A 72,089-nucleotide genomic window follows, 5' to 3' on the forward strand; every position below is an offset into this window, starting at 1 on the left:
GGAGACTACGACAACAGTTTTTTGAGAATACAACAACGGTTTTAAACCGTTGTCTATGTGCGCTTTCAACAACGGTTTTTGAAGACTACGACAACGGTTTGAAAACCGTTGTCTATTTGCGCTTTCAACAACGGTTTTGGAAGCTATAACAACATTTTAAAACCGATGTCTATTTGCGCTTTCAACAACGGTTTTGGAAGCTATAACAACAATTTAAAACCGTTGTATATTTTCGTTTTTTCTTTCCCTCTCTCCCTCCAAATATATCTTCCACTACGCGCTTCCAAAATCAAACTTGGATCGGATTCTCTATAATATTTGGTTCAACTATTATAATAGTTAAAAAACTTATTTCTTTTTCCCATCCGCCGCTCGACTTAACACGCCGCACCTTTCTGTTCTTCGCGCTCCCGACGTCTCGTCTCTGTCTTAACCCTAGACACTGCCGCATCTTCGACACTGCCGCATCTTCGATCATCTCCGCCGCTTCAACGACACCGCCGCTTCAACGACACCGCCGCGTCTTCAACCTCTCCTCCCCTTCTCAACCGACGTTCGGGAGATCTCCGAAGCTTCGCTTCCTCCGGACCTTCGTCTCCACTAAGCTTCCTCCGCAACCTTCGTCTCCACTAAGCTTCGCTTCCACCGCCGCTAAGCTTCCTCCGCAACCTTTGGCTCCACTTCCACACCTCCCCTCCTATCTCTTCGAGTGGCCCACCTCCCCTCCGCAACCGCCGCAAAGCTTCTTTCGCCTTCGTCAGCTCCGTAGCCGACAGAGCAAGCCAACACCGCATCCCGTCATACGAACTATAAGCTGGACTGGTGCTACGACCAGGGTGAAAGCATCTGTGATGTTTATAATGGAGAAGTTAAGCATCTTGTTCAGTGGCTATTTTGTGGGTGAAATGCTTGTGTTATTGCTTATGGTGCTCGGGGAAGTGGAAAATCCCAACTAATTCAGGTTAAATAATGTGTTTAGCTTTCTGTATGCTATGTATAATATTTATGTGCTTTCTATAAAATGGAAAAAAAAATTGTGTTTTCTTCCTCTATCTATCCTATTTAACCAAAGAGTAATGTTGTCCAGGGATCTGAAGAGAACCTTGGCTTAGCAATCATTGCTTTAGATGAAATCTTAGCCTTTGCCAATGAAAACAAGGGATCTGTTTCAGCATCTTGCTATGAAATATCTCAAGATCACATATATGACCTTTTGGAACCTAAAGAGCAAGAAGTCCTTATTCTGGAAGATGCTGCCAAGAGAATTCAACTCAAGGGCCTTTCAAAGGTAGTAATTATACTTCTAAAACATGGTTTTCCTAACCTTTGAATGTATGACATGCAAACGTATCTGTATGTTTGGTTTCAGGTCCCAGTAAACTCTGTCTCTGATTTCAAAAAGATATATTTTCATGCTGAAAAGCCTTATTGGTTTCAGGTCCCGAAAAGAAATAACAATTTTTTTGTTACTTATTCCAAAGCCTTAATATGTGCTGATATCTGGTTCAAGTAACCAGATATAATTAAATGGACAACTACATTGCTTTAGTTTCACATGCTTTCCTTGTATATTGGCTTTGTGATGTCATGGAATGCACTGAATTGTGCCTTTTTGAGCTGGAAGGGTATAAATGTTCTTGAAGTCTTTGTATGTATATGCATGTACATGTTATATTTGTTCATAGTGATCTTAAAATCTGGGTGCATGTGCATGTGTACGTATTTTTTTTTTACCGAAGTTAACATGTTGGCTAATTGTGTGCTTTATTATACTCACATGTTTTGTATTCTTTGCTTTGTTGCATCAGGTTCACCTAGAGCTTCTATATTGTCCTTTCGAGCTGATGCTGAAATGGAGCTGATGCTGAAAGCATAGAGCGCATAGCTAATCAAAAGAAAAAGGAGGTGATAGTAAGAGAAGTGTTTTCTGTAACAATTGTGGTTGTATAAACGGAGATGCTAATCTGATTTATCACTTCTCCTTCATTAGCTGGTGTAAATTAAGAGCTTGTGCCATTTATTAAGTGGCAGTTTGTAATAAGGTGACTTGGTTCATTTCCTGTTTGTAAATTGCAGTTGGGAGAAAAATGAATAAGCACATTCTTAACTTTTTTGTTCTTGTTTCTGAAATTAAAAAGACAATGATTTTGCTCTGTCGAACTCATTTCAGATCCCTTGTGGTCACTCTTCTTTCCTTGCATTCTAGAGCATTTCTACCATATACATTGACTTTTTTGCCGCATGGATTGATGATATCTATCCTTCCTGGTAACTGCTGCTGTTACAAAATCTGACATACAAATGAGGGAGCCATTGGGTTCCCCATGCCAACACTGGCTCAATTGAAGGGGAGAGAGTTTTCCTTTGTATCCAAATAGTAACAATATTTTCCCCTTTTTGATGACTAGTTCGAAAAACTACTAGCAAAGCATCTATCGTCAGCTGTCTCGTATCTACTAAATACTCCCTTTGTTCACTTTTTAAGAGGATTACACTGAAAAGACTTTTCAACGTGTCATGAATCTCCATTTTTATTAGAAAATTTAATTTCATTCTTAAAAATTTACACAAACAACGGCAATCAAAGCTTCTTATCTAACAGCAAGTTTCCTATTTTTCATTCGGTAATCGAAAAAACAAGAGTAAAAGAGGAATAAGTGTACATTGATGGCGTACTGAGGTATTTAAGACCTTTCAATCCTTCAAATATGGAGACAAAAGGAAAAAAAATGAAACAATAAACTTTGACATGCTCATACAAGAGAGGACGACAGCATCTACAAGTAGTAGTATGGATTCAAAACCCCTCGTTTTGACAATACTAAGTGTTAAATAGATTACATGGAATCTACAAATCTGCAGTTTTCGATCTTTATAAATTTGGTACCGACCAGTGCAGTCTGGAAGCAAGTATCACGATTTTAAAGCACTCCGCGAATATCTCCAAAGACTTACGGCCAAAACCAATGCACCTGCAGGCTGCAGCACCGGCCAAAATATGCAAAATTGTACCAAATTAAACTAACTCGGTTAATGAGATCTAAGTGATGAAACAATTAATCATTCATGGCATGACGGGATTGAATTCATGTAGTTGAGAAGACTGAAAAGTCTATCTTCAAGTTGGGAATGTAGAGATGAAAAGGATTAACTGAAAACTTAGGGGATGGACATGGTTCAGTTTAACAATTTGGCAAAGATCTGCAGAAACGTCCCACAAGATTCTATTAACTCAATGAATGAGACTAAATTTGAGTCGAGTATGTTAGAGAGAAACAAAAACGACTAAGGAAAACTACTAAATCCACAATAGCTTGTCATGGGGTTTCAATAATAAGGGTGGACGAGGTCCAGTCCAACAATTTGGTAAACAAAAAGTGAAACCAAATTGAAAATTAGAAAAACTACTAGGCCAATTCAAAGTTAGTATAGCTATCATATGGTGGTTATTCTTTTCCTAATTCATTTCCATGTATAATAAGATGGATTGCTTTTTGGCTCTCATTTGTTGAATGATTCTTCCATCTTATATGGCTTTGGCAAGCAGAACTTCTAGATAGTTGTCTCAACTATCTAGGGTTGGACTTGATTTCTCTCATTTTATCATACGAGAGCTACACCTAATTGTTCAAAAATATTATTTTTTTCTTTCTTTGTATCCTTTCTAGTAAACCATATTTATCCATCTTATCATTCTTATCTCCACTACATTAACTCTTTGTAATTGTTTGCTTCCTAATAGTTCAACACTCCAATACATAAATCACGGTGAATTAACCACAAAAATTCTTTAAGATTAATAGGAACATGACAATCACATAAAGCTTCAAAAGTATGTCTCTATTTCAACCACTCAATCTTCAAATGGAGAGGAGATTTTGAAGAAATGCATACAGACTTTTTGGATATTTACTGTTAAATGTCTCAAGGAAGTTGAATAAACTCCCTCAAAGAAAGTTCGAGGATATAGCAAGACAATACAATACCATAAGAAGTCATGAGAAGAAGCACAGGTATTTAGAATTAGTATCTGATAGTATGGAGAGAAGTTATGTAGAGCCTAAAATGAAAACCCTAGAAAAATAACAGAAAGAATTTATCTGCAAGTTCAGAAAATGCCAAACCTTTACATCTCTACCCAACCCATTGGAGTTCAATAGGAGCAAGGACTTCAAAATTTTCAGGCGAGGTATCTGCGGCATAAGAATAACTACCGTGTATTGTTTTTTGCATGGAAAAGGCAAGATTTTTTGTAGTGCCAATTTCATGGTTGATGGTGTCAGAGTTTTCCTAACTTCAGTGCGCCCTTCATCTTGAATCTGCATAACCAATGGGTTAAGACAGCTTATAGCAAGGGACTGAGATGGGCCAAGATCACAATGGAGAAAAATAACAAGTATTATAAATGGATGATAATTGACAACTAATGAATTAATTATTGTAATGGATGGTAGAATCAGTATACATTGCTTATCTCGAATGAGTCACATACATCTCCCAACTATGCCCTTGACTGATAACTACGGAGTATTCTGTCTAACCAATAATAATTTTCCTGCAACAATTCCATAGTATTGGTTGATACCCATGATGCTAAATAATATTGGTTGAAATGATAGTGTAAACCAACCTGCAAACCATTTTCATGTGCTCGTTGTTCAATTTCTAGAACAGTTGATCCACGAGTTAAATAAGTTCAAGAAAAACCTTGATACCTCCCTCTACAACATATCAAAAATATCACCTACAAGTGCTAGATCAACCTGAATCCACGAGTTAAATAAGTTCAAGAAAAAGCACTTGCAGTACCTCCCTCTACAACATATTCAAAAGATAATGAAACACCTACAAGCTTGGATCGGGGCGAGGCTCTGTGGCGAGGCTCCTTGCGCTCGAAACTCTGTGGCGAGGCTCCTTGCGCTCGGGGCGAAGGAAGAAGAGAGGCGCGGCCCGAGGAGTGGTGAGGGCGAAGGAAGAAGAGAGGCGCGACGAGAGAACAGGGGCGAGGGCGCGGCGGAGTGGCGAGGGACCTTGCGCTCGCGAGGAGTGGTGAGTGCGAAGGGAGAAGAGAGGAGCGGCGAAACCCTAGGCGAAGGCGAGCTTCGGCGAGCAGAGGTGGGAGTGGGAGAGAAACCCTAGCTTCGGCGCGCGCGGAGAAGAAAATCGAGGCTTTTGTCGAGGGAGGGAGAAGAAAATCGCGATTTCGTTGCCACGCACGCGAAGCCTCGCCACGGCAGCGCGCCACGTCACTAGGCGCGCAGGAGGCGCTCAAACAGGGCGCTCAGCATAGCACTCCTGTATATATATATATATATATATATATATATATATATATATATATATATATATATATATATATATATATATACGGTGGGTCTATCCTGAGCACCCTTCGGTGAGCACTCGTGAGCACCGAACGACGTGGCTTTTCCACGTGGAAAATCCATTCCTTCGTCGCCGTGTAAAGCTCCTCCTCACCGAACCTCGCTCGATCCGCTCCCAAAATTCGCCCCTAGGGTTTCTCTCCGCGCGCCTCTCCTTCGTCGCCGCTCGCCGAAGCCGCTCCCGCTTTCCTCGCGCTGCTCGCCGAAGCCTCTCCTCCGTGCTAGGGTTTCTCTCCGCGCGACTCTCCTCCGTCGCTGCTCGCCGAAGCCTCTCCTCCGTGCTGCTTGCTCGCCCCAAACTCTCCTCTTCGCAGCGGCGCTAGGGTTTCTCTCCGAAGCTCTCCTCCGTCGCTGCTCGCCGAAGCTGCTCCCGCTTTCCTCGCGCTGCTCGCCGAAGCCTCTCCTCCGTGCTGCTTGCTCGCCCCTAACTCTCCTCTTCGCAGCGGCGCTAGGGTTTCTCTCTGCGCGCCTCTCCTCCGTCGCTGCTCGCCGAAGCTGCTCCCGACCCTCTTCTTCCTCGACAAAGCTGAAGCTGCTTCCGACCTCTTCATCCTCGACGAAGCTCGGCGTCGTTCGAAGAGACTAGCGCTGCTCGCGAGTGCCGAAGCCACTGTAAGTGCATTCGATCTATCATCTATGAGAGATGTCACTGGTTCCCGCTGCTTGCTTTAAGAATGTGTTCGCTGATGCAGGCTCTACAATTTTCTTTATTTAGTCGATAGAATCTTTGTATGATCCCACTGAATCCCGCTGATACCAAATAATTGGTATGAACATTCTTGTTGATGATTGATATGGAACAAAGCTTGACATTGGGTTGCTAAACTTGCTAGTCTAATTGGTTTGACAGATAGAGGCAAAGTAAAAGATTTAACTGTATACAGAGAACCAGTTTGTTTTGATCAATTCTTGCTTTTGACTGATGTTCCCAATTCAATTTATGTCTTTGAACTTTGAATCTTGATCCTTGGTCCATTATTAACCATTTCTTTCAGGAATTCATGAAGCTTTAATAGAAACATTCCACTGGATCTTTTATTCATGTGGGTTTTGGCATATTTGATGCTCAGCTATGTTCATCTGTTCTGAATCTGTTGGTTCAGAAAGTTTGCATCCTGTTCCACAAGTTTCTTGTAACTTTAGGAATGTCTTATTTAAAACCATTCTGCTAAGACATCCTATATTTTTATAGAATGCTTAACTAGGTGGTTCATCCCTAAAATGTTGTTCTTTGAGTTAAAGCTATATCCTCAAATTCAATTCCTAATCTCACTTTTGTTTAAGATCTTATTTTTTGGATGGAGTGACTGAAAAAAGAGAGCTTGCATGATGGAAACTCTTGTTTTCTTATGCTGTTGCATTGTTCCTTTTTATTGATAATGAATGATTAATGCTTCTGTATGCCAAGACCACCCTTAGTTTGTTGGTGGGTTATACCAAGCATTATGCTATACCTTGAAGTGTAATCATAGTAGTTGAGAAAGCCTACTGCCTGCCTTGGGCTTTCCTTTTTCAAGTAATCTTAATTTCAGTTATTTGCTACTGGAAGTCAACTATGTCTGTTCTCCATTTTTTTCTTCTCATTTGTTTAGTTGCACTAAACTGCCGGTATGCACTTAAAGCATAGTTGATAGAATCTTAAAGGTGAGAACAGCTATCGGTATCTGTTGGAATATAAAGCAGGTTCCTCAGTATCTGTTGGAATATATGTGGGATAAAGGTGAGAACAGCTATCGGTATGCACTTAAAGCATAGTTGATAGAATCTTTGCATGGTAACTCAGTATCTGTTGAATTAGAAAATTTGGATAGATCATATGGATGGCTTTCTTAGCAATTCACAAGATTAACAGCTATCGGTCTACTTGTTAGGTTGGAGTTGTAAATCCAAATTTATACTCGTAGCAAGAATGGTAAGTCATTTCATTTTAATTTTGACTTAATATCTTGGTTATATAATAATTTGAATGTTTTTTGTAGGGAAAAACATATGTTGTTTTTGTTGGACATCAACCAGGTATATATGACACTTGGATAGACGCTTCTAGTCAAGTTAATGGCTTTAAGGGCGCTATACATCAAAAATTCAAGAGCAGAGAGGAGGCAGAAAAAGCTTTTCAACGTCACATGAATAAAAATTCTACCCCCACTTCAGCTTCAGCTTCAGCTTCTGCTTCTGCTTCTGCTTCAGCTTCAGCTTCAGCTTCAGCTTCAGCTTCAGAAAGAAAACTATTGCGGTCACAACAAATATCTAAGTTGAAAGAAGCTGTGGCAGAAATACAACAACAATTAGATGCTCTTCAAATTAGTGATGAATATTAAATATATTGTATCAAGTTGTTGTAAACTGTTTCTGAAATTATGTTTGCACTGTTGTTGTAAGCTGTGGCAGAATCCAATGTGATTTGCATTATTGTCAAGCTAATAGATTCTGTCGGATATTAGAACTCGATGTAGACATAAATTGAGTTGTTTATTATTATTTTTTCTCTTTAGTGTATTCTTGTTGAAATTTGGTTGTAACATGTTTATCTGTCTGTTTATGTTGATGTTGCCGGAGACATCAAGTAAACTGGGTTTGAGAAAACTTTGCCTTCTGATCGTTGTTATAGTTGGTGATGCTGCTAGTTTAAGGCAAGAAAATTTCCTCCTTCATTTTGCATTGATTATATGTTGTTTGTGACGTATGGTGCAAAATTTTATCTCATGGTCTGAACTGTTATGACTTGATACTCATCGTGTTCATTTTGACGACCTGTCTTACCGAGTTATTTGCTATGTGGTATGGATGGTTTCTTGGTCTAATCCACTAATTTCTTATTAATACTATAGTACTGCATTGTTAGAAAGTTATTGAAGTTATTGATTCATGGCCGGCTTTGATATTGATCAGATTTTCTCAGCCAGTTAGAACCTAATACAATTATCGAATACAATTTTAACTATTGGTGAGAGAATGCAAGATTTTTTTAAAAAGGTGATCATTGTTATTCTGAAATCAAAATGTTGCTTGGCCAACAAAACAAAACAGCTTTACAATTCATACAACTATTTGTTCCCTATACATGAAATGATGCCAAAGTCCCTTCAAACACAAGCCATTCTATAAAGAACTCTGGAGTTTAATGGAGCATTTTGATGAATTTGGCAGAGGTAAAAATGATGAAACAGAACAATTCATTCATCTCATAACAAACAGAAGCATCATCCATAACAAACAGAAGCATCATCCCAAGGAAAACAGTTTACCAGGACAGAATGCCAACTTAATGTTTAAGCAAAATATAGTACAAAATTCCTCCTAAATGTTGTTCACACCATTGAATCAACCAAGGCAGCTAATAGGATATTGCTAGAAGCCAGCGGAACCAAAGCCAAGAGGAGGGAAGTCATCCAGATTCAACCAGGGGTATTGCTTTTCGCCTTGACTTCTTCCGACTTCGCATGCTGTCTATGGACCGACTGAAAGCGTGCAGCAGGAACGGGTGTCGAACTTTCACCACTGTTTTGCTGCACTGGCACAGCTGGAACAGGCGTTGCACTTTCGCTGCTGATTTGCTGCACTGGGACGACTCGAACAGACGACGAACTCTGACTTTCTGTTTGCTGCAGTCGCGCAGATTCAGCTGGTGTCGGTAGGGCATAGAGATTCAGCAGATCAGGGTCCAGGGAATACTTGAAGGGGAGTTTGCTGTCGTCCATCTTCCTGAATGTAATGGAGATCCTGTAAAATAAAACAAACAATTAGGTGATAAGTACCACCTTCCAAAATTTGAAAGAATTCACATTAGTGTTGAGAGGCATGCGAGAAACTTAAGGACTCAAACCTTTACCTTCTATAAGGGACAGCGGGCACACAGTGCTTAGCGATTTCAGCCCCATTTCCGTTCAGAATAAGCACAGAGCTGCAAGGATGTCCAAACAATATGGTGAGCAGAAACAAAGTTACAATCAACAGAAAGCAACAAAAAAAGCGGGAAAACAGATGAAAATATAGCAAATTTCTCAAGTGCATACCCAAGAGGCAAAGGTATAGCAGTGGAGCCGGAAAATTCTCCTGGACCGAGCACCTTCATCTGTGTACCAAGCAGAATATTACACTCCGACAGAAAGGAAACCGTGCAGAAGGGTCGTAAGAAATCATGGTGGTCGATATGGGGAGGAATGCAATCATCTTTGTCATAAATGTTCACAATGCAGCTGTTCGGTATGCATGTGGTGGGCAGGACGTGCCATGCTACCATTCTTCTGATCATAAATTTCAGCAAAGGGGGAATGGGATCGACTTCTTCGTCACGGACTATGCCTGGAGGGTTACCATGCTTGTCCTGGAAATCAGAAATGCTTGCTTTAGCAAAAAAAAAAAGACAGAGCAAAATAACTGCAAATTACAAGAGCTGTAAAATTACCACTGCATAATTATAACAGCAACCAAATTGAATTGTTATCCGTCCTTTACCGCGCATCCATTTCCTTGGCTCCGAATATGTTCGTTCTGAACAAAAATATCGGTTACTGCAGTTCAAATCTTTGCAAAAATTGCTCTTCAATTACATCAAAAAGATAAGTTGCAAATCGATGTCACATTTAGTGATGAAATAGTGATCCATACCTCTGAGCTCACCGTTCCGACCCTTCTTCTGAAACTCATAGATGCAGTCTACGATCTGCTTCTGCTCGGCGGGGCTGAAAACTCCGGTGTGGAGCTCGAGCCCCTCGAGAACGTTGACCAACCGGCCGTGGACCTTCTCCATCTTCTTGAAGTCCTTCTTCCTCTTCACCATGGAAAGCCTCTTGATCTCCTCTGAATTATCGTCCATTCTTCAGGAGAAATCAATTTTTTTTATGTATCCACATCCTCCATTGGTTTTATAGAAGTCATGCATCAGCCATAATGGCCTTCCATATCCCTATCAATAATGTCAAAAATGATATAATGAACATCGGAAACTAAAATTGGAACAAGAAAAAAAATGAAAAAATATTACCTTCAGTTGGAGTGATGTCCGATTTCTCAACAGTTGGCAAGAGGAAAAAAATGAAACAAGCAGGTCATGCCATAATGAAAATTTTACCTGACTTCCACAGCCAAACTTTGTTCAGTCAAGCAAGCAACACACAATCTAGTGGAACAAACAACTTTAATATGTATAGGTGATGACTCAAGCAGAACACATCACACTGTTCATCATTGAGAAAGGAAAAAAATAAGAAAATTTATCATGTCAACATTTAATGCATGCATGCTTGTAGTGAGTTCCTGTGCTTGAAACCATAATGCTAATAATTTACCTTCACAATGACTACCAACATAAGCAACAAGTTATAAAGCTACATGTCAACCACAACATGTTTCATCTAAACACAACATGTCAAAACCAAAACCGTACACAACATGATGGACGACTTTCCCAGCAGCTACATCCTCTAATATTGATGGTTTGTTAAATCATCATTAATTATGAGGCATGTTGTTAGAACCTGCAACAATAAAAATAATTATAAACTTCAATTTCTCATTCAATCAACGACTTTAATTTCCTAAATTGGGAGTTTTATAGTACCAACTCTAGAAGCCAAATCTTCCTCGTTTGTGTCGTCGTTGCTGTTATCATGATCATCTAAAGTTGATCTGGCCACATGTCCTCGTTTATTATGCAAATAAATTTAGGAAACAAATATAGAAATAATCAGCACATACCTTTGCTGCAAAATCGGACAATTACGCTTATCATGAGACACACCCCGATGGCCACATCCACGACATAACCTGGATTTTGAGATTGCCTTCTCCTTTGACGATTTCAACCTTTTTCCGCATCCTTTTGTTCTTACTAAAGAAGGATCAATAATACCAAGGGTGTCATCCATAGAATTCTTCCTTTGACTACCAATACCGCATGTTTTACTAATGTTCATGTCTTGAATTTTGCTGTGGATACAATTTAGTTGTTCCTCCAAAAAGGATGTTCCCTCATCAGTCAAAGATGCATCCTCAATTACTAAGGAAGCTTTATAGGATAACCTTGAAAGCCTTGACATCAAAAACTTATTTGGATCATTGATGGAAAGTTGGTCTTCCCCCAAAACATAATTTGCTCCAACCTTTGCATCTCGTGTCCATCGTTTGAGTATATACTGCTCAGGTAAATGAAAGACTTGGGTGATGCGGAAAAAAGCTAATATATGTCTGCATGGAATGCCCTCAAACTCAAATTTTCTACAGCTACAAGATATGTAGTCTTTCTGTTTGTCATGCGTGAGTAATCTTGATTTGGATGAAGAAGAACTTTGAAATTTCATCACATTATAAATCACTAAATCATCTTGTACAGACGCTTGTTGCACATAATAACTGTGACTATCACTAATTTCACTTTGAAACTCCAACCATTTCTTTTTCGTATACACCTTAACCATTTGAATTTCCATTGGCCAATTTGTCTTAGTTCGGGGATGCTCATTAATATCAACATGGTCAGCAGCTAACTCATTGTGTCTTAGGTGTCTCAATGCCCTATTGAAACGAATGATAAAATCAATCAATGAGTTCTTATTTGAGATGACTTTCTTAAAAAAAGCATGTGAGCTTTCAGATCTTTGACTGCTTGACATTCCAGCACAGAAAACATGGCTAAAATATGCTGGCACCCACTTTTGTCGCAATTCATACATCAATGACAACCAATCATTGTTCTCCAAGTTAGCAGATTTTATAACGTCTTCCCATGACTTCTCAAATTCATCAGGAGTTGTAGAATTTGCAATGACATTCTTTATGCTTTGATAGTGATCACGAAAAGTCAAAGGATTTAATTTCTCTGGAAATTTATTCAATATGTGCCACAAGCAATATCGATGCACCGTATTAGGGAAAACTTGTGCAATAGCTTTTGTCATAGCAAGATCTTGATCAGTAATGATCACATTTGGTGCTCCTCTAGGCATGACATCTATGAACTTATTAAACAACCAAACAAAGGAATCAGTTTTTTCATCACTTAGAAAACCACAACCAAAAACAATTGTCTGATGATGATGATTAACTCCAACAAATGGTGCAAAAATCAACCCATATTTGTTGGTGTTATATGTCGTATCAAATACAACAACATCACCAAATACAATGTTAGCCCTCCTTGATACATGATCAGCCCAAAAACACCTACTAAATCTGTTTTCTGAATCAGTCTCATAATCAAAGAAAAAAGCTGAATTTTTTTCCTTCTCAGATGCAAAAAACTCTATCAATGTTTCAGCATCAATACCCTTTAGTTCATCTCTTAGTTGTTGGTCATAGTTTCTAAGATCTTTTTCTGTACAACCAACCCGCTCGGGTCCCCCGTATTCTATCTCAAATATTCGCATTTGTTGAGAAGTAGGCAAATTAGCCTCAGAAAATTGTTTGGTCAATGCTTTCTTTGCTGTTGAAATATGACGATGTGAGCGAAGCAAATGCACTTTTGAAGGAGTCGAGAGGGTATGATTATGACTATCCATGATGTTACTGATAACCCAATTAGGTCCTGTTTGTTCTTTTACAAGTGAGATGTGTGACTTACAACCAGTTCTAATATCACTGCGGGCTCGTTCTGTAATTGGGTGATCACATTTTACATCTCTAGTTGCCCTCATTTTATCTGTTTGACCTTCTTTAAAACAAACAAATTTTTTATAGACAACTTCATTTGTACTCTTATTTTTTTTGCTAGTGCTCATCCTTGCACTAAAACCAGCTTCTCGTGCATATTGGTTATAAAACAAAAATGCTTCCTCTAGAGATGAGAATTCCATACCAACTTTGGGCTTCCGATCATCAACAACTTGGGGAATATATATCTGATCATCACCGTCATTTCCCTCCATTGCCGAGGATTATCAAATTTAGAATAAGTGAAGCTACTAAATATTGTGTCAGCAACAATTCCTGTATAGGTCATTGTAATCAGGTCATTATATGCTAAAGGTGAGTACTCCAACACAACTACAGAAGTAACCTAGCTCTTAATTATAATAGACAATTCTGACAATTATAGTTGGCTTTATCTCATAGTATAAATTATTGTTTGCACCAGTTAAACTAGCAAGTCAGACAAAAATAAGTGTACAACATAAAAACAAATTTTTGCGTGCAATCAAGATAGGATAAAATCAAGACAGGATAAACACTAATTTTTTTCAGGTTTCTATCTCCTTTGCTTTCTTCCCAAGTAAAGCAGCCTTGATGTTAACTAATTTTTGCTTTCTTCTCAAGTAAAGCAATCCCTAAATTTGAATGCTCTAGCAACAAAAGGCTAAAGCTAAAGTACTCCAGAAAATCTAGAAGAGGCAAACTGAGATAATGATAACAACTAACCCAGATTGATCTGCAATCACTATGCGGGTAGAAGAGGGTCGAGGAAGAAGAGGGTCGGATGCACTGTGAGCTTCGTCGGGAGCTTCGGAAGAGGGCCGGATGCACTGTGAGCTTCGTCGGGAGCTTCGGCAGAAGAGGGCTTCTCGAGCAGCGTTGGTCTCTACTCTATCACAACTTCCACTCCTCAAGTAAACTGATCCTAAATCAATAATGGTTGAATGAATGCCAAGTAATTAAATATTAAACAGTTTCCAGTTATTAACAATCGCAAGAAAAGGTTAAGATGGATGATTGGAACACTCAGAACAAGCCAAAATAGCAGGTTAATGATCAAATGTGTTATTGAAATTTATCAACTATATTTCTGCACACAGCTTACCTCATGTTCCCACTAGCTAGGAGCCAAGCAATGAACTCCTTAAGATCATTTGGTTTACTAATGAGACAAACAGTTCGACTTGAAATGAAGATATGTACAGATAACAATCTAGAAACTCATAGGAAATCTGAAAATCAACAATAAAGTTAGATTTCCGTGTGTCGCGCATAACATGCAGAAAATGGAAGCGGTTCTAAAGCTCTGGATGTGACCTTAAGAAGTCAGGGGAGATACTTGAAGATTACCATTTGTGTATATCCATTGAAAACTGAAGTTTCAAATTTTGTTAGACAAGCCTTTGGAACAAGCCGAATCTTCCATCTTCAATAATTGGATCTGAGGCACGGGCGGGGTCATACCTCGTTTGATGAGTAAGTGAAGGGCCAGCGACTGGTGAGCAGCGCGAGGAAAGCGGGTCGGGAGCAGCTTCGGCTTCGTCGAGGATGAAGAGGTCGGAAGCAGCTTCGGCTTTGTCGAGGAAGAAGAGGGTCGGGAGAGGCTTCGGCGAGCAGCGCGAGGAAAGCGGAGAGAAACCCTAGCACGGAGAGCAGCGACTTCGGCGAGCAGCGACGGAGGAGAGTCGCGCGGAGAGAAACCCTAGCACGGAGGAGAGGCTTCGGCGAGCAGCGCGAGGAAAGCGGAGAGAAACCCTAGCACGGAGAGCAGCGGCTTCGGCGAGCAGCGACGGAGGAGAGTCGCGCGGAGAGAAACCCTAGCACGGAGGAGAGGCTTCGGCGAGCGGCGACGAAGGAGAGGCGCGCTTCGGCGAGCGGCTTCGGCGAGCGGCGACGAAGGAGAGGCGCGCGGAGAGAAACCCTAGGGGCGAATTTTGGGAGCGGATCGAGCGAGGTTCGGTGGGGAGGAGCTTTACACGTGCGACGAAGGAATGGATTTTCCACGTGGAAAAGCCACACAGGGTGCTCACGAGTGCTCACCGAATTTGGGGTGCTCAGTTTAATAACACTAAAATGTTCAATAGACCCACCGTATATATATATATATATATATCCTAATTTTATAGCTACTTCTAAGGGAACTTATAAACATATGAAGCTCAATGTATGGTATCTCTAAAGGGTGTGATTTACTTAACCTTCGAGTGAAGGGAGAAGAAGGAGAAAAATTAGCCATTAATGTTTACTTCATCTTCCTTAATACATATGAGAGGTGACGAGAGTAAAAGGTTAAAAAAAATGATCTTGCCCTCATGCCCGATACAATTGTTCGATCATCTCCTTCTTGATTTTGTTGCTCTATCAGCACATCACCCTCTTGTCCAACATTGGTTTCAACCTTGTCTATAACTATACCAATATGAAGCGAAAAGTATCGTAGTGAGCAAACAACGAACGACAATTGCTCAACATTGTCGCCCGAATCACCAAAAGAGATAGAAAGCTTGGATGGATGATGGAACCATACATCATGGTGGCTTTGACTACTAACTTTAAGATTACTTGGGAAGAAAGGACCATGATTTGGTGGCTTCCTGATGTAGGTACTTTAAAATGGGAAATGAAGCCTTTTGAATTTTGTATTTACTACTACTTGACTAAAGAGGAAGAAGAAGAAGTGGGAAGGGAAAAAAAGAAAGAAGAGAAGTACAAAGAAGGAAGAGGTAATAGCCCGTCTTCCCCTTTCCTCACTAGGAGTAGAGCTTGACTTTGAGTTTGGCACCTTAAATTTAGTCATCTCTTATATGACGCATACATGCACTGTGTGGATTTTGAACCCTGATTGTTTAAGGAAATTATCTTATCGTTTACCACCACACCATACTCTAGGAAGCTCAATTATCCTCGTCAATGACTTTGAGACAAGAGGTTCATTAATGTTGGATGTAGGAACAGAGAACAATTACAAGAGAGCCAATTGTGAGGACAATGAAAGGAGTGGAAAGTGGAAGAGATAAATTAAACTTTCCTGATCACTTTTGTTGTTTTTCTCCTCTTTTGGCCAATCTCGAGCAAAAGCAAATTAAGTATCAAAAGTAAATCTTACTTTTCTCACTAGTTTCTATTGTTGGTAATCAAAGGAAAAGATATCGTTAAGAACTCAAAAATCACGTCCAACAATTTCTATGTTTCCTTCATTTGAAAAACAATTTTAAATATTTTCTAAAATTGTAACCCTATATTTTATATTAACATATTTAAAAATTAAATACTATTCCTAGTTGAAATTCTTATCCTTATAAAAAAAAGTAGTTTTAGCAGATACAAAACATAATAATGTTTCATAACCTGAATTTTTTAAAAAAAAAAAAGCATGCTAAAAATAAGATAAAATCAAAGCGATCACAATAATTTGGGTATCAATTACGGATAAGTGTAATCTTTGAATAAATTGACCCCAAAAAATAAATATTTGATATATTTTTATTAATGCATTAATAGTTGGGCAAAAATCAAGCGGGTGTATCATTTTAATTTTTTATGAAAAGATATCTCATTCGATTGTTCAGTCGTATATAATTATTTTACCACTTATAATATTATTCAGTACTGTTATTTCCCCCTTAATTTTTGAATCAGTAAGGTATATTGTAGCAGTTATGAAATCGTAATTGCTACAACAAGAATTGTAGAAATTCACATTTTAACAGCAACAAAATCGTAGCTATTATAACGGTTCACTATATAATAGTTACGATTTCATAACTACTATAATAATTATAGCAGCTACGCTTTCATAATTACTACAACGTGAATAAAAATTTATATTGTAATAATTACAAACAACGATATCAAAAGATATTTAGATAATTATATACGACTGATTGAACAGTAACATATTATAATAGTTAAGAAATTACTACAATACATTTGATAGATTCAAAATTTATCCTATTTAAAAATAACAAAAATATCCTATTAACTTTTGCTTGAACTAGGAAACTATGATATTATTATGGAATTCTATCCTGCTAAATCACATGCCATGCGACACATGGCACAAGACACCCATCAAGCTCGTGTACCCGTGTCAATCTGTTGATCAAGAGAACAGACAGAAGAGCATCACCACTATAGCACCGACAAGGCATTAATGACCACTAGAGAAAACGATCCGAATTAATACTATTGCAATAATGGAAAGAAAGAAAGAAGGAATGAATCAATGATATGTCTTTTTAAGGTGGAAGAGATTTAATGAACACGAATCCATGCGCACTCAAAGTCTACACTCTTTTTAGTTTTCCATATTGCATGCTACCGAATCTTTAAGATTTGGATAGGATGAAAGATACCCACCCTGAGAGTTGATTGATAGATAGATAGATAGATACTCTGCTTTTTGTATCGATCTACTGCAAATCTTCCACTGCATCTTTAAAAAAAAAAGAATCGTAAAACACTAATAATAAAAAGTTAAATTCCAAATGGAACTAATATACTAAAGGTCAAGTGTGTACTCTAAATTATGCTACTATAAATTCTGACAGTAGGATTAGTCGAGCAAAACTCAACCACCTGAATTATCAAAAAAGAAAAAGAAAGAAAAAAGCAAAAATTATCATCATGTGCATCCGTTGATCAACGACTTATTTGTCACCGTGTGCTGATGGAGTTTAAAGCCTTTTTTTTCACTCCGATTGATTGGATAACTTGCAATCAATTTCTGTTTGGCCAACTACATAGTTAACTTTACAAGTACAACTAACAAAAGTATAACAATACAAGGCCGTAAACGGAAATCGAATCAAAATGTAAATGGGCAGCAATTTTACAAGCATGTGTATCAAAATATTTAGTTGAGACCTTCAGATCAGCCCATGATAGAAAAACAAGGAAAAGCTTCAGATAGATTTGATGCTTTTCTTCTCAGAATTTTCCGTGAATTGCCTTGAATAAGATGAAGCCCCTTTTGAGGATATAGCAAGTCATAATGAGAACTTCTGATTGATTCCTAGAGGAATTGGTAAAAAGAATACATGGAAATCAACATTTTCAATCTCAGATTCATTAACTACATTTTTTATGCAGTGGGATGACATGCATAGATTCTTATGCTCACCCCACCAAAATGTAATCTTCAAAAAGATTTGGCAAGTGATCTTGCTTAGCCACTCATGCGCAAGTGTTTGTAACCTTCAAATGATTAAGAAACTGAACTTAGCTACTTTTATGCCAGTGTTAAGATGTGCAGGGCCATTCATACCCAAGTTGATCGAGGATGATACCCCATGCAATTCTTACTATAGCCAAAATTACCTCTGAGAAGACAATTTCTCTTCCGAGCTCAATTTTTCAGCAGCACTAAGTAGCAAATCCATCGACCAAATGGCCTCTCTAGACTGCTCACCTCCATTGTGTTGCTGCAATATCCATTCCTCATATCTTCTCATTCCATCCCTTGCTCTTGCAACATTGCACGGGACACAATACCATTGCCCCTTAGGCACGATTGCACGAGGCGGTTTCATGCAGTACGTGTGGTAGGCCTCGTCGCACCCATCGCACAAGACAATCCTGTCATCATCCCTGTCACAGAGACAAGCTCTGCATAGACAGGATGGGCAATACCAACATGATCGGTTCTGTTGCTGAGCACTAGCAATCTGACTAGCCCTTAAGCATCTTATGTGAAAGAACTTATAAGGGCAGTGAATATGACCACATACTAAGAACCTCCGGTCTTCATCCTCACATGCCCCACATATTTTGCACAAGGGTACCACAATATTTTTGGATGGTTCATCTGGATCTGCAGACTCCATACTAGAGACTGAGGTCTCTCCAGAATAGGTAACTGTCTTGATCCTGCTTCCATTCTCATCAAGGTCTTCCGTTATCTCAGGAACTTCAAGCCTATCACATACCACACAGTTCTGGTGCAAGCTTCCTTTCTTATTACCTGTGCAGACTGGATCAGCAGAATTTTTATCTTTTGATCGACAGGCAGCACAGAACCAGCTTCGAGTAGGAATCTCTTTGATAGAGTAGTCAATACAGGAAAAATGGTACATTGCCTTACAACCATCACATGGGAGGCTGTTATCCCCATTTGCTTCAGTTTCACACTTCTTACAAGAAGAAGCACAATTTCGATTAGACGACTCCATATGATCAGGTTTTGTGGAGCAAACTGGTCCAACAGTCAACTGTTTTACAGCATGTGTTACAACAGAATTCTTCCCTAAAACACTTACTTGACCAGTCTCCTGCAAAAGAACCATGAAGCTGAAAAACTGCAGAACAACAATTTCATAATGCAAATTCTACATACTCATGATTACACCAAGTTAACCAAACGTTATATAACAAACTTACCTTGGTTTAAGCCCAAAAGCTACATTTAACTAGTTCTCCATAACCAGGTTACTAATTTTATGTTCAGTAAATTTGGTTGCAAGGAACAAAATGTAAAAAGCATATGCAGGTAAGCATGTAGGATAACTGAGAGATGTATATTAACTAAAATTACATTACTAAATTATGAATCTGGCAGCATATTTGGATTCAAGAAAGTGACAACACTGTCCATCTAATAATCCAATAGCTTTAGAAATAAAAATCAAACAAAATAGGATGTTTACCTCTTTATGACAAGACAAGTTTGAAGCTAAAGTAGTCATTTCTTCACCAATTTTTTGCAGTTTGTTCCATATCTGAGGAATGAGGAACATTGAATATTCAGTATATCAGCAGATCCACAAAATTTAAGATTTTTTTTCACAAACAAAGGTTGGGATTGCTTCACAGTATTAGCCTACAAGATGTTGACATAAAATTAAATAAATAAAAACATTTTGTAAGCATCAACATACTAAAAATCATGGGTAGGGAAAATTAACAAGGTTAAATTACTTTCATCTTTTTTAAAAAGCACAAGAATTAGAACACAGGGAAAAAAACATGCAGGATCTACAGCATATGAATTGAATGAATATTTGAATAAATAACCTAATTATACAATGGGAGATGTAGATTCAGATAAGTAAGAACATATTATAAAGCATGTGCAAGTTTAAGGTAACGCCACAGCAACTAAAGGAAACCTGATATTCATAAAACTAAATGATTGACGTTTGGAACAAGGAAAGCAATGACCAGATAGGTTTTTGTCAAAAGATATTACAATGTGAACCAAAGTTTAAGAATGTACTCCACTGATAACCCAACTAGATAAGTATACTCATGGGAAGAAGTTCAGTTGACATTGGAATCATGAGATCAGACAAACTAATCCAACAAAAACAGGCTACATTGCTGGACAGTTGACAGTTAGAGTTACGGATAATGTATCTATGAGAGCGCATAACGAGTCATGTTAGACATGAGTACTAACCAGCAACCCATCCATTGGCACCAAACAAAACGAGAAGATGATACTGCAATGATAAAACTTCAGTAATTAATGAAGAAAGAACCAAGCAACCATTCAGAAGTCACTAAATGTTTGACAGGTGTAACCCATCACTCTTTTGATGCAAATATTCATAATTATTGAACAAATCAAAATAATGCCTTTAAAACTTACAAAAATCAATCTTAATCAGAATCCTATAAGCATACAGATAATTACAAATGGCAAGACAATTCAGACAGGAGCCAAAATAAGAAGGCTTAAACAAGTGAGAAATCACAAACAAAAATATATACAGTTCAGAATACAAATGGCAAGACAATTCAGACAGGAGCCAAAATAAGAAGGCTTAAACAAGTGAGAAATCACAAACAAAAATATGTACAGTTCAGAATACCAATGGCAAGACAATTCAGACAGAAGCCAAAATAAGAAGGCTTAAACAAGTGAGAAATCACAAACAAAAATATGTACAGTTCAGAATACAAATGGCAAGACAATTCAGACAGGAGCCAAAATAAGAAGGCTTAAACAAGTGAGAAACCACAAACAAAAATGTGTACATTTCATAATTACCTGCTCGACATCCTGGTTAAACAACTCTGGTGACTGTTCATAATCACCACTTTTAAATTTTGAATCAATCAGGCTAAAGTCTAAAAAGGATTTGGTCATGTTCTCATCAAATATCCCCAAAAGAAAATCACACAACAGGGCAAACTTTGGTGAAATCAAAATCTCAAGAAAAGCCTTTTCACACTTTCTGGTGTTAGTATCTTCTTTGTGATGGCTAGCTGTTGATTCCATAACTATTTGTTCTTCAGCTGATTTCAAATAATCGATCTTCTGGCATTGAAGCTTTACTTTTGAATTCCCTAACTGAATGTCCTGGAATCCATGAAATATCCAAATTAGAGATTAGGTACACACACAAGGAATGAAGAATACGTATCAACTAAGTACCTTTAGCTGTTTGTTGTCCATGATAACATCATTTGTCATCAATTTCTGTGGTAGTTGAGAATGACCCAAGGATAATGCATCATGGAGGGCATTCCAGATACCTTGACCTGTGGTCACATAGGATAGCTTAAGCTGACATTCTATTGCACTTTTCCATCGATGACATATTCTTTCATGTCTGTCTGACTGAGAATCAGTATATGTAACAGTCGCAGCAGGGATTATTTTCATCTGTAAAAGAACAAGGCAAGTTAATGTCAAAAGACCACATCAGAATCTGCATACCATGAATTATCTATAAATGTTTATTATGATGATAAAAAAATTGTATTTTAATATTGAATAAATATAGTCAGTAACATAGAGACAAGTATTTGCAGCAAGAATATCAGGATAAGCAGAAATGCAAAGCCAAGCACATGGAAATGCTGAACTAGTACAGTACTTGCATTCGAGACCTCCATTTTAATGGAACCTCAATAGATAGTAAACAGTACCTTAAAAAACTAATTGTCATTGTTTGGACAGAGAGAACAGGCAGAAACCATTTTTGCCTTAAAAGCTCTCACAAAGAGTTATGCAAGTCCTAAAATAAAAACATGGGGAGAAGAGAAGGTGCACTAGAAAAGGTGCTTCAAACTCTAGACTTAGCTTCCATAAATCTTATCATATTTTCTCTCACATTATTGTACATTGGAGCTACGCCTAGTTATCTCCAATAGTTCTCTTAATTTTCTCCTTTCTAATTACATCATTGATTGATCTTAGTGCTTTTCATCTGTGTTACTTTGACGTCTTGTCTTGCTTCATAATTGTCCAACAGTTTGATTTATAAAGTATGACAGGCCTTACCACGATCATACAAATTTCAGTTTTCAGTCTGATGGTGGGATGACAATACAAATCTCACAAAAATTATATTAACAAAAAAAATGTAGTCAATAGATCATCGAGAATAGTTCAGCAAGCAATTGAAATGATTGCCAAGACCAAAACTCGAGAAATTTAGCTCACGAAAATATACACACAGCAAACAGAACATCAAGAATATGCCAGCAGACATTTGAAATGTCAGGATAAAAATTCAAGTATATGAGCATATAACCTGTCTCCCATGATTCTCTCCTAAAAGAGGAGTTGCATATTTGCATTGTCAATCAAGCTCTGACAGAGATGCCAAGAAGCCATAAGATGCCAAGTTCTAAGAAACTGAGCTGGCTATCTGCACCATTTCCCCTGAACTGAGCAGTGCACTGGCAGGCCAGGAATCCTATCTTTGATGATTCAAATGAAGTATCTTTACATCTTATATATTATTCATCACATTAAACCTATTTAGCTGGCCACAATTTACCATTCATCTAGGAGACTACCTCAAACATGATTACATCGCCTTAAATAACTTTTAGTTTTTGTCCTTCCTCAGAAGCATACCTAGTTAATAGTTTCATAAATTAGTCAAACCTGAGACTAGTGGCATCAAACAAAATACGAGGAAATTATCTTGCTAAAAACTAAGAACCAATCATTTGAACAGTTCTCTAAGTGATCAAATATGAGGAAATTATCTTGCAAAAAACTAAGAACCAATCATTTCAACAATTCCGTAAGTGATCCTGACCTGACCTTGTGTATGGAAAAGGAGATAAGAAATGAAGAAAATGGAAAGAAACAGCGTAGAGAAGTGGAAGGCATAAGGAGGAGCAGAATTGAGGGGAATCCAAACAACCCTGCCACCAGTTAACATCATATGTGACAAAGAATTGAAGAAGCCCATTTAAGAAGTGAGAGTGGTGCTGGCTATGACCATTCATGTGTAGTAATTTGGTCTAGAGATAGCAAGGAGGGTAGCAATCTTGACACTCAAAAAGACAGACAGAAGGAAAATGGTAAATGATAATATGATATCACAGAAGAATCAAACATAAAAAGAATGATATATAAACAGAAGGACAAGGCTTTTAGGATCAATCATTAAAATTCTATGATTCACACAGAACCAAGTGGCCTGAATTTGAAACTAAGAAATGCATATTAATCATAAAAATTATCACAATAGAAAATTGTTAAAAATGCTCACTGTGAGGATGATGAAGTCAATCCATCAAGAGATTAAGATGCCCAACCAACTTTAAATCGTTAAGAGTGATCAATGTGAGTATGATGAAATCAAACATCAAAAGATTTCGTCACTCAAACCAGGTTTGCCTAACTTAACAATCAATACAAGCTATATTTCACTAATAAAAGTTGCACAATCAATACATGTCATATGACTACATTTTGGAGTGACGTCTTTCACTTCTCGGATCAACTTTTTAAATGTCACTGGCTGCCGGTTACCAAGGTTTAAAATCTCGACCCGTGCCGAGATTTCGGTCCCGGACCGGAACGATACGGTTTCGGTATCGTATCGTGCCGTGCCGATATAGTTTCGGTACTTTTTTATTTATATATATATAGTAATTATTAGATAAATATGTTTATTGTGTATAATTTAAAAATAAATTGTATATTGATTTGATATAAGTTCTCAACCATTTTAATATTATTAAACAAAAATAAATAAATATATCTTTCTTTAAAGAAAATTGATCTATCAATAACTCAAATTATAATTGATAATTGATACATCATACATCATAATAAGTTACCTTACTAATACCAAAAGGAGTGACGTGAATCAGATGGAAATATTGGTTCTTGCAACATTCTGCTTAGATCAACTCCATAGTTCTCCAACGCCCAGATTAAATAATCATCCCATGACATGCAATATTGATATTGATTTCTCCACATGTCCATCAGCATGTCTCGATTCACCACTGGAAGTTGGACTTGAACTGGCACCACTGGAATCAAAACGGGTACAAGCACAGGATAAGGATAAACATACGCCCCTGAACTCTGATATGATGGATCACCATAAGATGCATCAGAACTATAATAAGAAGGCCGTGAGTATGATGAACTTCGATCAGAATCAATCTCAGCTAAACTCTCCCTCATATCTTGATAATTATGAGCTTCCTTTTGTTTGTCAACTTTAGATCGGCGTCGATACTAAGTCATAATAGTTCTACCTCCGTGATCATCATCTTGAGTTGCATGCGTGTAATCTTGCTCACATGTCCAAGGCTCCGGTGCTGGAGTAGAGGGAACATAAGTTTCACTACCATCAGATGCATCACCACTGTTATCACTTCCATGAGTACTTGCACTGCTATCGACATCACTATCATCATTTCGAATTTCTCGTCGGACTACAGTGTTGGAAGGTGATGATGTTTCATCACTATCATCATGTTCTTGCTCATCAATTGCTTCGAGTGGATTTTCCCTAATTCTCAATTGACCCCTTTCCTTAAAAGTAGGAGTTTTAACTTTTCTTTTCTCTTTAGTAAAAGTTGCAGGAGCTTTACCTTTGCCTTTATCTACAGACTTTGGTTGAGTTTGGGGTTGGGATGTTTGAGAACGTCTGGGTCGAGATCCAGAAAATCAAAAATCTTGATCATCATCGTCTTCTTCCTCATCGATATCTCCTCTAGTTTGGATATTTTCAATCTGCTGAGTAAGAAATTCAGATGGTCGTGGTGGGTCTCCTGCTTCATCAAGTAATGGATTCTCAGCTTCAACAGCGCTCCACCAATCCATCATTGAATCATTCTCAGTTTGGACAAATCCAATATCAAATGGGTCTACATCACCAGACTCTTGTTCTTCCTTCTCTTCTGTTATAGCTCTTAGTTGAAGACGCATATTATAATGAACATAGACCATCTTCTCCCAACGACGATTTCGAACTTTCGTATGAATGAGAGAGAAAGTTGTCCAATTTCTTTCACAACCACTTGAAGATGTTGTCTGTGAAAGAATCCATATTGCAATCTTTTTCAAATTTAGAGTTGATCCTCCAAATTGTAACCACCACTCAGCTGTAAGATAAATAAGAACAAAATTAAAATAATATTTATATTTATTGACAATAATTACTAATGATTTTACTATATTTACCTGCATCCATTTTATATCTGCATGACACTGCAAAATCATCGCCAAAAGAACCATATGCCTCTCGAAATAATCGACTTTCATTAATTGCCTCAGTAGCTAATTGTCTATTTGGTTGTAGTCTTGATATTACATTTCTGAGGGCCGCTAATAGATCTTCATTTGTGCCAAGATTATATCGGTATTGATATGCTGAATTGAGATAATAACCTAAAATAATTAAACATATATAACTATTAATAACAAATATTAAAAATTCTTTATCATTAAAAAATATGCACCTGCCAAATGAATATATATTTTCTCATTTGATTGTCCCATCTTGCAGTGATTATATCAATATAAGATTGATACTTGGTTGGTGATTGTAGACGCCTCTTAATTTCCTCTTTTGCTTCATAAATTAGACGATAAACATTGCCCATTTGTGGCTTCTTGTCCATATCAACTTTGCGCAGAACAACGTACAAGGGCTCTACTGCTACAAGAATATCTGCAATATAGTCCCAAAATCTAACCGATATAATAATTTTTTGCACTTCTTTACCTTCGGTCATGTTAGAATATCGAGAGGCTTCCCAATCCTCAGAAGTGAACATAACTTTCAATCCACTTTTTTTCTGAAACAATGATTTTAACAGAAGAAAATGAGTGGCAAACCTAGTCGCTCCTGGTCGCAAAATCTCCCCATCAATAAATTTTCTCATTAATCCATGAACCCAATGATGATTATAAAGGAATTTTGTTAGCGATTGACCTTTTTTCACTATCTTCTTCACTATATCGAGTTTACCGATATCTGTCATCATCAAATCAATACAGTGTGCTGCACATGGTGTCCAAAATAATGTTTGATGCTTTTGCTCCAACAACTCTCCAGCCCTCTTAAAGTTGGCACCATTATCTGTAATCACTTGCACTATATGTTCTGCACCTATATCTTGAACCACATTATCCATCAAACGATATATGTAAGGTGCATCATGATAATCTGTAGTTGCATCAATAGATTTATGAAATATGACCTTTCTATTGCAGTATATCAGAAAGTTGATGATGCTCATCCGTGTAGGTCATGTCCAGCCATCGCACATCAACGTAATCCCATATAAACTCCATTACTTCTTACATGATAGAATCCAAGTCTTAATCTCCTCCACTTGTTCATCTAAATACGGACCAGCAATTTCATATGCAGTCGGAGGTTGAATACTCGAATCGGATTTCTGGATGTTGGACACCATACTACGGTAGTATGTGTTGTTTGCTGCATTAGGAGGAATTTGATTAAAATGAAAAAATTTAGCAATACTTTTACCGATTGATTTCTTCTTCTCTTTCGTATATGCATCATCAATCCGAGTTTGTTTGCTAGCTTGGTCTGGGAATGCTAGTGGATCAATATCAGCAACATCAACTGCTCGTCTTCGTCCCATAGAAGAGAAAAAAACGACCAATACCACCTTGTGTTGAAGTAATACAAGCACTTGCACTCCTTCCCAATGTTGCTGCAATAGTTGAGCCAGATCCACTAGCACCAGCTGAGCCACTTCCACCAGCGCCAACTATAGTACCACCATATCTCATGTGTTGTTCATATTCATATTCAGTTCGAGAGGCATGAAGAGCTGCTAAAAATTCTTCGTCATTTGGAACTTCATCACGACTTTCAAACTTATCATAGATTGGCTCTCTAGAACTTCGGTTATCCAAAAGTACACGTTATCTAATTAATTATTAATTAAAAATTATTTATATATTTAATTATTTATATATATTAAATAATATATTTTATAAAAAATTTAATATAACACTGATATAATCAATATAACAGTGATATAATAAATTTTATTTCAATATAACGATTTTAATTAAAACCGTTATATTGATTATTGATTTTATTTTTTAAAATCAAACTTTTTCTCACAATGCTTCACCAGAATCGCGATCTCACCGAACTTGACCGTCGCCGCCGAGCTTCTGCCGCCGCAGCCTCTGCCACCGCCTCGCCGCCTCGCCGCCTCGTTGCGCTGCTGTTGCTTCCGGCTTCTAGATCTTCGCTTAAATAGGCATTTCCTCGTCAATCTCGCTCGCGATTTCCTCCCGTGATCAACAGAAGGAATCGATTCCTTCTCGTGCGTGATCGACAGAAGGATTCGATTCCTTCTGTCATTGCAACCCAACGCACGCAAGCCACGTTTCTGTCGCTGCAACCCGGCGCACGCCAGCTGGTGTGTGCTGTGTCGGTCGAGTGCCGGTGCCGATGCCGGTCCCAGAGCGGAACGGTAAATCTCGGACGTATCGGGCGGCTCGACTCGATATTTTAATCCTTGCCGGTTACTACAATGGGTGACATTGAATTGGTAAACTATTTCCAAGAATACTAAAATTGTTTAAAAGACTGGAAATATATGTGGAAACTAAAACATCAAACAACAAAAAGTTGTCCATATGTTACAAGATTCTTAATTATTTACAAAAAAAACAACAAATGAAGTCCATTGACAACTATTCCAAATAGCAACAAACAAAATTAATCCATAAATATGACAACAAACAATAATTCACAAGACACATATTTAGTCATTGAAAAACTATTTTATTTTTTACGATTATATTATCAAACTAGCTTCCCAAACTTGGATAATTTTGTGTTCTTATGTTATGAACATGTTTAGTGAAAGAGAGCCTTGAAGCAACAGCAAAGTTGTTGTCGTGTGATCTTGTGATTACATAATCGAATCATGGAAACAGTCTCTTGCAATGCAAGGTAAGACTGCGTACAATAGATCCGATGTGGTCCGACCCTTCTCTGAGACTCCACAATGAAAGGAGCTTCGTACACCGGACTGCCCTTTTTATATTATGAACATGTTTAGCAATCATATGTTGTTAAATTACTATATGATGAAAATAGTCAAAGCAGTTAAGTTAAATTTAATCTACACTATTAGCTGTACGATGTGTATTAAGATAAAATTTGGCGTGTATTTGACTAGTCTTCCAGCTTCACTACTAATTTAGCAAGTCGCAACTGAGCTAAAACCAAATAATTGCTGCAGCTAAATATATGCATTCAGATCAGCAACTCAATCAAGTTGCTCGAATATGAAAAATATTACTTGATTAGCACTTAGTTCTTTAGTAAAGAGTCTCAAAGGTCAGCTATGCAATATCTCCAAATAAAATTTGGTCATATGAATCAGACACCCTAAATGTTCCTAATAGCATAACCATCTACTGATTGAAATTCTTCGCCATAAAATTACAACAACCAACAACCAACAACCAAGCTTTTATCTTACTAAGTGGAATTGTTTATATGAATCGTCCTACATCATCAAAGTCAATCGTCTACAATATCCATCTATATTTAAATTAATTTTATCTTATTTATCATTGTTAATCAAATCTTCTTTGATTTTCTTCCTCGATTAATGTGTATATTTGTCATAATCTCACATCGCTTAAGTGAAACACTTATTAGTCACCTAAGTACAAATTCATACCATTCTAAATGCCTCTTTCGAAGTTTTTAATCAATAAGCACAATCTCGATTCTCTCTAATGCTCTCATTCATCCTTGTATGTCCTCACATCCATCGTAACATTCTTATCTCTGCGACTCATCTTTTACTCGTGTGCTCAATTCATAATCCAACATTCAATTTTATATAACATAGCAGGTTTACTTGTCGTTTTGTAAAAATTCCCTTTTAGCTTTAGAAATACCTTACAATCACAAAGAGCATTTGACGTTCTCCTCTATTTCAACCATCCTGCTTGCACCATGGTATCTTGGATGTGTCCATAGTTAATTCATGACTAGTGTAAAATGATATATAAGTTGAATATTTAGCTTCACAAGATGACTGATATATATACCTCAAGCATTTATGCATCCTTTTGTCATGCACATGCACTCACATGTTAAAATTGGTATGATCAACTTCTCATAAAAGCATATCAAAGTTGATGCACATGATTATGAAAATAATCAAATTTTGTCCTAGTAAGTGAGATGGACTATATAAATCCTTTTACGTTATTAAACCATATCCTCTATTATATCATTACCTATATTCAAATAAATTTTATCTTACTTTATCATTGTTAACCCAGTTTTCTTTGATTTTTTTCTTCCTCGTTTAATGTACGTATTTTTCATAGTTTCACATCGTCTAACTAAAGTATTTATTGAACGTCTAAATACATATTCATATCATTTTAAATGTGTCTCCCAGATTTTTTCTTCAATAGATACAACTTCAACTTTTTCTCTAATATTCTCATTTCTTATCCTATCCAATCTCATATATTCATACATCTACTTTAACATATTCATCTTTACGACTCTCATCTTCTACTCGTGTGCTCAAGTCATCACCCAACATTCAACTTCATATAACATAGTAGATTTCAAAGTTCAAAATCTTAAATTACTAAAGATTCGATCTTAAATTAGAACGATACTATTTCAGTATAGTATCGGTGTTTCAATGCATGGTGTACATAATGAATTGGAATTGAAAAAAAAAAGAGATAAAAGCATAGGAAAGAAACATTATCTATGTCAAGCATGATTTTAAATCTTATACCATTTCATGCAAAACAATCAAACCATATCATTTCGATAAATTACCGAAACTCAATATCACTCAGTACAAACAATGTTCCTTTCTTTACTTCATCTCCTTCTTCCTTCAACTTCCAATCTATCACTGACACCATGCATCAAAGTGTCGGCATTATATTGGAACAATCTTTTTGAAACTATGACACAGTTTGAATTTTTGAATTTTGATACTGAGGGGTATCGAGTTTCAGTGATTTATCGAAATGATATGTTTCGACCGTTTCGCCCAATACAATACAAGATTTCAAATAATGACAGATCTAATCGTCGTTTTGTAAAAATTTCTTTTAAGTAAGACACAAAGAACACATGACGCTCTCTTCTACTTTAATCATCATACTTGTATCATATATAAGACATATCTTTCAACCCCTCCATCATTTTATAAAAATAATCCTAAATACTTAAAGCTCTTAATTATAAATAACTTGTCATCTCCTATCTTAATAATTATTTTATTATATCTAATATTGTTAAACTTAAATTTCATATATTCTGTCTTTACTCTAGCAAACCTAAAAGTTTTAACTTTAAGTATTTTCTGGCACGATTCAAGTTTAGTATTTACACTTTCACATGTCTCATCTTCCAAAATAATATCATTTACAAATAATATGCACCATAGTAATGCGTCTTGGATGTGTTGAGTGAGTTTATTCTTGATTAATATAAAAAGATCGAGACTTATGTTCTGTTTACTCCAAAGGGAAAATGAAGAACGAAAAGGAATCAACGGTGGAAAACTTTTCTCAGGGGAAGGGAAGAGAACGGCGAAGGAAAACAGATAAAAGAAGGAAACAACACAGAATGGGAGGAAAAGGAATCCTTCCAAAGGGGAGACTACTAGAAGGAAGAAGTCGGAGTGGGAGATGATGTCAAAGCGGTCGTGGAGTAAGACAACAGCCATGTTAGACAATGTCGCCGGCTCGATGCTCTCTACTGTAGCACTCTCGAGGACCTCCAAGGACGACAAAGACAAAGCAAACACATAATGGAACGCCTCAACGTCGATAAGCGCCACATGGCTCGATGGCACCTTCGATGGAGTAACACATGTTAGCTGTTGGAGCTCGCCGGAGATATATAGCTGGAACAGTCAGAGAAACCCTGAGAGAGCTCAAGGATCTCGAACACAAATTCCACGGGCTTGGCATCAGAAGGGAGAGGAGGGCGGATGGCGAGCTGCTGAAGTTGGAAGTCAGCGACAGAGTCGGTCAAATTCTCAGAAACTACGGTCGAGCGCGACGACAAAGGAGCACTAGGCGTCGGATCATTGCGGAAGAGGTTGGAGCGGATGGTACGCACAGACTTGGCATCAGAAGGGCACTGAAGCTGGAAGTCAATGACATAGTCATCAAATTCTCGAAGACGGTGATCGACCACGACGGCAGAGGAGCGTTAGGCGTCGGATCATTGCGAAAGAGGTTGGAGCGGATGGTACGCATGGACCGACCAAGAGCATGCTAGATTTGCGATGGACTCGAGGATCAGTCGGTGAGAGAGACCATGGCGGTGGAAGAGGAAAGTAGTAGCTTGTCGGTGGAAGCAAGGGAATGGAAGAGGAGGAATAACAATCGTGGAGCAAGCCGAAGGGGACATTGGAGACGGCGCCACTATAGCTAAGCATGAAGATATTGCAATGCTTGCCACGGGCAAAGGAGGCAGCAGCTTCCATCCAGCGAGAAGTCCAAGGAGAAGGCGCCAGAGATTGCCTCGCCTCTCGCTTCTATTCGATTTCGAGGGGACGAAAAAGGGATAAAAATAATCAACTGATGGATTTGAAATCCGTCCGTCATTTATTTTTTGTATGTGTAAATAGGAGAAAGAATTTTGACTCTCATGCCATCCATCCTTTTTCTCATCCACGTTTCGGAGTAAACAGGGTCTTAGGGTTGATCCTTGATAAATTCTATAGAAAACGTTTCAATTAATCCACCTAGAGTCTTCACTATTATCATAACATCGTCATACATATTTTTAATTATTTGAATATATATTACATTAACACCTTCCTTTTTTAGAATTCTCAACATAATTTCCCTTGAGACTCTACATAAGTTTTTTCTAAATTAATGAATATCATGTGTAAGTTTTGCTTCTATTCTGATACTTTTCAATTAATTGTCTGAGAAAATATATAATTTCTATTAACGATCTTCTAAACATAAATCTAAATTGATTTTCGATCACCGCGGTCTCCTTACTTAGTCTTTTTCTGTCACTCTTTTCTAAAATTTCACAGTACGACTCATTAGCTTAATATCTCTATAATTCGCACAATTCTATATGTCTCATTTGTTTTTATATAGGGATACTAGAATATTTACCCTTCATGGATCAAGTATTTTTTTTCATTTTTAATATCAAATTGAATAACTTCATAAATCATTCAATACCTTACTTCCCTAAGCACTTTCATATCTCTATCGTAAAATCATCTAGTCCAACTACTTTTTCATTTTACATTGCATTTAAAACTTGAAATACTTCTGAAGTTAAATTCTACGATAAAAATTTAAATTCCTATACTCCTTTGACATTCTAAAATTACCTAAGTTAAGTTGGTCATCTAAACCTTCACTAAAAAAATAATAAAAATACCTCTACCATCACTCTTAGTTCTTCATCATTCACTAGTACCCTATTACCTTCATCTTTAATGTATCTTTTAGATAAGATTTTTTATTTTTCTCTCTCTTGCTTTAGCTATTCTATAAATGTCCTTTTCCCCTCCTTTTGTATTCAAGTATCAATATAAATATTCAAAAGTTTCATTCTTGGGTTCCATCACCGCTTTCTTGACCTCTTTGTTGGTTATTGCATACTCTTTTAAGTTTGTTTCGTTCTTCAAGTATCTAATAACTTATAAGTTATTTATTTTTCCTTTACTTTCTCTTATACTTTCTCGTTCCACAACCAAGATTCTTCACTTGATGGTGCACATTTTTTTGACTCGCCAAGCACACTCTTGATCACTATTTTCAACTTTAATAACATCTTATTCCATGTCATATTCGAGTCGTTTCTCCTAATATTTGTATTTTTATCCTCTCATTAAATATGTTTTACTTCCTATCCTTTAACTTCCACCATTTGATTCTAAGAATCATGGGCATTTTTCTTCTATTAATACTATGCTTGAGGCGTATATCCAACACTGTTAATCTAAATTGGATAGTTAAGTCTTCTCGAAGAATAACCTTACATTCTTTATAAATCTTTCTTCCTAATCATAAGAAAGTCAATTTGTGACTTATTGTTCCTACTTTTAAATGTAACCAAGTGTCCTCTTTCCTTAAAAAACGTATTTATTATAAATTTATATGTTATCGCAAAATCTAATATAATTTTTTCTTTTCCATTTCTTATTCTAAAATCATAACCCTCATGCACTCTATCATACTCCTTATTTCTTACTCTTACATACTCATTTAAATCTTTTCCTATTAAAATTATTTTGTTTAACGAAACTTTTTATACTACCTCATCTAAATCTTCCCAAAACTTATATTTGATTTTTTTATCTAATCCTACTTAAGGTACATATATATTAATTATATTGATAATTTCTTTCACCACCACTAACTTAAAAATTATAATCATATCTCTCTCTAACTACTACTATTTCATCATTTAATGAACTATCTACAATAATATCTACTTTATTTCTTGTTTTACACCTTTCAGTGTATCATAAATTAAAATCTAAATTCTTCATCATATTTGTTTTCTCACCTATCCATTTTGTCTCTTGTACACAAAATATTAATTCTTCTCTTAATCTTCATATTTATTACCTTTATTGTTTTACCAGTGAGGGTTTCTATGTTCTATGTTCTAAATCTAAGACAATTTATATTCCTATAATATTTGTTCTTATCCAACCTATGGTGTGAAAACTCTTGTATATTTAACACTACACTCAAGTTCTCATGGAAATGTAATGATCCTTACTGAGACATTATAGTCAGACCCTACAACGAGATTCCTTCTATGATTATAAAAACATGTGTAAAAAATTTATAATGGCAATTTGACAACTCTCTTGAAATTAACACATTTGTTGATCATGATTTGAGCAATACACTAGTTACTCATCATTAAATCTATACGAGTGCTAACTACTTGGATCACCTAAATGGATCTTATTCATTCATTCAACTCGATAGAAGGATATATCACTAGTATTATCATAGTTGTCAAAATTATATGATGCACAATTCCTATCCCACAATAGGTTAGAATTCACAAATAAAGAAATCTGGTTTTTTTCAAATAAATGAGGAATATAAAGAGTCGTGATGATTAGTTCAATTCACATCTTAATTTATATGATTCAAAAAAAAAAGTTAATAGTGAAAGGTAACCAAATAAAAGTAAATCTAAATCATTACAAAATTAAATAAATCTAATACATAAGAAGTTAAAATTAAATCGTTATAAAAGAAATGATGAATTCTAAAATATCCAATAGAGTTACAAGGTCAAACCAAGTACAATCTCAAACTCAACAACATAAAAAACATAACATTGAGACGCATAGTCAAGAATAACCAATGTATACCCAACACTTAGCAACCATTGAGAAGCATAAATGTTGTTACATAGATACACAAAATAACAATGAGAGCAAAATCAATTGCATAAAAAGAAATGAGTCAAGCAACATGTTAAAGTTATTTTCTATTTGACACATTTTTCTAAGTGAAAACACTTGATGAGAAAACTTTTATTGCTCATCATTTTTCAGTTGTTAATCAAATGAAATAAATTCTAATTTTCACAATGTCATTGATGAAAGTTATGGACTAATATGTATTTGTTATGGATCAATATCATTTTACTCCATTTATAATATTAGTATAATTATAAATGAAATATTATAATATTTTATATACTTCTAGATAAAGAAAATTTAATTTTAACATATTTATATTTTTATCCAAATAGTATGATTCATGATTCAAAATTTCACCATAACAATTCATATCACAAACCATGATTTGGCAATTTTAAGTAATATTTCAATTGCATTAAATCTCTTGATCAATATATAACAAACTATAATTACATTGATAAAATTAGCAAAACACATAAATAATAAAAAATATATCTTAGATTAATAAATTACTTGCAAATATAATTTTTATTGTGATAGTAGAAAGATATGTTGACTATGTTGATTGACTTATACAACATGTTCATTCTTTTATGAATGGAAACTAATATAAAGTTTTTTTTTTCAATCTCATCTAACATATACACATCACAATTGACCTTTGAACTTCTGTTGTTGTGTGACAACTAGATCTATGATCAATGCTCCTCTACTTCATAAGGGTAGGCAATATAAAATGTTCTTCTCCATGATGCAAGATCATGATATCATGGAAAAGTAGAAGATACTATAGGCCTCATGAGAATGAACACCATTTTAATAAAACCAATCTAATGCAACTGCCATATTCAAACTAGCCTCGATAAGATAGAAAGAGAAATGCTTAGTAGTATACATTCATTGTTGCTTGGTGTGGCTATCAATTAATTAATCAAGCACCTAGTATCGATCAACTTCCAATCCTTTAGTAGCTCATGATAGTTGATTATTTTTTTGTAAGACTAACAAACTTATAAGAAAATTTTTCAGCATTTGGTAGCTTCAAATAATAGTTATAAGATGAAATGTCAATCGTATAATGCCTCCAACAAGGGATACATATCCTCAGTGGTTACACTTCTTTTGGTTTTATGCTCTAGATAAGCAGCGCGTTGCCATGCAAGATCTACAGGTGACATAGTTGAAATCTAGTAACAATGCAACATATAAGACAATTTAAAGATAATGGAAAGAAGAAAATTTAAAGATAATGGAAAGAATTTAGGCTATATTTCTTACAACAAAAGAGGGAAGACATGGGTGGGACAAGTGTGGGTGGCACAAACATTCCCTTCGCTTCTTTAGGAGACTAAAAGAGAAGGGAAAGAAACTACTAAGGAAATATATTTTTCCCCCAATTTTTGCCAAAACCATTGGTAGATTTAACTAAGATTTAGAGGAAAATAACTTATTTTTAAACTGATTTTAAATTGTATATTTTTAGAAAATTGATTTAGAAAACTTAAGTTTGCCTTTTCTCTTTCTTTGCCTCAAAGAGTGAAGTGGGAAAATTTGCTCTTTTCTTTCCTTACAAGGAAATATAAATGAGAAATAAATGTCTTTATTCTTTCCCTATAAATTCATTTCTCTACTCTCTCCCTCACGCTTTCTCTCTTTTGTAGGGAACACAAGCTTAGAGGGATGGACGAGATAGATTTATAAGAATTATTAAAATCTGAAATAAGCATATAATATACTAGCCTATACAGCTAGTATAGCAATTGAACATTGCAAGATAGCAATTGAACACCAATCAATATAATACTCATATAGCTTAAAAGTAGTATTTACCACCATACTAGGCAATACACACTGTTTATAGATGAACTGGCCAAAGTTACGGGTGTGCATGTAGGCCACAATATCCAGTGTTTATACCCTGGTTGAACAAGAAGCAGGACAGGTTGCTGACCACCCAGCCAACCATCCCCACCTTTGCTTTTACCACTATTCATCCTACCACCCCTATACTGTGTATCACTATTCTTCTACGTTACCTCCCTAACCTCCTTTTCTCCACTTTTTTTGTTTGTGAGGAAGAAATCTTAAACCATCTTAAAGCTAGAAATACCCCCTCCCCCTGCAACCCTCCAGTGTAATATTCTAATAAAAAATTGAATGTTGTTACTTGTTCGTCTGTCTAATGCAGTACACTGCAATCATGGGAAAAAATTGCCAAAGACCAGAAAAAAGAACATATAATAACCTTGCACTGTCATGTTTTCTATAAAATTTGCTTCCTACAGGACAAAAATTGTGGAAATCATCACCCAAGAAAAACAGATGTAGAAATTTAAAACTAAATAGGCATAAGACAGCAAATATAGAGGAAAGAGAGAAAGATACTAAATTCATGTTGAAGGCATTACCTTGGTCATCTCAGTGTTAGGTAGTTGGGAAGCAGCTCCTGAATGCTGACTAGCACTCTTTGATGATTTGGTAACAATATTAGTGATTTGACATTGATTATTTGCTTCCTTGTTGAACATACCAACACTTTCCTCCTGCATGTCCATGAATCTTTTTGTGGAATCCACGTAAACTACATCAACATTACGAGAATCATTCAGCTCGCTTCCAACAAATCCACAGTTTGGTGTTGACCTCTTCTTCCTACGTTTACTCTTCTCAATCAGATGATTCTTTATGGATTTTGAAATGTCAGCAGGAACGTTTGGGCACTTCCTAACATGCGATGTACCAGCAAGATGATTCTTAAGCCTAGATACCCCACCACCATATCTGATTAAGCCACACCAGTTGCACATCCAGTGAAACCTATTTCCATCAACTATCTCACCATGGTCCCACCCAATATCCCTAGTTCTACCAGAAGGCATTTCCAAAACCTACATATCAACATACATAATCAATTGGTCTTTAGTATGAAAATAAGAAATTAAATCAACACATACATATAATTTTATCATATACATAAATTCATTATACAGCATGAAAGGCAAATATAAATTAGAAATCTCAACTAAGATGAACATTTTACTAAGAAACTAATAGTTTAGAGTAAAGAAAGTATCCGAAGTACAGAGAAACATTATCTAAACATAATCCAAACCAAAGTTTTAACACCTTAGTCCATACCAACACTGAATATGTTGTTGATCAAACAGGTAAGAGAACAATACTAGATATATGAATCAATAATACTAGGATCAGCAATTATCAATTTTCTACTGATTTTTAACATTTTTGTTACAACAGTCTACATAATCACATGTTTCCAGGCATCATTATACGAGTTATAAAAGCATAACTAGATTTCCAAAAATGTTAAAGTTTACATAATATGATGATATTTAGATCAGAAACTTCAGAATGCAAAACACCAATCCAATTGTAAATTAACTTATGGATCATTTAGGTCCTTCTTTTCTAATAAACAACTGAAGAATGTTACCCAATTACATGCACACAAAGTGTAACATACTTGAGTGCCTAACATATACCTGAGAGCCCTTAAAGAAATTGGCATAATAAAGCAGCATGTAAGCATAGGATTTTGCAAAACACCAAGCAACTATGATCCTAGAAGAGGATTCAACTAAGGGTATTCACCACTTGCTTGATGATTTCCAACATACATGTCATTTATTAAATAGCTAAAAGTGCACTCTGTGTTTTACGTGAAACTCAAACTTACGCTAATCTTACTTTTAGTTTGAGCATAATCGATTCTTAGTTTATGGACCCGGCTACCTAATTTTGTCCCATCAAAAGCTTACAATAACTTAATAACAAATTACATTCAAAAACAAACAATACACATAATTACCTATTGCCTAAGGCCTAAAACACTATAAGAATTCTTAGCTGCATTAATATATGCATTTACTAATTAGTGAAATCACAATCATGCAACATGTGCAACTAAGTAAGACAGACGAATACTTTAGCTAGGAGGGGCCTCAGGACATCCAGGCATTAATGCTTTTGTTGTGCACAGACACCAAGTTGAGGCAGCATGAAAACACTACATCACAATGACAAACACAGGTAGAAATTGAAAATGGGCATTCTAACAGGATAGTACTATAACAATTCAGTCAACCTAGGAAAACCTAAAAGTAATAATATATCCAACAATATCATCTTCTATGATAACGCACGGACTCTGCAACTACTAATCTCCCACTTCTTGCAACCAGTTTATCTCTTCATGAATAATAAGCCCATCTCTCCAGTATACTTTTCTATGAACGAAGGCTAACACACCAGATGAAGATACCAAAGGGCATTACAAACAACGGCATTCTAAAGAAAACTTGAATGGATATACCAAAAAATACATGAGACGAATTGATATCGACAAAGGACGCACAGACACCACAACCCCCAAGAGATCTTTAGAGCTGACATGCACTCCAGGAATTAATAGTCATCAAGACAAGTAGGCAAAAAACATTTCATCAATGAGCTCAAGAAAAGCAAAAAAAGGACCAAAGTTACCAAACCTTAGCAGCATCCGCAGTGGAGCCGCCACGCCTCCGCCTCTTGTAAGTGATCAGCACCTCGCTAGGCGATTCTTCCAGCTTCACAGACCCATTACACTTCCCGGCTTCCATCTCCATATGAAGTTGAATACTCCTACTTACCGAACTAAGGTCTAGCCGAAGACCATCGTGCCGGAAGCCAGATCCAAAGATACCGCGACAAGCAACCAAAGCGAATCTGGAGGTAAGAGAAACCAAGCGAAAGGATCGAATAGGCGGCCTGGATGAGAAAGATTGCAACTTGGGTGGGTAGGTTAGGTAGGCAGAGTGGTGGAAATGGGGTGGAAGAGGAAGATTAAGAACCCTAGATTTTTGGGGTTGCGAGGATTTGAATTTGGGACATGGGGAAGGGGGATGGATATAAGAGGGAGTTAATCTATGGGAGAAGCGGGCTGCCGGCCCCACCACAACTCCTCCCATTAACCGTAAAATAATCAAATTAACTACTTTGGAAATTTGGTATTTTTCTAAAAGAATAAAAAATTGTGGGAAATTTTTTTTGTTCAAATATTGTCATTTTAATATATTTTTGTTAAATTGGAGGCTATCGGCGTCTACTCTCCTTCTAGCTTAGCAAATCTGAGTATTCAAGATTCAATAATCCATTATGAATAAGAAATTCATCTCTATAAATATAATAATAAAGGGAGAAAAGATCAACATGTACTATATATCTTCTTTAATCCTCAAGTTCTTCTTCCTTAGAGAAAGCACTATACTTTTTTTCAACTCTTTTTTCCTTGCAAGAGCACTACATTTCCTTTATTTTAGCTTCATACTGACTTGACTATCGAATGGGCCACATCAGACCCTCGATGATCAGTGTTAACATGCAGGTGACAAAGGCACTCAGGTGTAAGAAGACGAGAGCTATTAGCGTGTAAGTTTTAGAGAAGCTCACTGGACTACTTGGGTGTAAAAGGACAGGAGTTGTTGGTTATTGACGTGCTTCAAATTAGCTCACCATACTTGCTCGAGTGATAGACCTACTTGGGTGACGAATCCACCAAGGCACAAGAGGATAGGAGTTGTTGGCGTGCAAATTTCAAAGCAGTTCGCTAGACCTGTTTGGGTGACGAACCTACTCGAGCACAGGAAGGCAGAAGCTATATTGGATTTAAACCTGTAGGGAAAGGTTTAATCGAGTAACAACTGAAGATGCCTACCTATATCATTATTGACATTGTCTATGGGAAAGTGAATGAAAGATGTTAACCCCCGAGGCATAGCTGAGTTGGTTACGACGCAGCAGACTTGCAGAAGAGGACAAGGGTTTGAATCCTGGCGAAGCCAAGCAATACCCTCCTGCGTCATGACCAACTGCAGTTTCTTGATTTACCTTCTCACAAATGGTCGTGGGGGCGATCGTGTGGGGCCGCTAAGATGGCGGATTCCACCTTTTTGCAGAAAAGTGAAAGATGTTAAAAAAATATTGGTAATCCTATAACATCATCTGTCAATGGTTGGCAGTAACTAAGAGACCAACCCTCTACTTTTGCCACCAAAGTGAAAACCCAAACAAGACAACGTAGTGCATAATCAACTCGCGCTTCGAGATCTACTTCCGCGTAGAGAAAATCCACAATGATCTAGAGACGAAGGATGTGAAGAGGAAGTGGCAACTCGATAGTGGCCTTGACAATGACCTAGCCGCATTCACCTTCTCACCTAGAATTGCTACCACCAACGTCATCGTCATTGCCTCCTTCATGTTGTGTTTTGATTAAAGAGGGATGAAGCACACTTACAACAATTGTGGAGGCATAGACAAAGTAGACAACAATGTACAATTCAAGCACACTTACAATAGTTGTGGAGGCATGGGAAAAGCAGGTAGCAATGTACAAAGCACAACAAAATCAACATGAAGCATGCTTGCAACAGTTATGGTGGCATGGGCAAAGCAGATCAATGTCTACTCCACCATTAATCGAGCTCGCTCCCAAACAAATCAATAATAAGGAGACATGCTCAAGTCAAATTCACCATTAATGAAGCACACCAAGGTCTGGTCATCTTCCTATGCACAAGAGGGGCTTGAAAAGAAGTCCATAGAGGCGGGGTATTTCTTCCATGTACCGTGGGAGACAAACTTGAATCAAGAAAAAGTCAAAGAAGACCTGGATGAGGTACTCATATTCTCTCTCAGCCTTTCGGTTGGGAACAAGTCATCTCTCTTAGTCACCGGATCGAGATTAAGCTTACTTGGTGGTGTCGGGGGGTGTGTTGTCATTCGGCACTTGGCCACTCGGCCACTAGGCCATTTAGCCCTCGACCACTCAGCCATTTGAGGCTCGACTACCCTACCACTTAGTCATTTGTGTTAGAACCGATGGAATCAAAATATCTCTACAATGGCATGATATTATCCACTTTAGGCCTAAGCCCTCATGATTTTATTCTTGTGCTCAACCCAAAAAGCCTCATACCAATGGAGATATCTTCCATCCTTTTAAACTCATGATCTTTTTCATGTGTTTTAGATGTGGGACTATGTTTGCACCCTTGCAACCCAACAATTTGATGCTCGACCACCCAATCACATGGTCACACGACCACTCGGCTATTCAACGTTTGACCAATCAACCATTCGATCATTTGGTGCTCGGCCACCCGACCACTCTGTCATTCGATGCTTGGCCACTCGATCGTTGGGCGCTCAACCACTTGGTCATTTGGTACTCAACCACTCGACCATTCAATGCTCGACCACCTGACCACTTAGTCATTCGACGCTTAACCATTTGGCCACTCTGTCATTCGGTACTCACCCACTTAGCCACTCTGTCATTCACACTCACCCACCTGGCCATTCCACGCTTGGCCATTCGACTCTCGATCACCCGACCACTCGGCCATTCGATGCTCGACCATTCAGTCATGCTTAGCCACTCAGCCATTGGGAGCTTGACTAATCGGTGCTTAACTATTTAGCACTCGACCACTCAGTCATTCGATGCTTAGCCACTCAACCACTTAATCGTTGGGCACTCGACCACTCGACGCTCTGCAATTCAACACTTGGCCATCTGGCGCTCAGCCACTTGATCATCTAATGCTCGACACTCAACCACTCAATCATTCTATTTCAACCTCTCAACTGAGATCAAATTATATTACTTGGTGGTGTTAGGGGCATGTGATGTCTCAGGGGGAGCCCGCTCGGGTCGATCAACTTGTAAACTGGAATATTCTTGATGTGTGAAATCATGTATATATTTTTAGTCTTATTTAACATATATTTGTTGTATTAAATGAGTATATTTTTTATAACTTCTAGTAGTTACATTTATTTTATCTTTTTAATTCAGATAACTATGTTTTGTATTTATATTGATAGGAAGTGAAGATCTTAACGTTGGAACATGTTTGGAGAGGCAAAATCTGAGGAAATATGAAGTAGAATGATCCATGACCAAACCATGGTAGCCACCATGATCGTGGATCATCCAAGAAGTTAGATAACCTGTGGAGCATCAGCCAGAACAAGTAGCAAGAACCATGGCCAAATTGGAGTAGCCACCACGCTTGTAGTTGATACTAAGTACGTCAGAAAAATCAACCCGGCAAGATCCACGGTCAGCCAGTGGAACATTCACGGGTGTGGATCGTGAGTTTTATTTGACAAAGCCACCTTAATTTTTAGCAAACTCTATTAGAGTTTGAGGCCTATAAAAGGAAGCAAGGGATGACGGTTTAGGACATCTTGTGATAGGAGATAAAAGAGAAACCATTTCTAAGACACCCAAGGAGCCAAGAGATTTGTGACTATCAATGAACATGTGGAGATCCTCTAGAGACTGTAACAAACTTTTATAATCAAGTTCTTTCTATCCCGTACATGTGCTTATTTTGAGATTGTATAATGTTTTATTTGATATCTATGAATTATATCTTCAACGTTGTAGAGTAGTCTCCTTATTCTAAGATTAGAGAGTAACCCAATAATATTTTGATATTAAACTTATAATTCTTTTCTCTCATTAATATCATGATTATGTTGATTCAATTTTAGCATATTTCACAAAATGTTGACAATTATGAGTCTATTAGCAAATGTTTGCAATCACTAGAGATTGAGGAACGAACTGAGAGGTGAACCTTAGTCTCGGATCTATAGAACTGAACTTAAGTTTTTTTCATGAAAGTATTTCAATTTCTCACGAGGATAACATTGATTAATTATGTGGACAACCTACCCCACACCTCCTAAATCAGATTTCGTCTAACTTTACTCATTAGTCCGATTTGGTGGTGGTACTAGTGATGTTATTAGGGTCTGCTCTCCTCCTAGCTTAGCAAACTTGAGGATCCGAGATCCGATAACCCATTATGATTTGGGAGCTCACTTCTATAAATATGATAATAAGGGAGACAAAAGGGGCAACATGTAACAACTTCTTAGTATACATCTTCCTTGATCCTTAAACTCTTCTCCTTTGGAAAAGGCATTATACTTTCTTTCAGCTCCTCTCCTTGAGAGAGCATTGCATTTTCTTTATTTTAGTTTTGCGTTGACTCTCTTTTAGCTTTGCATTGACTTGACCATCGAACGTCGACCTCCCAATGACCGGTGTTAACGTGTAGGTGACTAACCTGCTCAAGTGCAAGAGAATGGGAGTTGTTGGCGTGTAGGTTTCAGAGCAGCTTATTTGGCCCACTCGAGTGACAAACCCACTCGAGTGCAAGAGGACAAGAGTTATACCAGATTCGAACATGCACTATAAAAAATTAGGCCTTTTGTGACAAATTTTATAATGAATTTTAAAAAATAATTTGTCATAAAAATATTCTACGATGAGATTTGTGATGAAAATATTTTTATGGATAATAGCTCGTTACCAAATTCTATTATGAAAAAATAATCATCACCAATTTTATAATAAATTAATTTTTCATTGGCAAATTAGTTACAATTTTGTGATAAATATTTTTTTACCATAAATTTCAGTAATCAATGATCTGCAATGAATAATTTTTTTATCACTGATTTTGCAATAAAAATCTATTTTCATCGTGAATCTATGATGAATAAATTTTTGTCGCCAAAATCAGGATGAAATTAGATTCATCGCACATCGATGATTTAGCAACATTATAAGATTTGTCGCAAAATCATTAATTTGGTGACGAATCTAATTCGGCATAAATTTGGCAATGAAATCAGATCCGTCACCAAATTAATGATTTTGCGATAAAAATATGATTTCATCGCCAAATCAATGATAAAATTATAGTTTCGTCATCGATTCATGATGAAATCATGTTTCATTGTAAATTTATGATGCACAATGTAATTTTGATAAATTTTCAATGAAAACAGATTTGCCACAAAATTCATCGCTAAAAGCAAAAATTCATCACAGAGGCATACCCCTTTGATGGTCGATTCGACGATTAGGTGACTCCCTCCGGTGTTGGACTCAGTGTTTTGAGTTCTCACCACAAGCATATTGATCATGAGACCGTTGAGATGATCTCGGAGCTGATCTTCGAGTAGGTAGACACTCCTCGGTCGCACGATGAAGTTCTCTGGCATATTGGCTACACTCATGGGTGAAATGGCCACGAGAGTGGTGAAAAGTGTAATACTGCCCCTTCTCATTATCCGACCTATTGGAATTAACGTTAAAAGTTAAGACTGCCTCCACGGTTTGCATGGTTCACATGCCTGTCCGAGTTGGGGCATACTGGAGGTGAGTAAATAACTCCTTGTGTCGAATAGGTGGTAGAGGAGCCTTCCGCTCTAATCAAGGCAACACTGATGTTGACGCCATAACCTCCTTCTTCCGTGTGGCTTAGACTTCTTCACATTGATATATGTAGGATTGAAAAGAGCGCTAGAGGGGGGGGGTGAATAGTGTGCTTCACTTTTTTACTTATTTTTAAAAATTTATTTTAAAACTTTAGAGTGCGCAGCAGAAAATATGAAATTAAAATAGAAAGTAAAGACATGTTTATTTTACTTGGTTCACAGCCTTTGACCGTTACTGCAAGGCTCGCAGTTTTTTTTTGCTTCCGATGGGCAATCCATTAAAAGACTTTTTCTCACAATGAGAAAGAGTCTCATCTTTTACAAGAAAAGGAACGGTGATATGTTTACCGTTCCTAGAAAATAAGCACAAAAGATAGAATAAAAGTAAGCTACTTGTTATCGACTCTAAAGGAGAAGTTGAGCGTGATGTCGATGTAGTATTTTGGCATCGCAGCAATGTTTTGAAAGCGTAGAGCGCGGAAATAAAGGTTGTAGAATGGTTGTGAATGTTGTTTTGAAGGCTCTATTCGCGACTGCTTATATTGAGCAATCTGGGTACTCGAATCCCTTCCGGGCACCCCCACGTGTGCTATCCGATCCGATGTAGTCTCTGACTTAGCATCTCCAGGCGTCTGGATCCTTTTCAAGTGCTTGAATGATGATGTGATGATTGTCGAATCAGCCTTGACTTCATTGTGTCCTATCCTTCTCCGAGGGCTTAGAATGCTGACATGGTGATTGCTGGATCAGCCTTGACTCTATTGTATTTTATCCTTCTTTGGGTGCTTGGATCCCTTCCGGGCGCTTGGAAGCTGAGGTGTCCTGGTCAATGGGGACTTACCACCTCATCCACCTCGTTGTCCCGAAGAATTGATATCCGAGTGCTCGGATCTAATAGGGGTGCTTGGACAATCTGAGCTCCTGGATCCAATAGGGGCGCCCGGAGTCTGGATTTCTTTTAACTTCATTTTCCTACATCACAGAGTTAGCACAGTATAAATACAATATAGGAAGTTATGTTAGAACAGTTTTACAACTATTTGATCTTGACTTTGGATTTCCAATAAAATCCTAGGTCAGATCGATTCCTACTGTTCCCTTCAAGAGGGCACGCCCTCACCTACTCCTCTCAGGAGAGTTACCTTTTGTCAAACATCTGGACCTTCAGACTTGTTTGGACTTTCTACTCAGCATCTGATCCTCTGACACTTAAGACTTCCTTTCAATGTTCGGTCCTCGTTGACCCATCGATCTGCTAGACGTCCGATCCACTGACATGCCTAGACTTCTCATCTGGTGTCCTTGATCTACCAAGATTTCTTGCCCAGTCTCACTGACCAGGACTTCTTGCCTAGCTTCTAAATAGGACTTGCCTTGCCTAACCTCCAACTAAGACTTTCCTGTGCTACCTGTATACTTAGATTAGCTCGTAGTACACAATACTTTCTTAACTTGAACCCTTTGTCATGATCAAAATATAGATTTGATTATCTAGTGCTCTCTGTACCAACAATCTCCCTCTTTTTGATTATGGCAACCTAATTCAAAGTTAAGTATCAAATCACTTACATAATTTTTCAAAGAAAAAAACTTCACCTTAATTCAGTCTCTCCTCCTGAATTTAAAGTGTTTTTTAAAAACTTTTTTCTCCCTTTGAATTGGACGTGGTCCTTTCTTTTTTGCATTAAGTTTTGAAAATCACTCAACAAAAACTTAGTAAAAAAACTTTGTTTTAGTTTAAGAAGGTTTTGTACTTAGTAAAAAAGGTTTTACTTTTAAAACACTTTATTTAAACATCACTTATCCTTTAAAAAATATTTTACTTTGAAAAATACTTTATAAAAAATATTTTAAGAACCACTTATCCTTAATTTTGAAAATTACTCTCCCCTTTGACATAATCAAAATAAGTTTTATTCGGAGAGCATTTTATAAAAAGAATATTTTGAGATTTTAAAATAATAAGAAATTTTACACGAAAGTTTGAAGAAAGTTTTAATAAAGAAATTTATCGAGCTTAAAGTCCAAGCATAATGACTAAGTTTATAAAATAAAATATATGAAAATATAATAGCTATGAAATTGTCTTTATCAGCATGTCTAACTTATGCTACTAGCTGACTATCAGAAGATAGTACTTTTCATTAAATTAGTCAAGTTAAGTGTAGGTTTCCAAAGTCAATTACTATGAAGGAACATTTAACTTGATTTATGTGTATTTATATTTTTAACCCAGATTTATGGTGATGCATTGACATAAGCATCTGAAATCCATACTTTACCTTAAGTATCTCACAATATCATTCTAAGTGGCTCAGTACACAAGCAAGTTAATCCTGAGGTGTTTGTGAGATGCTGTTTGTCTAAATATATAGATTCATGTTTTCTACTAGAAGCCTAGGTTAAGTCTAAATTTTGATTAATTTTTAAAAAACATAAGCTGTTACTAATAGTTTTGAAAAATAGGTTTTGAAAAATAAGTTTTAAAAATATTAGTTTAAAAAATAAGTTTTGAAAAATAGGTTTTGAAAAATGTAACAATAATTACTATTTTAGAAAAAAATATTTTAACCAAATCTAGTTTACTGAGAACATTCCTACTTATTCTATTTGGTTAAATTTAGAAGGTTTAATTTATGTTAAGTATTTTAAATCAGATTAATTTAGTGATAATTGAAGGTTTATTTTGAGTGAGTTGTGTCAGTTTGTTACTCTAAATAAACTCGAGTTAGATTAATTTGGATTTAAAATTTCAGTTAAATTTATTTAAGATTTTTGCATTATTTAATTAAGGTTTAATTAATTAACTTTATTATTGTTAAATTAATTAGGGTTTATTAAGTTGAGTTTAATTGAATTTTAAATTTAGTTAGAGTAGATTAATTAAATTTATTAAGATAAATTAAATTAATTAAATTTATTAAGATAAATTAAATTAATTAAGTTGAATTAATTCGATGAATTTTTGTAGATTTTAGTTAATTAATTCTAAATCTATCTCACTCATTTCTAAATTATCAATCACTTAATCCTATGGGGTGTGTGAGATGCATGATTGTTCAATTTTATTCTTAATTATTTTAATTTAGAATTTTAAGACTTGATTGACCTTGAGTTAGATTAAAGTTTAATCATTGATCAATTAAGTATACATTTTAAGTTTTAGCTTTCAGGTTTTGGCGAGGCACAGAGGTCTTCTTGGATATCGGAGCAATGATCACTTTCTAAGATAAAGCTAATTCATGAAATTGTATACTTAGATAATCTAATAAAAAATTTTGGTCTAACTAGTCTAGGATTTGGCACGGTAGCTTAGTTAGTTTCACTTAGCTATATAGACCAAATAGGGTACTTCTAACCCCACTTGACTATCTAGACCAAGTTTCCTTAACCTACTATCATCTTGTCCCACCCTAATACTAGGTTAGGTAAGTGCAGTTAAGCCTTTATCCTTATCTAGCCTAGGTTTAGTCTAAGTTCAGAAAAAATAATAAAAAAATAACCCTCAAATTAATTAACCATTATGGTTTTTCTATTGGCTCCTCCTAGATCATGATCCTTGTAAGATCTGGTTAGATATTGAATCTAATCCTTGGGGACCTAATATTGGTTCAATCTGTCTTAATTAATCAGGCTAGACTTGGGAACTCATGCTTGGACTTGTTGTCTATTTGTTTATACGAATCTTTGAGTTCCAAGTATCATATTGAGATACTTAGAACCCAAGATGAACTGTTCCAATGACCCTTTAAGGTTTTCAACCTGAGTTTTCAAGTTGAAATTTTCTTCCTTAAGTTGTTGGAGTTGAGTTAAAGTTCCAATTTGAACTTTTTTAGTTGAAATCCTTAGATCAATCTTTTTCTTAAGGGCTTTGACCTCCTTTTGGAGAGACTTGACCTGAGTTTTTGATTTGGCTAGCTCACGAGTCAAATCACAAATTAAAGAATAAAATTTCTTAACTAGGGGAGATTTTACCTCGTTATTGGAACCATCTGAAATAGATATGAATTCGTGACTTTTCTCAGACTCGACTTTGGATTCGGATTTGGATTTAGACTCTAGCTCGGACTCGATTTCAGACTCGAGCTCAGATTCAGTTTCAGCCACATGATCTTGCATCGGTAGTGCTAGAGAGTTCGCTTGGGCTTGTTCTTCTTCATCAGAATCTTCTAATGATGACTCGTCCCATGTGACTTTCATTGCTTTCCTTCTTTGTTGATTTTTGTTCTTCTTCTCTTTTGGACATTCTGACTTATAGTGACCCTTTTTGTTACAGAAATAGCAAGTTACTTCGGTCTTTAGTTTGTTTATTGCTTGAGTTATTTTCTTAATCTCGTGCTTTATGAGTCCTTTCTTCCTTTTAAATAGTTTTCGAACTAGGTTAACTAGTTCAGTGTTGAGTTCTTCATCATCTTTTGAATCTGATTCGTCTAGGTATTCAAGCTCCACTCGAGATTTGGACCTTGATTCCTTTTTCTTGTGTTATCCTGCAATTAAGGTAATATCTTTCTTAACCGGAGTAACATTAGTCTATTCATGTAACTTAAATTAAGTAAAAAAGTTCGTCTAATTTGATTTTTGAAAGGTCTCGAGAGACTTTGTATGCATCGACCATTGATGCCCACAAGCTAGTTTTCGGAAATATTTTTAGTGCATACCTTATCACCTCCCAGTTATCGATTGGTTGTCATTTCATGGAGGTCGTTGAGGAGGTCTTGGATTCAGGCATGAAGTTGACTTACAGATTCTCCTTCTTGTATTTTGATATTATACAATTTATTTAGAATTAAATCCCGCTTACTCACTTTTGTATCAGAGGTTCCTTCATGCAACTTGATTAACTTGTCCCGCAAGTCCTTCGCATTGTTAAAAGGTCCTATTATGTTGAGTTCCTCCTTTGTTAGGCCGCATTAGAGGGTATGTGTGGCTTTTGCGTCAACCTTACGCTTTCTTTTTGTTTGTTGGTCCTACTTGTCGCAAGCTAGGGGACTCCTTCGTTGGTGGGGGCAGTGTTAAGATCGACCTAGTGCGTTGCGCGTGTTTACACGTTTTGCAAACATGCGCAGTGAAAAAATATAATAATTAAATCTAATTATTACAACACTTGCAACACACACATATAGGATACAACAGGTACAAGACATAACTGAAAATTAAAATTTTTAAAGAATAAAAAATTATTCTGGACATACCTAATAGATGACATTAAGCAAGATTGGAATTGGCATCAATCCAGCGGCTCTGTCAAAACTCCGCCTTTATTGGTGATCTGTTGGGTTGCAAGGGTGCAAACATAGTTCCACATCTAAAACACATGGGAAAGATCATGGGTTTAAAAAGGATGAAAAGTATCTCCATTGGAATGAAGCCTTTTGGGGAGAGCCCAAAAACAAAACCATGAGGGCTTAGGCCCAAAGTGGACAATATCATGCCATTGTGGAGATGTGGACATCCTTTTAGACCCTACAATTGGTATCAGAGCGAGGCCGCTCTTCACCGGACTAACCGCCGGATGAGCCATGATCCAGATCTAACCATGTGGGGACCCTCGGGGAAAACAAAGGAAGTAGGGGAGGCTCGGACCATGAGGGACATGACAGCCGGACCATGAGGGACATGGCAGCCGGACCATGAGAAATGGTAGCGGAGCTTCCAGTGGTCCTTTGTTTGAGGGGGGGATTGTTGGGTTGCAAGGGTGCAAACATAGTCCCACATCTAAAGCACATGGAAAAGATCATGAGTTTAAAAATGATGGAAAGTATCTCCATTGGAATGAGGCCTTTTGGGGAGAGCCCAAGAACAAAACCATGAGGGCTTAGGCCCAAAGTGGACAATATCATGCCATTGTGGAGATGTGGACATCCTTTTAGACCCTGGTGATCCACACCAAGCTCTTATCTGGACGGCTTCCAAAGCCACGAGTCGCGTCACCGTCTTCGATACTAGCTGATGATCGACAATGATCGATATAAGAGAAAATCCTAATATCGAAAATGTGCAACAATACTTGTCGTGACTATTTTCAGGGCTTTCTGATTATCCCTGGCAACCATATTCTCGGTGTAGTTTTTGTTGGTCAACTTTTGACCGCCGATAAAGGGGCAAATGATCGAAAACTCTTTTAGATAAAAATGGAAAAATAGTAGTCGAACGATCAAGATTGATTGGCAACGACTTAACAACTCTTCACAAGAGCTAACAACTGTGTTTCTTCTTCTGCAGCATTTGCCCGCGATGAAGAATTCACTGGTGGCCGACAGCAACCCTTCATGAGTGCTCTAGCAGCTGGACAATGAGATTTGACTGGCAGGTACAGTAGCTTCGGTGGTGGAGGCAAGCAAAAGGGGCAGTCTTTTCTTCTCCGACAATCGTTGTTTATAAGGAAAGGCAAGTTGTCTAAACAGCTCTTCTCTAACGACTTTCTCCACTAGGAAAACCCAAAAGAGGCTGATGGCTCACTAGTGGTCTTCACATGAGAAGCAGCCAAAGGAGGAAGTGGCGAACCCTGGTTTCTCTCTTCCGACAGTCGGCTGTGGTCCACCTTGGCTAGCTGCGAACGAGGATTGCCTCACTAGGGAGAAGACAATCGGGAGGAAGAAAACACAATTATTTTTCTCCACACACAATTTCTCACAGGGAAGTTAGTCACTCGAACGAGAAGGAAGCCTCGCAATTGGGGAAGGCAGGGTGGTGTCGAGGAACGTTTCCCTTTCTCACGAGCAAAAGAACAACCAATCCGGAGAAGGGTGGCCAACACTTGGGAGAAATTGTGATTCCTCTTTCTCATGTAGCCAACAACCTTCACTCAGGAGATGTTGGCGAGGGAGAGGAAAGCTTGATCGGGTGACGCCGAGAAGAAAAAATAGAGCTCTTGGGCTCTTCCAATCGGGAGAGATCAACTGCCTCTGCTCGAGAGAAGATGGTGCGGGGAAGATGCCACGCGATCAACCATCTCTGCTCGGGTTTTCTCCTCTTCTCCAGCAGACGGTGAGTGATTGGGAGAAGAAAATAGGGAAGGTGGCACACTAGGGTTTCTCCATTTTTCTCTTCCACACGACCGACGAAGGGGTTTTGAACGTGCTCCTCGCGATTTTTCCATCGGCAGACGCTGATAAGTGGCTATTTTTTGATCATATTTCATGTTATAAATTAGATTTTGGGTTGATTCTTTATCTTGGATGAATTGTTAGTCTTTATTCTATTTTTACTAATTTATAGAAATTTATGGGTATTAATTTATTATATTTTATTTTGTAAGAAATTAGGATGAAAATAACAATATTTCGAGATCCAATTGAAGAAAAAAATTAATCCTGGTACGAGTCAGGTTAAAATTGGAATTCAATTTGACTTAATCAGGTTAAAAATTAGGTTAAGTGGGTTAAATCTAGTTTCATCCCAATTAAATCGACCCAATCAGATCATCCCTATAAAATGAGTTCAGCTCGCTTCGATTTGTAGCCTATTTCAATGGAAGCCGATTTAAGCCATTTCAATTTCAGCCCGGTCCAAATAATCCAGTTCAAGCGGTGCCCGGTTCAATCGCGAGCTTAAAGTCTTCATCGGCTCGAACGCGAAGAGGGGGGCTCGATTTTAGGTTTTCCTGTAGCTTCTCACGCACGACATTCTTCTTCTTCTCCACCGAGCTCCATCGTGTGTTTCCATTGTCTTCTTCTCGATTAGCACAGAGCGATGGCGACCAGAGCTGTTGTGAGTAGATAGTTCACCATTGATAGACCATTAGTTTTGTTTTGTTTGCTTTTTATTTTGCTATATTTTTGTTTTGTTTTATTGTATTTTTAGATAGGTGAAAAAAATAGTGAAAAAAATCAATAAAAAATCAAAATAAAAAAGAAGAGATAAAAATATAAAAAGAAAAGAATATGAAAGAGAAAAATGAGATGGAGAAAAAAATGGTGTCGTTGCTGGGGATTCAATTGATTGTTGTTTGTTTTAGATTGTATATTGGTGTTATTATATCTTATTGTTGATTATTGTATCCTTATTTTATTTATTCATTCATTTATTCATTTACTTAATTGTTGAATTATTTTGATTCTAATTACTTTGAGGATGTTGTTGATATTAGCTTGGCATTAAGGCTTATCTGTGACTTGTCTATCTTGGAAAGGTACATAAAAGTGTAGGGACTTGCACAGGAAGCAATCCCCTAAGGATCACTTCAATCAATCAGTGTTGAGTAATTGGACATAATTTGCAGAGTTTGAGTACCCAGGGTGATCTGGGATCAAGGGTCTCACTATGACAACAAGTAGTCTACCCGATGAAAGGGGAGTTATTCGAACACACCTTCTTTTTGTATATATTTCATTGTTTGTTTGGTAGAATGTATATAATTATTCATCATTGCTTGTTTCATCATTTATTTTATTTTTGTTTTATTTATATATATATATTTCGTTGCTTGTTTAGTTTAGGATGTATATAATATTTATCATTCTTTCTTAATAAATAATTTAGGTTACGATGTGTATATTTATTCAACATTCTTTCTTAATAATGCCCCCTGCATGACTCATATTATTTTAAGAATTGTGATAATTTAGTTAACCAAGTTTGTCAATTTTGGAGGTTCATAGTCATGAAAGAGTTCTTGGATTGCATGGGGATATAACTTAGTGATGGATTCCATGTTGGTAAATTGAGATGATGATTTGTATATACCTAGTAAGGACTAAGCCTTATTGTTTTACTTGTTGTGAGGTACTTGTGGTGAATGTTACTCTATAACTTGCTCTAATTCTGTTGAGATCACATTACCATGAGGTTGCATGATCTTATGAAGGTCATTTCCTTATTTTTTATTCATTAATTCTCTTTTGTTAGCATAGATTATCGAATAATCCTTCTACCATGTGTCATTTTTCCCTACCACATCTTCCATTTCTTTTCCATTGGATTGGGAACCTTGAATGCTGAGATGAGAATTTTGCTCGGGACGGATAAAAGTTTAAGTATGGGGGTGTGAGTAGATAGTTCACCATTGACAGACCATTAGTTTTGTTTTGTTTGCTTTTTATTTTGCTGTATTTTTATTTTATTTCATTGTATTTTTAGATAGGTGAAAAAAGAGTGAAAAAATTAATTAAAAAAAAAATCAAAATCAGACGCGGGACTACGACTTCGACTCTCGTAAAATCGAGATCGAGGAGGTTGTGCGATGTGCACATGTGGCGACCGAGCGAGGAGAAGAAGAAAATTGGGATTTATGCTTGAACTGGGTTCAACCAAGTGGTTACTATAGCCAATCAGATCAGGTACTGTAGCAAATCAGGTTTAATGAGTTTTAATATTTAAATGGCTGTAATCGATCCTAACCATTAGGTTTTAATGTCAACCGTTCATTCCTTTTGATATTATATCTTATTCAGCATCTTATTGGATTTTAGGTCCAATCTAAACCCCAACCAGAACCCATATACTGATTAACTTGAGTTTGATTCAAACCAAACCAAGTTGGTTCAAAACTAAATCGTTTGGTTCAATAACCAAACCATCTCCGATTTAATCCAAACTAATTTTGTTCATTTCGTCTTCACAAGACGAAGCCCCTCATCTCTTCTAATTTGCTAAAATATCTTCCATCATGAATCAAACAAATTTGGTTCATTTTGTCTTCGTATGCCTTTGTTTGGTCTAACCAGACTTTATTTTTCTCGTTCTGAGAATCCAATTCTCAAACTTATTTTAAGTCCTTCAGAGAACTTGTAGTACGTGTAACCCAATAGATTCCCAATTATGTTGGTCGTCCATAATTAACCATTAATTATGGATCGATCATGAGTGACACATAGTAGTACATCATGACCCCCAATTAATCAAAAAATTAACGATCGATTCCAGAACCATTTTTAAACCTTTCAGCAGTTACAATAAAACGTGCCTCGTGTAGGGATCGTCCAAGTATGTTTTGCGTATTTGCATGTTTCACAAACGTACACAGTGAAAAAGAAATAATTAAAACTAATTATTACAAGACTCGTAACACACGTATGCAAGGTACAACAGATACATGATATAACTGAAATTTAAAATTTTTACAGAATCATAATTTATTCTAAGCATACCTGGCAGACGTCGGGGAATGAGGTTGGCATCAATCGAGCTGCTCTATTAAAGCTCCGCATCTACTGGTGATCCACGCTAAGCTCTCGTCTGGACAACTTCCAAAGCATGAGTTGCGTCACCGTCTTTGGTACTAGCCGACGATCAGTAACTATTGATTCAAGAGAAAACACCCTAATTCTAAAAAACACACAATAAAACTAGTCGCAATCATTTTCCGGGGCTTTCTAACTATCACTGACAATCGTATTTCCAATGTAGTTTTTAATGGTCAACCTTTGACAGTTGATATATGACAAATGTGTAGGGATCTTCATGCTTCTAAAAACAATTTTCGCCGCATACAACGCAGCGAAAAAGAGATCCCTCCAGAAGATCCATGCGAAACCATATTCGTTTTACCGATTCTATCTACTGGAATCGAGGTTACCTTCGATACGAGCCCTTCGCAATCCCGACAGCAACTCTTGCCTTCAAAGGTTGACGGATCTCAGCACGATCAGTGTGTTCGCGCCTCCACGGTATCCACATGAACACTAAGATGGAGAGGAACCAGATCGTGGTGCTAGCCACAATACTAGGTTCGACCAAGGTAGAAGAGAAGAGGAAGACGACCAATCGTCCTTCTCTCAAGAGCCTCTCATCCCTTTTTATATCCAACCATGGAATATGAAGGGTTTTTGGCTCTCGGGAATTCATGGAATTAATACCTTTAATAATCCCATGCATGTCATGCATGATGATCATGCAACCCTCTTAATGATGCTCGTGCAACCCTCTTAATGATGAGGGAATTAATACCCTATTAATCTCATGCATGATGATCATGTAACCCTCTTAATGGATTCGATTTGACTTGAGTCCAACTCGAGTCTCACTCAATCCGAATTGGCACTAAGAGCTGACACTAACAAAATGGTCAGAAACCCTTTCCGACATCGATGGGTCGTTCTCCAGAAGCTACACAAGCTTTCGGTAACAACAAATCCTGACAACTACACCCAACAGCAAATCGGACAGCGACTTCAACAATAGCATATGACCTCTCTAGTGGCCGCAAACAATTCCAGGGATGGAGGGTGCTCCGGTGGTTGACAACAGTCGGACGAACCCTTCAACTCCATATCTGATCGGTGGCACAAAAGGGCACCAACCACCGGCGTCCAACGCCGGTGATCATTTACCACAGCTCTGGGAGAGGCACAAAGTAAAGGATTGATCGAGAGAATGCGGCATCAGGAACTTTTCCCTTTTCTCCAGTGAACTGCGATAGGCGTGCGTGCTCTGGAGAATCTGATGGGAGAAGGTGCCTGAGTGTAACCACGATTTTAGGGTTTAGTGTAATCGCTCTGGAGAAAACTAAACCAAATTTGCTTGAATCAGATTTTAGGGTTTACTATAGCAAACTGACCGGTTACTGTAGTAAATTGGATTTAATTTGGTTCAAAACTAAATCACTTGATTCAATAACCAAATGACCTCCGATTTGACCCAAATTAGTTTTGTTCATTTTATCTTCACAAGATAAAGCCCCTCATTTCTTCTGTTTTGCCAAAATATCTTCCATTATAAACCAAACCAAGTTGGTTCATTTCATCTTCATAAGATGAAGTCCATTATTTTATCTTTATCTGGTCCAATCAGATTTTATTTCTCTCAATCTAAGAATCTAATTCTCAAACTTATTTAAAATCCTTCAGAAAACTTGTAGTGCGTGTGACCGAATAGGTTCCTGGTTATGTTAGTTGTCTGTAATTAACCATTAATTATGGAATAATCATGAGTGACACATAGTATTACATCATGATTCTCAATTTATCAAAAAATCAATGATTGATTCTAGAACCATTTCTAAACCCTTCAGTAGCTATAATAAAACGTGCTTCATTCCTTTCACCATCTTATACCCGCTTAGTTCATAACATGGTTTATATGTGTCAGTTCCCACTAGGTTGATTACGTCACACCTAGCCGAAGCTTATTTTCTTGTCCTATAGATACAAGTTACTCGTACATGTATCCAAGAGTGTCATGCTCTTGACATGTGATGCTTTGATCAAAGACTTTCAGTAATAATCCTAGCAAGCAGCCGCAGGGTATACGCCTCTTTTTACAAAGAGTGATGAATCCTCTGTGAGCTATTCAAACACCTTTGGGCACTTTAACTTGTACCCAATCATCCCAAGTTCACACCTCCTTGGAGATGTTTACTTAAGATGTCAAAGTATAAGCCTCCATGATCAAAGTGACTTGAATACCGCAAGTCAGAGGAAACTCGCACTAAAGCTGCACTGAGATCTTCATTGACATATGCATAGAGCCATATGAAGTCTCAAGACAAGTCACTTCAATGAACTAGTTACCTTTAACTAACATCTACATTTAACTCTCAACATCCAATATCTCCAGCTAGTGAGAATTGCTTCTTGGTAAACCAAGGAGTTTAAAATGTGCTAGTCTTAACAGAATCGATGACGTTCCTGCTCATTAATTTATTGACTAGGGATAATTGTAATAATTCATAGTTACACATGTAGAGATGCTCACTAGTTGTGATCCAATCACAAATTCTCTCATGCTATGAATCGTATTTTGGACATTGGATAAATAAGTTTAAGATCCAATCAAACACATAGAGAATGTGCACTCAAATAGTGAATTACTATTTATCCAATAAATAGTATAATCATAAAGCGATTGTCTTAGGACACATCTCAAATATAACAGATTCCCACTTGGCCTAAGGCCAACCGCTATGGTATCCAATACCATGCGCCTCTATGTATTCTTCAAACTTACTTTGAGGTAGAGACTAAAGGATCAGCAAGGTCCCTTTCGGTGGGAATCTTGTTTATTTATATTTCTCTTTTATTGATGATCTTTCTGATCAATCAATAATGTCGAAGCACGTGTTTGGATCAATGGTGAGGCCTAGGTTCTATCGCCTGCGCGATTGCTCTATTGTTGTTGCAGTAAGCAAGTAATGCTTCAACAATGATTAGAACCACTCTAAGTTCAGTGATGAACTTCTTTATCCAAACTACTTCGTTTGCTACTTCATAAGTTGCAATGGTGTCTTATTTGAAATATTTTCAACTTATTGCACCACAATTTAAAGTGAATATGTACCCAGACTATGACTTGGTGGTCCTTTACCATAGCTCTAGGAGAGGCACAAAGGAAAGGACCGATCAGGAGAATGTGACATCGAGAACTTTTCCCTTTTTCTCCGGCGAACTGCGACAGGCATGCGCACTCGGGAGAATCTGATGGGAGAAGGCGGCCGAGTGTAATCACAATTAGGGAAGGTCGTTCTAGGATCTTCTGATTCTGAGAACTAGAAGGATGTTGTCGGGAAGAAGACGCGCATCCGCCAATCTCGAGCAAATCGCGATTCACTAGGAGAAGAGAGGCCGACATTGCGAGCGACGCAATCGGGAAGGCAGGGCAGCACTCCCTCTGCCACTTATTGGGAAGAATCCGTGCTAGGAGATTAGTTGGGGTGATCTAGGAGGGAAGCCAGGGGCAATGCCACTCGCGCAATCTAAAAATCAGGGACCGTAGGTAGGCTGGCGACGCTCAGGAATGACGACGCATAGGGTGGTGCTTGGGATTGGTGATGCGCTCGGGAGATCACTAGAGTCGATAAAGAAGAGGCATGCAGGATTTCTTTGTTCTTCTCTCCCACGTAGCCAGCGAAGGAGGTGGCACTGCTAGGGTTTAGGGATTCTGATCATCTCCTTCTCCGCAAGTGGTCGGCTCCTGTCTCCATCCCCGCACGCAGTCAACGCTAATAAAGGATCGTAAGAAGAGGAATCAGGTGGATCTAGGGTTCTCCTCTACTCTTCTCCACGTAGCTAAGGGCGACCTTATACCGTGCTCAGCTTGATTTTTTTGTCGGCGGACACGAGATCGCGAGAAGATCGCAATCTCCATCGGTTCCGACAGAATCGGGTGCAAGAAGAAGAAATCGCGTCGCAGCGGGCTTGCGGTCGAGTGCAGTGAACTAGAAGAGAACCAAACCAAATTTGTTTGGACTGGATTTTAGGGGTTACTGTAGCTAACCGGCCGGTTATTTTCGGGTTCAATTTGGTTCAAAACTAAATCGCTTGGTTCAATAACCAAACAATCTTCGATTTAACTTAAATCAGTTTTGTGCATTTCGTCTTCACAAGACCAAGCCCTCATCTCTTCTGTTTTATCAAAATATCTTCCATTATGAATCAAACCAAGTTGGTTAATTTTATCTTTGTAAGACGAAATTCATTATTTTATCTTTGTCCGATCCAACCAAACTTTATTTCTCTCGATATGAGAATCTAATTCTTAAATTCATTTTAAGTTCTTTGAAGAACTTGTAGTGTGTGTGACCCAATAGGTTCTCGATTATGTTGATCGTCCGTAATTAATCATTAATTGAGGAATGATTATGAGTGATACCTAGTAGTACATCATGATCCCTAAGTGATCAAAAAATCAACGATTGATTCCAGAACCATTTCTAAACCCTTCAGCAGCTATAATGAAACATGTCTCATTTCTTTCACCGTCTTATACCCATTTAGCTTAGGATGTGATCTATATGTACCAGTCCCCACTAAGATGACTACATCATATCTAGCCCAAGTTTGCTTTTTTGTCCTGTGGATTTAAGTTATTTGTACATGTGTCCAAGAGTGTCATACTCTTGACAATGTGATGCTTTGGCCAAAAACTTTCAGTAACAATCCTAACAAGCAGCCTCAGGATATACATCTCCTTTTCAAGGAGCGGTAAATCCTCTATGGGCTATCCAAATATTTTCAGACACTTTGACTTATACCTAATCATCTCGGGTCCACACCTCCTCGGAAATGTTTACTTAAGATGTCAAAGTATAAGCCTTCATGACCAAGGTGACTTGAATACTGCAAGTCAAAAGAAACTCGCACTTAAGCTACATTGAGATCTTCATTGACATATGCATAGAACCATATGAAGTCTCAAGGCAGATCACTCTAATGAACTAGTTAGTTTTAACCAATATCCATGTTTAACTCTCAATATCCATTGTCTCTAACCAATGAGAACAGTTGCTTGGTAAACTAAGGAGTTTAAAACGTTCTAATATTAATATATTTGATGACGTCCATGCTCATCAATTCATTGACTGAGGATAATTTCAATACATTCATAGTTGCACATGTAGAGATGCTCACTAGGTGTGATCCAATCACAATTCTCTCATACTATAAATCATATTACAAACATTCAATAAATAAGTTTATGATCTAATCAAACACGAGAATGTCCACTCAAATAGTGAATTACTATTTATCTAATAAATAGTATAACCATAAGGCGATTGCCTTAGGATACCTCTCAAATATAACATCTCATTCCTTTCACCATTTTATACTCGCTTAATTCAAGACATGGTCTATATGTGTAAGTCCCCACTAGGCTGACTGTATCACACCTAGCCTAAGCTTGCTTTCTTGTCCTGTGGATTCAAGTTACTCAAACATGTGCAAGAGTGTCATACTCTTGACATGTGATTCTTTGGCCAAAGATTTTCAGTAGCAATCCTAACAAGCAATCGTAGGGTATACATCTCCTTTTCAAGGAGCGGTGAGTCCTTTGTGGGCTATCCAAACATCTTCGATCACTTCGACTTATACCCAATCATCTTGGATCCACACCTACTTTGAGATGTTTGTTTAAGATGCCAAAATATAAGTCTCCATAACCAAGATGACTTGAATACCGCAAGTCAAAGGAAACTCGCATTTAAGCTGCATTGGGATTTTCATTAACATATTTATAGAACCATATGAAGTCTTATGGTAGATCACTCCAATAAACTAGTTACCTTTAGCTAACATCCACGTTTAACTTCCAACATCTAATGTCTCCAACCAGCAATAACAACTGCTTGGTAAACCAAGGAGTTTAAAATGTGTTAGTCTCAATAGAATTGATGATATCCGTGCTCATCAATTCATCGACTAGGGATAATTTTAATACATTCATAATTGCATATGTAGAGATGCTCACTAGTTGTGATTCAATTACAAATTCTCTCATGCTATGAATTATATTGCAAACATTTAATAAATGAGTTTAGGATTCAATCAAACACATAAAGAATGTACACTCAAATAGTGAATTACTATTTATCTAATAAATAATATTACCATAAGGCGATTGCCTTAGGGCACCTTTCAAATATAATAGACAGTGTATTCTGTTTGGATAATTATTCACATCTCCACTTGTGTCTTTAGGTGGTACTGTAGAATCATTGAAAGCGCTAGAAGAGGGGAGTGAATAACGCGTGCGTTGCGTTTTCAAAATTCGTAAAGTACTCGTAAATTCTTGCAATCAGATAAGTATAAAATGCAGCAGAAAAAGAGCACAAGGATAGAGCACGCAGAGATTTATTTGGTTCATAGCCACAGGCTGCTACTCTAAGGCCCACGATCAAAGAATCATTTCTGATGGGCAATCAACTATATAATTCTCCTCTTACGAAAGGGAGTTAGCGATTACAAAAGTATAGGACCGGTAACAACTATACCGACCTAATAGAAAGTAAGCACAAATCAAAATTACCGACAGAGTGATGATCTCGAATTCTGGTGCAGCTCTTCAGCGTTATGACGACGTTCCTGGTTTATGCTTCGCGTGTAGATGGTTGTAGCTTATTTGTAGAATCATGCTTCAAGGGATCTTCCTTGAGGCTCTTTTATTAGGGCATCTGGGCGCCTGAAAGTCTTTCCAGACGTCTCCACGTTGTCCACTGATCTACCATCATCGCTGCTGACTCGGCATTTTTAGGCGCCTGTATCCCTTTTCGAGCGCCTCTATGCTAACGTGGAGGTTCTGGATGAACCTTGACTCCATAACTCCTTATCTAGATCAGGGCGCCTGGAACCACTCTAGGTGCCTGGAAGCCGAGGTGTCCCGATCACTGAAACCTTGCCACCTCACTACTTCGTTGGCCCCATTCTGCTGACATCCAATCGCTTTGGAACCCATCTGGGCCCCTGGAGTTTGATCGCCTAGATAAGGGCGCCTGGAACACAAAGTTTTAGCCCCTCCTTTCCTGCATTACAAGTTAGCACAAAATAAAAACTAACAGGAAAGTAAAACAGTTTAACCAACTATTTTGGTCTTAACTTCGAATTTTCAGTGAAATCCTGGGTTAGACTAACACCTACTGTTCTCCTAATTAGGAACGTGCCCTCACACATTCCACTCGGGAGAATTTACCTGTTGCTAACCAAGTCCTCTAGACTTGTCAGACTTTTGCTTAGCCTTGATCCTCGACTCCCATGATTTTTGCCGCTAGATATTTGATCCACCTGACCTGCCAAGACTTCCACCTGGTACTCTTAATCTGCCACGTCTTCCTGCCTAGTCCTCCTGACCAGGACTTCCCACCTAATCCTCTAAATTAGGTCTGCCTAGCCTTCAGCCAGGACTTTCACCACCTAGTCTCCACTAGGACTTCCACTGCCTAGTATCCACTAGGGCTTTCTTGTGCCTAGTCTCAACTAGAATTTTTCTGTGCTACCTGCACACTCAGATCAACTCATCAGTAAACATCACACACTTAACTTGAACCTTTTATTATTATCAAAACTAAGGTTCGATCATCTGGTGCTCCCTACACCAGCAGGTACTCCATCCAACCCTTCTAGTAGTCAAAGTCTTCCCCAAAGAAGAGGGGTGGACGAGTTGTACTGTAGCCTTCTTGATGGGCCATTAGAGCATATCTCTTGCACATAAAAAAATTAAAAGAAATATATTAACACTTGATCTTGGATTAGTAGTGTAGGAATAAAGAAGCACAAATAAAAAAAGGGCTCAAGTGATGTTTGCACCAAATTTAAGCAATTCCAAAAAAATTGAACAAGTTGTTAGAAGAGGCGATTGCACCAATTTAGACTACTTGATCAACGGATGGAAAAACAAGTAAAAAATTTCTTGCTCGACTGGTAGTTTCACCAATTCAGAGCGCCCCACTCTGATACTAATTATAAGACCGAAAAGAGAACGAGAGGAGAGGGGGTGAATAGTGCGCTTCACTTTTTCACTTATTTTCAAAAATTCATTTTTAAAACTTTAGAGTATTCAGCGAAAAATACAAAATTAAAATAGAAAGTAAAGATACGTTTATTTTACTTGGTTCACAACCTTTGGCCACTACTCTAAAGCCTGTAGTCCTTAGCTGCTTCCGATGAGCAATCCACTAAAAGATTCTTTTTCACAATAAGAAAGAGTCTCGTCTTTTACAAGAAAAGGAATGGTAACACGTTTACCGTTCCTAGAAAATGAAGCACAAAAAATAAAATAAAAGTAAGCTACTTGTTACCGACTCTAAAGGAGAAGTTGAGTGTGATGTCGGTGTAGCATTTTGGCATCGTAGCATTGTCTCGGGAGCGTAGAGCACGCAAACAAAGGTTATAGAATGGTCGTGAATGTTGTTCTGAAGGCTCTATTTGCGGTTGCTTATATTGAGCAATCCGGGCACTCGAATCCCCTTCCGAGCGCCTCCATGTGGGCTATTCAATCCGTAGAGTTGATGATTTACCATCTCCATGTGCCTAAATCCCTTTCGGACACATAGAATACTGATGTGATGATTACCGGATCAGCCTTAACTCCGCTGCATCATATCCTTCTTCAGGTGCCTGGATCCCTTCTGGGGGCTTGGAAGTTGAGGTGTCCCGATCAATGAGGACTTATCACCTCATCCACCTCGTTGGCCCAAAAAATTGATATCCGGGTGCTTGGGTTTAATAGGGGTGTCTGGATCGTCTGGATGCTCGGATTCGATAGGGCGCTCAGAGTTTGAATTTTTTTAACCTCATTTTCCTGCATTACAAAGTTAACACAGTATAAATACAATACAAGGAGTTATGTTAGGATAGTTTTACAACTGTCTGGTTCTGACTTTTAGGTTTTCAATGAAATCTTAGGTCAGACCGATGCATACTATTTCCTTCAAGGGGTGTGTCCTCACCTACTTCTCTTAAGAGAGTTACCTTCTGTCAAACATCCAGCCCTCCAGACCTATTTGGACTTCCTGCTCAACATCCGATCCTTTGACCCCTAGGACTTCCTTTTAATGTTCGGTCCTCGCTGACCCATCGATTTACTAGACGTCTGATCCATTGACCTGCCAAGACTCTTTCTGCCTGATTTTCTTGATCTGTCAAGACTTCTTGCCCAATCTCACTCACCAGGACTTCTTGCCTAGCCTCTAACTAGTGTTTGTCTTGCCTAGTCTCTAACTAGGACTTTCCTGTGCTATCTGCACACTTAGATTAGCTTGTCAGTACACAACACTTTCTTAACTTGAACCTTTTGCCATGATCAAAATATAGATTCGATTATCTGGTGCTCCCTGCACCAATAATATACTTCTATGCACAACTCAAAAAAAGGTTGAAGTTCATTGGAGGCTTCTTCACTAGAGGTCGGAAGAGGTCTCCTTTTTGCAAACCTTGAAAAAAAAGCATTAATGAGCACTTCAGAGGTGGTCAAGGGCACGTCCATGGCAACTTTATTAAAACGATGTATGTATTCCCTCAAACTTTCTTTAGTTGTCTGCTTCAAGGCGAACATATTGAGGGGTGTCTTATGGTATCCATCGTTGGGTAGGGTAGGAGAGAGTTGTTAGAAATACTCTACACTTAATGTCATATGTATATTGATGCAACATGACATTTTTCTCAAACCCCAAGTGATCCTCAGGGTTAGATGATCAATTATAATCTCTGAGCTGAGGTGTCTTGAAGTTACGGGGTAATTCATCATTCAAGATATGGATGGAGAAGGACGTGCTTTTGACAGGTATAGGTTCTTTGCCTCTACTCCGGTTCAGAGGTGGCGTTTCTCCTACCATCGATCCATGGTGGGATCATGACCTTACTCCGTTGTTTAGTGAAGATGACAAGGGAAGGACTTATTAGACCCATTGGTGCTCGATTAGGATTAGTTTGCACCTTGATCGAGGCGTGTTGTACTTCAAGAGTCGAATTCGTCGGAGGGAGTCTTTGCAGCATTTGTTGCACCGCTTAATCCACTAATGCTTGGAATTCTTCCTTAGCCATGGTGATAGTTTCGCCACACACTACATCTCCTACAAAATTAGGACCCTTGATAGTTTTCCCAAGTTCCACCATCTTAATATCTTAGTTCAGGCATTTCCCATAGACAACGTCAATTTGTTCCTGTCTAAAAATGCAATTTGATAAGTCAATGAGAGAAGCAACTATTGAGCAGGCTTCGAGGGTGAAGAAAACATCTAGGATCTCTATAGGATTCAATCAAAGGTTAGAATGGATGCCGAGGTTAGACTCGGCGTGACCACTCCGGCACTCAAGTTAGCACAAAAGTTATGGAAAGTACAAAGCAAGGAGAAAGTAGAAGAATTGGGAGAAGTTTGGATGTGAGTACGTACCCCGCGCTTGTGGAGGTAGGTGACCTTTTATAGGGTTGTGGTAATGCCCTTATGTGGCTCATGCGTTTACCTACGTCCTCCGGGCAACACGGCTATGTTATCCACGTTTTCTGAGAGAAACGACTACGTTTGTTGTCTGTGTCTTTCGGGACGTTACCCATGTTATCCGAGAACAACGGTATAGAGAGCTATATAGGACGTGGGTCCCTGTTAGGGGTAGTCAAGCCAAAGAGGTCGGATGTCCGAGTCAAAAAAAATGGATGGATCGAGTTGGAGGAGTTGGATGGACTGAGCTGAAGCAGTCGAATGTCCAACTCGAAGGAGTTGGATGAACTGAGCTAGAGGAGTCGAATGACCACTTTGATCTCCACCTCAGTTTGACTTTCGACCTGTTGACTTGGCTTCAGACTTGACCTTGTCACATATAGATTTTCCTATTCGCCACGTTACTATTTATATACAAATGACTTTTTAAGATTTTTTAAAATTATTAATCCTGTATCATACAAATTTAAGAGTTTTTTATAGGATCGTATGATTCTACGATCCAATCCCAATTGATCCGATTTTGATCCTAAATTAATTCTACGTATGATTACTATTCTATAAATTATGCCTTAAATATAAAAAGTAATGGCGATGCATCCATTTACTTATCAATTGTCATTTTTTTCCCAGATACAACGCAAAGGGAAAAGGCATAATGATTAACCCACATGAGAATTCGATTCTCTCGTTAGATATATCATAGTATGTGGTACTAGAGTTGAGCATTCAATTAAAATTAAATTGAATTGAACCGAATTAATCAAAATTGAATTGAACTGAATTTTTTTGAACTAATCGAACCGATCAAATTTTTAAATAAAAATCAAACAAATCAAATCGATAAAATATCAATTAATTTAATTTTCAACTGAATTAACTAAAATTTTTAAATATTATAAAAAATTTATCAATTAATTAAGAATTTATAAGTTTTCTAATTTAGAAATTTATATATTATTTTTTATTTTGATTAATTCAGTTAATTTAATTTAATAAATTTTAAAACTAAAATCGAATCAAATTAATTAATTTTTTTTTAAAAAATAATTAAAATTTTAAAATAATTAAATTAAAATTTTAAATTTGATCGATTTATTCAGTATAATTGAATTTTTGAATGGTACTCGAAGTGTGTTGATGACATTGAACTGCCATATTAATATTCATTTACGTTTTGAATTTATTGGATGAACGAATCAGGAGATACGATCCATCTCCTGAACTAATTGAACGGCCGGATAAACGTATTAGAAAAAAGAAATCATCTTTTTCAACCCGGTTCATCAATCATGTTCCCTATTCACGACTTGAAGAATAGCTCGTGGGACCCATCTTTCCGCCCTTCGCTGTTGAAAAATGTGGGTACGCATAAAATGCTTTCCCTTTCCGCATCGTATCTACAAAGTCTCCGCCTCAAACCCCCCAAATCCATGGCTCCTGTACCTCCGACGCTTCTACTCCTCGCCGCGGCGGGGCTCTGCCTTCTCGCCGCCACCGCCGCCGCCGCCGCTATCGATGTTACCAAGGTATGCGTCGTTGGAAGCGGCATCGGTGGCTCTTCGGTGTCGCATTTCCTCAGACAATACACCTGTGCCCAAAGTGCCGCGATTCCCTGCGTCGACGACATACGCATCTTCGAGAGGCGCGGGAAGGTCGGCGGCCGGATGGCCACAGTCACGATCGGCGGAGATACCTTCGAGGCCGGGGCATCTATCATCCACCCCAAGAACCTCCACGCCCTCGGTTTCGCCCGCCTCCTCCACCTCGATACCAAAGCCGACGACGATTCGGGTGTCGATCCGAAGTCCAACGTCTCGTCGTCGTCGTCTTGGTTTGGAATTTGGGATGGATCTCGGTTCGTATTCCAGACGCTCACGCCGCCTTCTTCTTCGAGCTCCGCTATATACCGCAAGATGTACCCCTTGTTAGACTCTTTGCTGCTTATCTGGCGCTACGGATTATCCCTCCTTCGGATGAACCGTTTCGTTAAGGTAACTTCTCTACCTGCCAGTGAAAATCGTTGACTTGTTGATCTACCGCGATTTCTGTATTGAAATCACGACGAGACCTTCAGCACAATCGAGCAGCGCCTTCTATTTGATTTTGAACATTTTGTATCATGGAATCTTTGAGGATGACTTTGATCTATTGTGGAGCAGGGCATGTTGCAAAAATTCATGCTTTACTATAGTGATCTTGAATCCCGGCCTGTATTTGAGACCGTAGAGGATATGCTTAAATGGTCGGGGCTGTATGGGCTGACCCGCCGCACGCTTCAGGAAGAATTGGCTGATGCAGGGATATCTTCTCGGTTAACATCTGAGTTAATAACTGTATGAACCTGGCTTTCTTTGTTTACTTCAAATGTGAATTGCTTCTTTTTCCAATCAGATAAATGAAAGTAGCTGTCTTTGCGGGTGAATGCTTTATCATTGTAGTGACTAAAAGCAACTTGCCTTTGTTGAGTAAATTGGGTTTAGTCCTTTGTCTTATCTATGACTAAAAGCAAAAATTATTAGTTGAATTTCTATAATCGCTTACATAATATTTTTCGCAGCTTGCCTTTAGGCATTGCTTTAATACCTTTTACTAGTAATTCATTAGAAGTGGGATGAATTTGTTTCTCATGTTAAAGATATTCTCCATCTTTGGAAATCTTTCCCCATTTCCATAATTTCATTTTGATGCGGTTGGTTGTCATCTTTCTACAGGTAATAACACGAATCAACTATGGTCAGGACGTTACCATCAGCGGACTAGCTGGGGCAGTTTCATTAGCTGGCTCAGATCCTGGATTGTGGTCAGTCAGTGGAGGCAACTGGCAACTTGCTGCAGGGTTGGTTAAGCATTCAAATGCCACTTTGCATCTCTATGAAGGAATAAATTCCATCACTAATGTTGGAGGTCATTATGAGCTCAATTCTTCAAAGGGGAACTCATATGCCTGTGAGGTAACAGTGATTGCTACACCATTAGACGAGATAAATATCACCATTGTACCTCCTGTTTCTATCCCCAGTAGAAGGTTACAGCACACATACACAACTTTTGTCAGAGGGCTTCTTAACCCGGTGAGTATTGGGTAGACCACTAGTCTTTGTGTTTTCCTACTTGTTTGACATAAGAACATATTAGGATTTATTTGAAACTTGATAGTAATAACTACTTGCAGTAAATTAACTTTTTCTATTTGGAATTTGATTTATTGCACCCTTCAGTGAATTGGGATAACTCATCACTCACCGAAGATATGCATGCAGGTCCAGCTTCAATCTTAAGTTAATGATTAAAACCAACATACCGTGCAGTCATGATAACTGTTATTAGGTTGAAAATGTTAAGTTGAAATCTGGTTTGATTTAGTCTATTCCAAATAGAATAGTGAAGTCATAGTTATGTAATTTGATTTCGATATTCATTTATTTACACGACTATGCAGAAAGTGGAGGATGCAAGTATGCGAAGTGGCATTCTGTTAATTTTGCATACTTAGTGGGTCTACATGTTTACTATGAGGCAGTATAAAATCTTCAGTATATTATATTGAAAAACAAAATAAATTATGGAGAGTGGAGGACACCGCCATCCCCTTGAATCTCCACATGTTTAGCAGTTGATTATCTAATGAAGGCAACATGCATGTATACTAGTGGATCACATAGTTGATGTAGTTACAAGAATTATGGGTGTTGAGTCCTAACATATATTTTTGTACACAAACCGAGTTACAACAATATGAATGCATCTTGTAACTATATCACTACATGACCGGTTACATGGTTGGCTTGTAAACATGCATATCCACTACATGATTGGCTAGTAAACATGCATATCCATTACATGACTCCACCATTAACTATATAAAATTAGCACAACTTCACATCATGATATATATACATTTGTAAATAACTGAACATCAACAATTTAAACTACATAACTGTGATTTCATTATTCTATATAGACCATACTCAATCAAACCATCCTTACTTAAGACATGACAAAATAACCTGAAGCATGTCTTCGCAACATGGTCTGATAATTTTCCGGGGCTTGGGTTAGCATTGCTAGAATTTTAAGTAGTTGATTCGTTACTAATCTTGTCTATTTTCCTTGTTTGACAGAAATATTTTGGGCTAAATATTGCATCAGAAATTCCTGACCTCGTGGGCACGCTTGAGCTTCCCGGTATTCCATTCTCATCCATATCCATTCTCAAGAAATACAATGAAGAAGATATCATCTACAAGTTGTTTTCTCGTGCACCACTGGACGATGACTTTCTAGGCATCCTATTCAGGTCAGTTTGATATCTTGCCAAATCGAGATGAAAAGTTTTCTTTTCCCCTATGAGCCACTTATCAATCATAGAGGCATTCCTTTTGCTCCACAGCAAGAGGAAGGAAACTCTCCGGATAAACTGGCCTGCATATCCTCATTATGAAGCTCCAGAGCTGTTTGCCCCCATAATTTTGGACGGTGCACATTTGTATTACATTAATTCGTTTGAAAGCGCTGCTAGCACAATCGAAACCAGTGCCGTCTCAGCTGAGAATGTTGCACGGCTAATTATCGCAAGGATCTCTGGCCAATCGTCATTTGCTCCCATTATAAGGTCTCCTCATTCTACGGAAGAACTACTCCACACTGATCTGTAGGAGAAGCCACGATTTGGCAGATTTATCTTGATGCATACATCATCAACAAGAGAACCAGAGAGGTATTTTATACGTGTCTCTTTTCGTATGTCCTCTCGTGGCGGGGTACACATACAGCATTATCCAGTCCTTTGTTTTGTAAAGTAGAAGTGGAGTTTCTAATAGGTTCCTTATTAATGTTTTCTGGCTGCAATCATTGTTGTCCATTGTAAACCCTAAACACAAACTCGATCTTTCTATGTTCCGTTAGCTCCCTGCTTCGATGCTCTGCTCTTCCTGTAGATGGTGTACAGCAGCAGCTGCTGCATTGCTCCCAGCGCGCTTCCACAACCATTCGGCACCTGAACAGCGCAATCGCGAAGTGCATGCGAATGAAATCGATGGAACACTTGGGGAAACTACAGACTTCAGGTGGAATCGTATCGTAATCACCGAGAGGAAGGGATCGTGGCCGAGCAATCCGAAGATGAACCACGAGGTTCCGCACAGGAAGACGAACAGCGAGAGAAGGAATGGCATGTATTCCACGCTCTTGGTCTCGATCACCAGCCGCACGATCGACAGCGGCGACGCGTACATGCAGATGGAGAAGGCGGCGGCAGCGAAGCCGCAGAACAGCTTGCGGGGCCGGTCGTCGAGGAGCGCCAGGGAGATCACGGCGACGGCGGCGAGCAGCGCCGCCGTGTGAGCTCTGATGGACGGTTTGGACGCGAAGACGAGGAAGACGACGACGTAGACGGCTTCAATGGCGGCGCCGGCGCCGTTGATGGTGGACACCAGGATGTTGTCCGGCGACACGAATGGCAAACCGTACCTGCATAATTAACGCATTTATTAACCTCTCTTTCATCTAAATTATCCTTTTTTAGTAATTTAGATTGCAAACCAAGCAGAGAGGAGGCAGTTGAGCAGGGTCATGTTGTAGGGAACGCCTGAGAAATCCTCTGTGGATCTGCTCCTGATGATCCTCTGGAACGTGACACTCCAGACACCAAAACGCAAACAACAAGAAATAGCTTTTTTTAGTAAAGATTGCAGAAAAAAAAGAGAAGAAGATGAACACGGAAACAACAACAGAGAACAACAACACTCACACTGGAGATAAGAACAGGAAGAGAGCAGCGGCGTTGCCTGTAATGGATGGCATAAACAACAACAAATAAACAGAACATCACTGAGATTAATTGCATGAAGCGGAAGAACAGATGCAGAGCGAGAATAACCAACCAAAGATGCCAAATAAGAAATGCAGCAGTTCCATCTTCCGCTTGAAGGTAGAGAGATGTGGAAGCGTGAGGGGGGCAGATATATAGCGAGACGTTGTTGTCGTACGGTTAAATTTTAACTGATTTCTCTATCTGGAGTTTGGAGACGAGCAGCTTTTTTTCGTGTCAGATTCTGATTTTGTTTTTTTAGCTATTTGGGTTTGTTTTTCGATCGGATTCTAAAATGGTTTGTATTTATTTCTTGTTTTTCTGCATTGAATTTCACAGGATGCGTAAATGGCTTGTTTTTCTTCAATGGAGGTTGGTTTGGAGAAAGGCCAAGTATGAATTCTTACTAACATTTAAAAAAAATAAAAATAAGTAAAGAATTAAAGAGTTAATAAAACTTTGAGATGAATTTCTTTTTGGATGAATTGTTATTTTTATAAGTTAAAAAAAATCGAATCGTTTGTTATGAAATTTGAGATTTTTAATTTAAGAATAATTGTAAAAATTTAAAGTTAATTTTCTTTTAAAATTAATTATGTGGGCGGAATCAGTAATTAATTAATTAATCATATTGGTCAATATGATTAACTATGTGGCATTGAGATCCATGTAAGATATTTGAAGAGGTTTATGAAATCAAAAAATTGAACAAAAAAAAGTTTGAATTATTATGGGT

The 72,089-nt window shown here is 37.7% G+C and overlaps 5 protein-coding genes and 1 long non-coding RNA gene across 6 annotated transcripts; 2 read left to right on the top strand and 4 right to left on the bottom strand.

Moving 5' to 3' along the window:
- Window positions 1–803: 803 nt before the first annotated feature.
- On the top strand, window positions 804–1,900 carry LOC141828905 (uncharacterized). The gene is made up of 3 exons (XR_012601855.1): window positions 804–961; window positions 1,088–1,288; window positions 1,809–1,900. It is a non-coding gene; the product is annotated as an uncharacterized LOC141828905 (long non-coding RNA).
- A 6,835-nt stretch (window positions 1,901–8,735) lies between these two features.
- LOC141829892 (RNA demethylase ALKBH9B-like) lies at window positions 8,736–10,195 on the bottom strand. Its single transcript, XM_074717369.1, is given in 6 exon segments — window positions 8,736–8,788; window positions 8,791–9,107; window positions 9,217–9,288; window positions 9,401–9,711; window positions 9,793–9,878; window positions 9,996–10,195. Coding segments are annotated over 6 exon segments (1,011 nt in total). The 5' UTR covers window positions 10,168–10,195.
- Window positions 10,196–10,261: 66 nt separating this feature from the next.
- Window positions 10,262–13,809, bottom strand: LOC141829893 (protein FAR1-RELATED SEQUENCE 5-like). The gene is made up of 4 exons (XM_074717370.1): window positions 13,740–13,809; window positions 11,085–13,310; window positions 10,948–11,015; window positions 10,262–10,293 (listed from the first exon to the last, which is right to left on the bottom strand). The coding sequence occupies exons 2-4, from the start codon at window positions 13,247–13,249 to the stop codon at window positions 10,262–10,264; spliced, it is 2,265 nt and encodes a 754-aa protein (XP_074573471.1). The 5' UTR covers window positions 13,250–13,310; window positions 13,740–13,809.
- A 4,195-nt stretch (window positions 13,810–18,004) lies between these two features.
- LOC141829689 (PHD finger protein EHD3-like) lies at window positions 18,005–39,511 on the bottom strand. The gene is made up of 6 exons (XM_074717212.1): window positions 39,164–39,511; window positions 37,064–37,543; window positions 21,391–21,621; window positions 21,004–21,315; window positions 19,658–19,729; window positions 18,005–19,282 (listed from the first exon to the last, which is right to left on the bottom strand). The coding sequence occupies exons 1-6, from the start codon at window positions 39,278–39,280 to the stop codon at window positions 18,329–18,331; spliced, it is 2,166 nt and encodes a 721-aa protein (XP_074573313.1). The 5' UTR covers window positions 39,281–39,511; the 3' UTR covers window positions 18,005–18,328.
- Window positions 39,512–66,962: 27,451 nt separating this feature from the next.
- On the top strand, window positions 66,963–70,448 carry LOC141830082 (farnesylcysteine lyase). The gene is made up of 5 exons (XM_074717564.1): window positions 66,963–67,535; window positions 67,704–67,877; window positions 68,256–68,615; window positions 69,666–69,841; window positions 69,935–70,448. The coding sequence occupies exons 1-5, from the start codon at window positions 66,975–66,977 to the stop codon at window positions 70,197–70,199; spliced, it is 1,536 nt and encodes a 511-aa protein (XP_074573665.1). The 5' UTR covers window positions 66,963–66,974; the 3' UTR covers window positions 70,200–70,448.
- Window positions 70,436–71,460, bottom strand: LOC141830083 (bidirectional sugar transporter SWEET1b-like). The gene is made up of 5 exons (XM_074717565.1): window positions 71,427–71,460; window positions 71,294–71,330; window positions 71,086–71,181; window positions 70,632–71,013; window positions 70,436–70,540 (listed from the first exon to the last, which is right to left on the bottom strand). The coding sequence occupies exons 1-5, from the start codon at window positions 71,458–71,460 to the stop codon at window positions 70,436–70,438; spliced, it is 654 nt and encodes a 217-aa protein (XP_074573666.1).
- Between the last annotated feature and the right edge of the window lie 629 nt (window positions 71,461–72,089).

The sequence above is a fragment of the Curcuma longa genome, chromosome 5 (assembly GCF_044706935.1).
Source record: "Curcuma longa cultivar G26 ecotype Majalengka, Jawa Barat chromosome 5, ITB_CL_G26_1.1, whole genome shotgun sequence".
NCBI classification, from domain to species: Eukaryota; Viridiplantae; Streptophyta; class Magnoliopsida; order Zingiberales; family Zingiberaceae; genus Curcuma; species Curcuma longa.

Bases quoted from the DNA above. Each gene is read 5' to 3' on its own strand.
- LOC141829689 (XM_074717212.1), bottom strand. From the start codon at position 39,280: ATGGAGATGGAAGCCGGGAAGTGTAATGGGTCTGTGAAGCTGGAAGAA. The intron at 19,730-21,003 runs GTAATTATGAAA...CTCATTCCTCAG, and splicing joins TTAACCAGGATGTCGAGCAG to ATATGGAACAAACTGCAAAA. The intron at 19,283-19,657 runs GTAAACATCCTA...GTTCTTTTGCAG, and splicing joins ACTTGTCTTGTCATAAAGAG to GAGACTGGTCAAGTAAGTGT.
- LOC141830083 (XM_074717565.1), bottom strand. From the start codon at position 71,460: ATGGAACTGCTGCATTTCTTATTTGGCATCTTTG. The intron at 71,331-71,426 runs GTTGGTTATTCT...CATCCATTACAG, and splicing joins TTTCTTATTTGGCATCTTTG to GCAACGCCGCTGCTCTCTTC. The intron at 71,014-71,085 runs GTTTGCAATCTA...TTAATTATGCAG, and splicing joins AACTGCCTCCTCTCTGCTTG to GTACGGTTTGCCATTCGTGT.
- LOC141830082 (XM_074717564.1), top strand. From the start codon at position 66,975: ATGGCTCCTGTACCTCCGACGCTTCTACTCCTCGCCGCGGCGGGGCTC. The intron at 67,536-67,703 runs GTAACTTCTCTA...ATTGTGGAGCAG, and splicing joins GGATGAACCGTTTCGTTAAG to GGCATGTTGCAAAAATTCAT. The intron at 69,842-69,934 runs GTCAGTTTGATA...TTTGCTCCACAG, and splicing joins TTTCTAGGCATCCTATTCAG to CAAGAGGAAGGAAACTCTCC.
- LOC141829893 (XM_074717370.1), bottom strand. From the start codon at position 13,249: ATGGAGGGAAATGACGGTGATGATCAGATATATATTCCCCAAGTTGTT. The intron at 11,016-11,084 runs GTATGTGCTGAT...ACATGTGGCCAG, and splicing joins TGTCCGATTTTGCAGCAAAG to ATCAACTTTAGATGATCATG. The intron at 10,294-10,947 runs GTACTATAAAAC...CATTATTGATAG, and splicing joins AGATTTGGCTTCTAGAGTTG to GGATATGGAAGGCCATTATG.